The sequence below is a fragment of the Vanessa atalanta genome, chromosome 16, assembly GCF_905147765.1.
Source record: "Vanessa atalanta chromosome 16, ilVanAtal1.2, whole genome shotgun sequence".
NCBI lineage: Eukaryota > Metazoa > Arthropoda > Insecta > Lepidoptera > Nymphalidae > Vanessa > Vanessa atalanta.
This window is the reverse complement of record NC_061886.1, coordinates 10,185,427-10,240,709: the sequence shown is the minus strand read 5'-3', so window position 1 is coordinate 10,240,709 and position 55,283 is coordinate 10,185,427. Positions and strand designations below refer to the sequence as shown.

At 32.5% G+C, this 55,283-nt stretch overlaps 5 protein-coding genes and 1 non-coding gene across 7 annotated transcripts; 2 read left to right on the top strand and 4 right to left on the bottom strand.

The window, feature by feature from the left end:
- Positions 1-4,416: 4,416 nt before the first annotated feature.
- Positions 4,417-6,347, bottom strand: LOC125069871. The gene is made up of 3 exons (XM_047679474.1): positions 6,272-6,347; positions 5,318-5,499; positions 4,417-5,110 (listed from the first exon to the last, which is right to left on the bottom strand). The coding sequence occupies exons 2-3, from the start codon at positions 5,497-5,499 to the stop codon at positions 4,621-4,623; spliced, it is 672 nt and encodes a 223-aa protein (XP_047535430.1). The 5' UTR covers positions 6,272-6,347; the 3' UTR covers positions 4,417-4,620.
- Positions 6,348-12,214: 5,867 nt separating this feature from the next.
- On the bottom strand, positions 12,215-17,601 carry LOC125069865. The gene is made up of 6 exons (XM_047679464.1): positions 17,551-17,601; positions 16,580-16,714; positions 15,605-15,692; positions 12,850-15,520; positions 12,630-12,773; positions 12,215-12,542 (listed from the first exon to the last, which is right to left on the bottom strand). Exons 2-6 carry the CDS (start codon positions 16,701-16,703, stop codon positions 12,312-12,314), a joined length of 3,258 nt encoding a protein of 1,085 aa, XP_047535420.1. The 5' UTR covers positions 16,704-16,714; positions 17,551-17,601; the 3' UTR covers positions 12,215-12,311.
- A 747-nt stretch (positions 17,602-18,348) lies between these two features.
- Positions 18,349-22,982, bottom strand: LOC125070130. Its single transcript, XM_047679830.1, has 3 exons — positions 22,846-22,982; positions 19,840-20,060; positions 18,349-18,510 (listed from the first exon to the last, which is right to left on the bottom strand). The coding sequence occupies exons 1-3, from the start codon at positions 22,895-22,897 to the stop codon at positions 18,349-18,351; spliced, it is 435 nt and encodes a 144-aa protein (XP_047535786.1). The 5' UTR covers positions 22,898-22,982.
- A 237-nt stretch (positions 22,983-23,219) lies between these two features.
- On the bottom strand, positions 23,220-29,780 carry LOC125069780. The gene is made up of 3 exons (XM_047679353.1): positions 29,625-29,780; positions 24,371-24,576; positions 23,220-23,978 (listed from the first exon to the last, which is right to left on the bottom strand). The coding sequence occupies exons 1-3, from the start codon at positions 29,677-29,679 to the stop codon at positions 23,841-23,843; spliced, it is 399 nt and encodes a 132-aa protein (XP_047535309.1). The 5' UTR covers positions 29,680-29,780; the 3' UTR covers positions 23,220-23,840.
- Positions 29,781-37,206: 7,426 nt separating this feature from the next.
- LOC125069849 lies at positions 37,207-42,337 on the top strand. Of its 2 annotated transcripts, none has more exons than XM_047679443.1 (3): positions 37,207-37,311; positions 37,546-37,728; positions 41,780-42,337. In XM_047679443.1, the coding sequence occupies exons 1-3, from the start codon at positions 37,257-37,259 to the stop codon at positions 41,794-41,796; spliced, it is 255 nt and encodes an 84-aa protein (XP_047535399.1). In that variant the 5' UTR covers positions 37,207-37,256; the 3' UTR covers positions 41,797-42,337. The 2 variants fall into 2 exon arrangements, with proteins under 2 accessions (XP_047535399.1, XP_047535398.1); XM_047679442.1 differs by having other exon boundaries at positions 41,102-42,321.
- Positions 42,338-46,258: 3,921 nt separating this feature from the next.
- Positions 46,259-46,342, top strand: Trnal-uaa. Its single transcript has one exon. It is a non-coding gene; the product is annotated as a tRNA-Leu (tRNA).
- Positions 46,343-55,283: the final 8,941 nt, after the last annotated feature.

Sequence of the window (55,283 nt, the reverse complement as noted above, 5' to 3'; positions counted from 1 at the left end):
TCACTATGTATAATGTATATGTTACGTTAATATCCGGAAAGGAAAAAAAAATACGAATTTAGTTTTGTTTTTAAATTTATTTATTAATATGTTTGTGTCACGGGCATGCTTTAACCGTATGTTTAACTATTATTAAAATATGATAAATTACATAGTAGAAGGAATAATTATTTAAATAATAATTTAAAAAAAAAAACTAGATAACCAGTAAAAAGACTGTAAAATTTCTGTTCAATAAATTGGGAACAACATATAACGATAACAATTGTTTTAACTACAAGATTTGACCAACATGTTTATTATATTGTTTATGTAAACCAACAAACGAACACACACAATAAAGAGGTGAAGTTTGCAAAAAAAAAACTTGTACATATTTCGTTATTTTATTTGTTTTCACTCAATACCGGAAAAATGCTAATAAAAATTTTTGAGTATCATATCAATTAAGTATTGACAAGGATTTATGAAATAAATTAAATTAAAAATCACTAATCACTTAATAATATAAAAATATTTAGACTTCATTAAAAATGTAATAAAAACAATGTTGGCTGCTCACTCACCTTGTAAAATTACGCAGATTCCATAATAAACACCTAGCTTATATTTAATTGTCTATTATATTATTATTATCAGTGCATTTTAGAAACAAATTAAATATGAAAAAACTAAATTATTAAATAAATAAATAAAATTCACAATAATCACATACTTCATTTTAAACACATAATCTCAAACACCGGTTTATATTTCGAAATAAGAACATTTTTTTTTGATACATCACTCACAATTTTAATTTCAAATTTCGAACGTTAAGAATAAAATAGAATTTATAAGCGCAGTATTTTTTTCTCTATTAACTCGATATGGTTTTCACGCTGCGCGTCGGTTAATACGTCTGTTCGTCAAGTCCGATGGTGAATTTTTCTCATTCTGCCTTTCTAATTGAATCGATCTTAAAATATTCTCGCTTTCTCCTAAAATTGATCTTACAATTCCATGACGTCATGTCGACCGCGACTTATTACGAATTAATTGCATTATCTGTAACGATTGTCAATTCGAAATAAGTATAACAAAAACCTAATTTATTTCTACTAAATTGACACATGGATTTTATTAAAGCATAACTATTTACTATTTTGTTATATTTCGGCAACGTTAAGACAAAATTTAAAAAAAATCTAATTTAATTTTAGAACAGATTTTTGTAACGGTACTTTTAAAAGTACTTAATTAAAATGAACGTTACCGAGGAAATAGATCGTGATAATTATATAAGATTATCATATATACTCTTTATACAATCAGGTAAATTATAAAAGTAAACTTTTATTATGTGTATTTAAAAGGATAAAATATATAAATAACCTAAATTTTAAAACGGACTTAATAATATCGTTATCTTAACTTTTTTTTAAAATACTTTTTTGTATAACGGACAAATTGGTTTTATCGACTGTTTTGTTTTTAATTAATAAATATAATAAAAGAAAGCTCTGATTATGTCTTATAGAAATTATTAAAAAAAATAAATGTAAAAAATAAACGAACTCTTTAGCGCTAAAACATAATTCGCAAAATTAACATATTGTTCCGCTTATTATAATTTAGAGATTATCAAAACGTGAAAGTTAAATGCCTCGAGTTTGGGTAATTATTGCCAGAAACTAAAAAAAAAAAAAAAATCAAGCAAACAATTTTAACTTAATAGTTATATAATGTTTTCTGAGAGTACATTACTTATATTACTTGAGTCTGAGAAGTTTTCATGAGATTAATATATATTTTAAATGTCCATATTAATGGAATCCATCTGGTATGATTTCTTTATTTTTACGAGGTACTTAAATTTATATAAGTACCTTCTTACATAATTTTAACTGATCAAACGTGTTAAGAATATATGAACTAGTAAAAAGTAATAAATTGTCTATGTCTATTTTTTGTTTAAATATTGTCTTTGATTAGATTTATACATTTTATAACTGTTATATTTAATTATTTCGTTTTAAGATGTTGATATGCATTTTATTGCCAAGTGATCAGAATTTTAGGATTGCAAATTGATTTTCCGAAAAGTTTCCATTGAACTCTAAAACGACGACTTCATTATTGACATCTTTTGATAACAACTGACATGACATCATTTTGGAAGATAAAAAAAGAATTTTCGATAACGACATTTTACTTACCAAGTTTTCTATATTTCCCGCCCCGGGCCCCGAGTGTCCTTACAAATAGTACTTATACGTACATACATATCGTACTAATTCTGTCATTAATTTAAAATCCAAAATTTCAGACTATAACGCTGTCTGCAAAGACATACAGGGAACTTAGAATAATGTAAATCAAATTGTAGACAAAATACAACAAGGTACGGATAGTAAGTCTGTAGAAATACAGTAATAAAATTAAATAATGTAATTTAATTAAACATTAAATATCGATGATAAAGTGCGACTGTTTGCTTAACAAAAGCTTATTTTTATCGGATTAGTATTAAATACCTCGAAACGAATTCCGGCACAATGAAACAAGCGTTATCATATATATATTATAAAATACAAATATATTATATGTTACATCTATTATTAATATGCATAAATAAGTTAATAATATATATTTTTAGCAACTTATGTATCATCCTCGGTAGTATAGTGGTAAGTATCCCCGCCTGTCACGCGGGAGACCGGGGTTCGATACCCCGCCGTGGAGTTAACTTTTTTTTTTTTGGTAACAATTTATAATTTTTATAGGATAATTATTTTATTTTAGTTAAAGTCTTACCATTAAAACATATTCATTTTCCATTATTTTTATAACCATTTAGCATGCCTTAATTTTACCTGCACAATATTATTATTATATAAAAGTTGTATAGCGGTGACTAATAAACATCTATTTAGCTCTTTCTGTCATCAGTAATTGGATATTTGAAAGAAGAAGATGAAGCATTGCCATAGACTTTTCTTATGTAGTAGGTAAGTTTGTTCTATATTTGAATATTCGTTAGTCGTTTCCAACGCAACGCAAACGTGCGTTAATTTTTTCCAATTATTTTGTTATTTAAAACCAGTAAGTTTATTAGTATTGATTATTTGATTATTTTAACATCAAAATCAAAATATACTTTTTTCAAGTAGGATTGTACAATCACTTTCAAATAGTATTTTTCTTAAATTATATTAAGTGATCACCGTTCGGAATGGAGATTCTGTCGAAAATAACCGACAAGAAACTAAGTAGTTACTCTTTTCCAAAATTTAAAATACAAAGTTATGTCAGTTAAATTAAATTATGTACGTACCTATATAATTCAAAAAGTTTTAGCTCCACATACAATATCTTTCTTTTTTTTTTAATGTTTCTTTTATTTGTGCCGTGAGGCACATACAGCAACGATAGTTACCTTCTTTCTATCAAATATAATACATGTATAATCAAAGACAATTTGATGTAGACTAATTTTCATAGAGACTCAAGTGTCATTTGCCTTAAAAATTGTTTGTATTGCGTCATCTTATGATCCATGGGTCAGAGCCCGTGAATCTTTATATAGGTCCGCAAACATCAGATGATATTTATGAAATATCGAAGGGCATAGTCTTCTCAACAGAGGAGAAGGAAGAGTTTGTATAATGAAATTATTATTATATTATAATCAAATATAAAAAAAAGAAAAAAAATATATTATTTAATCTACCGGTCGTTATAGATAGTAAAAACGTAGAAATGAGATTGCACACCAAAAATGAAGTTAAACTCACGTGTGACTCACGCTCACAAAATGTTAATGTTTTTTGGATACTTTTAGTTTTCTAAATAAATAAACCGAATGATGAATCTTTATAGAATATGACAAATCTTATCTTCGCAATAAATAACGGAAATCGTAAAACTTTATTTCCCCGCAATAAATGTAGATTAAATGAATAATTTAATTGCATCAATCTTTTTGGAAACAATAAAGGGATTACGTTATCGGACAATCAAAAACTAGGTACGTATATATTTTTTTTTATTTCATTTTTAACATTGACTTCAAAGATCGCCGCTCTTTATCACGAAGCTTTCAATAACTTGGTTGTAAAATAAATGCATTTGTTGAAGCGTAATTCTTAAATAATGTAAAGTAACTAAGTAACACTTAATTTAAGGATAAAATACAACGTTAACAAATATTTGAAAATAGAACATTTTCCTATCTGACTGCTTAATATTAATCATAAATAATAAAAAAATAACAACATTTAGTTTTATATAAATAGACAAAGGCAAAACAATTTGGAGTCTTATTTTCGTCTTTTTTTACAATCGATTTTTAATTTAACTTTTGATATACATACATTATAAATTAAAAAGTATTTCCCAAATTATTAATAATGTTTAGTGTCAAATTTCGACCAATGAGCGAATATTAATACTATTTAAGTTTTTTTTAAATCTATTTTATGAAATCGAGACGAAGCTGTTGTAGTTGACTTCTTCATAAATAATGAATTGAACGTAAAATATCACGCTGTATCTGTATTAAGCGAAGTTATATAAAATCTGACTAGACAAATTGTTATTGAGAGCTCCATGACTTCGACGGATATGACAATAATTTGTTTAAGATGGAGTGTCCAATTCCACTGGTATCGGGCCCACCACGGCGTCAACTGTAGACTTTGTGATTTTAATATCAGAACATGCGCCAAACGTTTCCTGGTTGCCACAACCTAGTTTCGCTGAACCATCTTCGCAGACGCCCCAATTGTTACCAGCTACGTATCTCCATTGGAGGACACAATGGTCGCAGACTAAGTCTTTAGGTAGACGGTAGTTCACTGTGTACTTGCCTACGCTGGGCGGATAGTATTCGGTTCCACCGTCTTCCAGTTCAAGCAGGTATTCGTCGAAGCAGGATTGTTCGTTGGTGTTCGGGTTAGGGCAAATCTTGAAGTACCAGTAACCGCGATGGTATGCGGTTATTTCGACGGTGGTCTCGATCACTTGTCCGGCTTCGTACTCAGCGACAATTATACCTAAGCCGTATTTTCCGCCAATTTCATGAGGTCTCGGTTCGCTTAAGTCAAACGCGTCTCCGCAAATACCACACCTAAAATGTAAAAAAAGAAGTATTACTTATAAGAGTCTGTCTGTTGTCGCTGCTGGTCTAAGGCCTCCTCTTCCTTTAACTCAGGGTTTGGAGCTCATTTCATTTCGCTGTTTCAAGGTACGTTAGTAAATTCATATGTGGACAAAGGGAAATTAACGCTGAACGTTTTTTCTCAAAAAGCTATAAATTACATAAAGTAGTACTAACTTTCCATTATTTACAGAGTATTGACGATCGAAGCCACCACAATACAGTCCAGTATCGTCGTAGTTGGCTGGTGTTGGGTACCCATAGCGCCACATCGTAGCCCTGGAGGGTGGGTCCGACACACGACCGTGGCTAGAGACTGACACCACGAGACCGGCTAATGACAAGATCTGCCACAGCATCTGATATGATAATAGAAATGTTGCTAACTAAAATCGTTACAGATAGATAATTAAAATTTTATAAAATTTAAAAATGGAATACGATTTCTTTTGAGCACTAGGCGAGGTTCTCTCAAACTTTAAGCTTTATTCTCTAGTGTAACTAGCATTAAAAGTAACGAAAAATTGCCAATATATTAATAGCAGCTATACTTACTCATTCTAATTAAAGTACTATCAAATAGATAAAATTCTAAAGTAGTCACTTTAGAATTTTATCTGACATACAACGCAAAGCATAAACCGGTGAGTCCAACAGGATGAAATTCCTAATGGAACTTTTTTACTTCTTCTTTTACTTGAAAATTTTGACTTTTGACTTTTTTAACAATATGCGTTATAAAAATATCGTATCCTGCATAAAACTTAACGTTTGTTGAACCTTGTTATCATCAATGTAATATACATATATGCAACATTAGTATGACATAACATTTAAATGGATTAATTAATATCATTGATAAAGATATAACATACAAGAATAACTTTACAAAAATACGTTGTTAATGTTGTTAATCAACTTGCAGTGATACGCAATTTTGATGCATGTATCTTTTAATTTAAATGTCATTATTATACCACAGTCAAAGTCGCATATAACTTTCTGATAGATCACGATCGTTCACTGCGATGAGCTCCGAATTAACTCAATACGTTTAAAAGTGTTAAATTTTATTATGTTTTTGTTAAAAACTTCATGAATTTCAATAATGTATAATTTTGGCCAGTTTACCTTGATATTTATTCCTGAACGGGATCAAATTGTCCACACAGTTTAATCACAAGTATTGTTTGGAGAAACTGATAACGCGACGTATCAGTCGTTCACAATTTATACAAGAAATTTAAAACCATTGTAAAATATTATCGCGAAATAATCAATATCGAAAAGGTACTTGATGGAATCAAAACAATAACATCGGATAATTTAATTTGTCCAATTTTCGCGATAAGAGAACAAAGAGATTTCCCAGTTTTGCCGGCATCCTCAATATCTTAATTTATTACCAAGGAATTATCGGGTACTATAAATGAAAGAAACGAAAGAATGACAAGGAAATATGTAAATATTGAGAGCTATAAAAAATCACCAAAATGTGTTTTATTAGATCTATGAGTTGACAAAAAAGTATTCTTGATGTCGTAAAATATGATTAGTTTATACCTATCGCCTCGTTGCCAAAGCTGAAAATAGATGAAAATATTCAATCATTCGCAGTCCCGTGCTGGACACATGTACGCCAAAGATCCATTCGGTTCCTGCTATTTTCTTGAGGTCATCGGCTGAAGGGCTTCTCCGTAGGTGCTCCATTCTTGGTAAACTATTTATGGCCATCATTGCAACTGTGACTCGTTTATTTCGATCTTACTTCCACCCAGACAGTTGTAATTCTTGAAAACTCTTTCATAAATAAGCCAAAAAAAAATCACAAATGTAAAGACCTACAAATACACAGGATTTATTTGTAGGTCTGTAGGTAGGACGAATGTTATTTGGCGATAGAAAAAATGGTAAATCAGTTGTAACTACTCAGACTGGTCTACAAACCTCTGAGACTGGATCATCAATCATTTTTAAATACTTACAAATGGATTTTTGTGTACATTAAAGATATATTTTCATCGACATCACAAATTCATCTTTTCCCATTATTATAAAGTTTTTGTAGAATAAGCTAATAATAAATTTAATCAAAATGTGATCAAAATCTCAGGTATTGGTATAAGTTACGAATGCATGAATGAATCCATTATCGTGAATGTAAATTTGGTATCTGATTTTCTTTTTTTATTCAGGTTTTTTCTTTTTGCTCTTATACTCAAAGTGACACTACGAATAAAACACGCGAAAGAATATTATTTACTGACACTAAGAAGTATGTAGGCCGTTATACCTGTAATACAAGTCTGTTTTATTACATTTTATTATCCTGGATACTACTTGGTGTATTTACTTCGAGCAGGATCGTCTGGGTAGGTACCATCCACACATCAAATATACTAACACTAAACAACAGTGCTTAGTATTGTTATGTTCCCGTTTGTAGTGTGAGTGAGCCAGTGTAACTAAAGGCAAGAAACAAAACATCTTGGTAGTCTTAGGCCTACCTATACCATAAGAAAAACTAGGATAAAATTATTGTATTGTCATTGGCTGCCAATTCTCAAGTTCATCAGTCTTGAAGACATCACGTTTAAAAATTCCGTTACACAGATACATACAGGTCAAGCTAATAGAAGCATGTAAAAATTATGAAACAAAAGTGACAAATGAATTCATAAGTGAACAAATCCAATCCATTCAAACAATGGTGGATATTAGCATTCGACATAGAAATTAATATTCACTCGAATGAACTTTCTTCAGCGTGAATGTGTCTGATATCATCGAGTATCTTTTTGGGTATTTATTTTTCGAATACGAAATGCTCTTGGTAGTGGCAACATTATTCTGTTGTTACGATTATTTTTATCACCACACGCGACTTTATTACACCCCTATTTTAATGATACAATAAAAAAAAACGTCATTGATTGATTAATTGTAGGCAATATTGCTATTCAAATGTTTTCCGTCTTTGTTTCTAAATAGTTTTATTGTTTTTCGTAATTTATTTTCCTAACTTTTTTATCCAACATTTAAATAAGAAAAAAACTAAACAGTTATAATGTATAGGTATTAATTACAGTTTCATAAAAAAAATCTTTTAGATATGAATGTTTTGAAGTAATGAGTATTCACCAAACTGTTGATTTGGAGGCTTATTGGTGGAAAAGCAAAAATAGTTATCTAATTTGACGATGGTCACCATAAAGATGAAGCAAATCATGACCTTATTGTTTTTGTACTATTGACAGCAAGAAACATTGATATTGATCATTTTACCCGCTGAGCGGAACACCCATGAAGTAAACGTGCCTTATTAAAAAAAAAACTGATACTGGCATATTCAGTTAGGTACGTATTTTGTGTATGTAACGATAAAATTAAATTTAGGATTTTCATAGCCTTCGATTTAAAATCTCTAATAATATATATTTTATTGAAATAGTGTAGTATATTTTACAATAATAAACATTATGATGTAAATCTTCCTCTCTGGAATGAATGATTCAATTCATTAACAAGTAGGAATTTTGATACCTAATTAGGTATTCATCTTAATCGATTGTATAGAATGGGTAAAAATTCAATATTGTGATTTGACGAACACATTCTAAGCGACGAAGAAAAATGAAGACTAGTTTTATTTTTTTATTTATACAGAGCAGGAATGGCAAATGGGGCCACCTGGTGGTATCACGCCCATATACATTAGCTCTGTTTTATTATTAGCGCATATTCAATATTCATAACATTGCCAATGTACCACCCATTCGGAGCTAAGATGTTGTCCTTTGTGCCTGTTGTTACACTTGCTCACTCATCCTTCAAACCGGAACATTTTCTTTTTTTCTTTTCAGCAATTTTCTACCATACAATTTGAGAGCACGCTATACGAACTTTGAATGCGGTGAAAAATGTGCGATTTACCCTGGGGTGGGAAAGGTTGGTTTTGTTTTAACATTTCTCGGTAAAACTTCCAAGGTATTCATCTTATTAAGCTAATGTTGGTATCCCGGTGTTATATTATGCGGAATGAGCCTAACTAACATTTCGTAAGATTTTTTTGACGTGCCTATGCGACGTTATTTTTTTATACTTTGATTTTATTTGCTTTTTCTTCTAAAATATTTGACCTTCTTAAAATTTTTAATCAATGATGTAAAAAGTCTCAAAGTTGCTAAACATATACTATAAAAATGTTTTATTTATATTAATGTATTCGCGTCGGTATGGCGGGCTGTAAGTGACAACCGAGAAGCATGGCACTACGCTACCGCCTACTTCTTTTTTTTTCGACTATCAGAAAATACAAGCATTTTTGTGGAACAAATCGTTCTACACTCGTTATTTATCCGACGCATTCGATTAACGCCCACACGATTGGGCCGCCGGTGCGAGCGCTATGACCATAATTTTCCTTTTTGCCTTTACGTAATTAGACCCCTGAAGAACCGCCATACTGGTACAAATGACCTAGTATTTTGTGTCATCATCTCCCGGTCTAAAGCCACAATAGCTCAAGTCTTCGGTCGCCTGTTTTTCGAAAAGAAAAAAAAAAAAAAAACAAACAATTGAAAATATAACCCGTACAGATTCAGGATACGGGAAGTATTCTGAATTGGCACTGGTACTAAAAACAGTGCTATAAAAATAATTCAAGATATGACTATACGTGATTTCTAAGTACACATTACTAATAATAATTTATTATTTGTCCATTGACCCTGACTCATACATAATGTTATGTTTTAGGTAAATTCCATTTCTCTTCACTTGATTGCTTGAAGGACCTTGAGTCATCGTGTTTAATCTGAATGTTTAAATAACGTTAGTATAATTTTATCATTGTAAAATTGCTGTATTTACCTCATTGTGATAATTTCCTACGTTGTGTGCCAATTGGAACATATTTTACGGCGACAGTTTATTTGTAACCAGTTTTCGCCCGCGGGCTCGTCCGCGTTTTAGGTTTTAAAAGTAAGTCCTTTGATTTATCATATAGGACATGTGTGGTTTACACTTCCTCCTTGCCAAATTTCATAAAATTCGGTGCTGTCAGACAGAGTTAATTTCGCATATATAATATTAGGATAGGTTAGAAAAATACATTGTTAAATGGATTTTGTTTGGCTTGAAACCTTTTTGTTAATTTTATTAGAAGTAGACGTTCAAATTGTGTGTGGTCATTCCCATCCGTGGAAACGTAGACATAGTAAAGCCCATTTAATTTTTTTATTAAAGCACTAATCTGATGTGTTCATACATTCTGTTTCTATACTGATCCGTACGAACCAAACTAATGGTACTTAGGAATTACGGCTTATCTAAGATCTATTATCCGTAAGCAAAACCAGTCGTTTCTTAAACAATCGGACAAAAGAAGCGTACCATTCCTCACGCCGTTGTCTTTAATACGTGGTCAGTATACTATATTATGGTTAACCAAGAAAACCATGGTATTTATATGTTGTATGTTGGTGTATGTACAGCTTGTAATACATAATAACGTATCTGCTGCCACCATTACGTTTAATTAAATGTTTTGATAATATTTACTCGAAGTTAGGGCTTTGTGCAAACCTTCCTGGGTAGGTACCACCCACTCATCAGATATTCTACCGCCAAACAGCAGTTCTTAGTATTGTTGTGTTCCGGTTTGAAGGGTGAGTGAGCCAGTGTAACTACAGGCATAAGGGACATAATATCTTAGTTCGCAAGGGTGCAACCATTAATTAACTATAACATTAACTATATGTAGATACAACTATTGCTTATCCATATGCGATCAACCTCCTAGACATTGTTTTTCAACCAATCGATGGACAATTAATTAGGAGGATAGCGAAGTCTAAATACCTACTACGTAGACTATGTTGATACCGTTGCAATGAACCTGTATCGCATTTTTAATGGATAAAACTATAAAAACTAAAAAAACTAAAAGATAAAACTGACCAGTACAGTATGTTTGAAAAACTAATAAAAAGGTACTTTAATAAAACTCGAGTACAAAACAACGTTTGCATCATTTATTATAGAAGTTCCTTGCCATAATTTCAGGTAAATAAATTAAATAATAAAATAACACCTTAATGAATACTTAAAATTAATTCAACGCCATGAAATTGAATTTTGAAAATTTAAAAACCAATCGATACCAAATATATCCCGAGTCATAATCGAATGAGACGTCGTTTCGAATTCACTTAATGTCTATGGCAGGTAAAATGTAATCAAAAAACATTTTAAATATATAATTAAACTAGTGCGAAAGATCAAATGAACAAATTGGGTAAAAAATTACATTGTATAAAGATTTATTTTGCAACTGCCATTTTATGCCTGAATATTACTTGACAAACTCACGACTAATCCACTCAGTAATTCGATGAGGAAATAATTATTATACATTGGTCGTGTATAATGTTCCGGCTAATTGGAAAAGAGATACAAATTTATTTCTTTATTTCTTTGTCTTTGCATCCAAATAACCTAATGACGCCATGTTGGATATGGTTGAAATTGTTTACTTTTGCCTAATAATACACCATAGATTGTGGTATAAAAAACTAAGTTATATGCCAAGTGGACAAAAAGTATTAATGATATGGCTGTATGTATAAGATCTTTTTAAAGTTGAGCATTTTTTGACGTATTGAGAACACAAATTTATTTTTCTTTATTTAAAATTAATAGATATTAAAAAAGACAATAAAGTTCATGAAATAACATTAATTAAAGCAAATGACGTGAATTATTAACTAATGGAACAAGAAATAAGAAATGAAATACTCATTGAAATAAAAAAATGTTTAAACTAAGTCTGGAAGCCCGTAAAGTCCTTTCGAAAAAAAATTTCAAGCACTTACAAATTAAGTCTTATTTATTACTAGATCTGATAACAGCACTGACATTTATTAAAAATTAATTTACATTTGACTAGAATTCATTTTAATATAACTATTAATCGAGTTGCGACAACATTTGTACAATAGAAGATTTAACGATTACATCTTAGCATTGGAAATAAGTTATTGAAACAAATAAATATAAATAAATAAAGAGGATTAAAGTAAAACAAAAACTTCAAAAACTAATGTTACTGTTGTTTGATGTAATGATAATAAGTAAGTAATAACTTAGTATGTTAAAATGAAAATTATGTTTAATGTTTGTCATCTTCGTTCAACTTAGAATCAGTCTTAGCCTCTTCTTTCTTACCTTCAGTCTTTACTAGATTATCTTTATCAAACTTCTTGTTGCTTTGATCTCTGGCATCGTGTTCGTGTGTTTTTGTTCTCGATTCACATTTATTTTGAAATTCATGGGCTAATATTTTTTCAAATTCAGACGATACTTTGTTTACGTGTTTTTTCATTGTTGAATCTGGATAACTCTACAATTAATGAAATGAAAATATACTAGAGTGTATTTGAAATACGATGACTGTTATTACTTTTTCTTGTGTATTAATAAATATTACCTTAAGATATAATCTGACGTTGTTAAAAATACGCCGAAAATCTTGGACTACTTGATCAAATTCAGTGTATGATGAATTTAACAATTTAGTAGATATATCATTAAGAGACATTGGATATTTGACAATTTCATAAAATCTTGGAGCCTGAAATCATAAATATGTATAAGACATAATTTTTTAGTTATACTTAGAGTACAATTCAAATTATTAAATTTCTTACAATTTTAATATCCATATCTCGTTGAATGAATGTAGCTTCATTTATTTGTGATAAGCTAGTTAAAATATTCTCAAATTTTTTTATAACGGTACCCGGTAGTGGTTTCTTTTTTTTAGGATGGTACCAAGTGCCAGAAACAGCAACTTTTGATTTTCCACTAGTTTTTTTTTGATTTTCATCTCTTACGTAATTGCCAGTCTGATCAAAATTACGTCGACGGGTATTTTCTCTAGACTCTTCAGATTTATTGGCAGTATCGTCTTGTTCGTTATAATCTGTAGTCTTACCCTGTTCGATGCATGAGGTGTTCGAATTGTCTTCCATGTTAAGGCTATTATCATTAGCGTGACTTTTATTTTGAGGTACATCTTGAGTTTGTGATGTCTGACTCCATTCTGAAGATATATGTTTCGATGCCTGGCTGGAGTTTGTCCAAGGATCATTTGGGCTTGTGTTCATTTTTATGTCCTTTAAATCTTGAGATAATTCTTCGTTCGTACGTAATCCTAATGCGTTGTAAAGTCGTGCTGTATCTGACCTTGATCCTTCATGTATAAAATCCATTAATTTTGGTGCAGATTGCTTAGCAGCTTCCCAAGCTTTATCAGACATCATTGAACTCAATATATCAAGAGCCTCAACGGCTCGCATATCCAAACAAGAGAGTTGAGAGGTGGAAGATTTAAATTTTTGTTCTTCCATTACTATGTCATCAGCTCGTCTTGACATCAAACATGGCCACGACTCTAAATTGTATTTTGGTTGCGGTGCTAGTGTAACTTGTTGAAATGATACTTTTGCTTTCAAAGACGAAGTGTCCTCAACAGGATTCTCATAGGTATCTTGAGAAGTATTTTGCAAAAATGGAGGTACAGTCTCCACTGGCTTTATTGGCACCTTGTAACTACCAGGTTTCATATACACTTTTGATATTTCGTGAAACTCATCATTTTCAGGATCAATAAATTGCACGGGGCCAGAAATATTATTCGAAACCGTCACAACGTTTGAAGGTATTTGTACGTTGTGAGTATGATGAGTCAAAAAATCACTAGGTTCTTTTTGGACCATCTGACCCCATGCCGCAAAAAAATCAGCCTCTTCTTTAGTATCACCACAGCTGTTATTTTTTTGCGCATAGCAATTTCTAATCTCAGCTGATGATGCCATACTTGGTATTAAATTTTTTTCAACGTGACTTAAAGGAACCATTTTTGCCTTTAGATCTATTTCACGGCGTTGTATTATATCACAAGAGGCGTTACTCAATATCGGTTGACCAGAAGACTTGCCAAGTTCAGCGTCCATTTTATGTTTTAATTGCGAATATAGCTCTCTTTGGTCTGCGTGACACATACCTTCTAACACTCGACAATCTGGTACGTTTGTGATCGTCCAAGACTGCCTCGGTTTTGATTCGCGAATGCAGCATGGATCACATTTATATTGGGTCTTTTGATAGGTTTCGTTTTCACTTTGATCGCTCAGTGTGTAGAAGTTTTGAGAACTCTGTGGTGGTATTACAGGGTATTTTTTATACGGCACGCTTGATCTAATCGACCATGAGCTCTCGTTATAGTTTTGTGGAGTCGTTGGTGTTTGTGGTTGCAGCCATGGTGGTTGTATCACGCTGTAGGATGGAGAAGCATTAATTGGTCTTGGAGTAATGTGTTGTTTTATAGACTGAAATTTACTTTGATTTTGATGACGAGGCGCAGCTGAGTTTGTAGCGTAATAATTGTGAGTAAAACTTTTCTGTTCCATTGTAAACCCGTGATCAAGACATTTGAATGTCTTATAGATGTGTGTCAACATTTCTTTTGTAACCGCTTGCCATTGTACAAAACATTCTCTTATATTTTGACTATAATATTTATTTTCTATTCTAGAAAACGTATCATGCTTTTCACTCAATAATTCTTTAACTCCTTTCCATCCGTCTAAAATCCTTACAAATGAAAATATGAAATTTTTGATAACCCACGGTATACCTTGCGAGTGAAGATTGGCGACTGCGCTATCAGGTTTTTGAACATTGGATCGTGTTTTAGCGCAAATAGAATGGATGTTTTTGAAACAAGGCCTATTATGGTGTGCAATTGCAATGTTTTCTGCATCAGTGCACGCCTCGATAGCTAATTGAACAATTTGATTAGGAATTTGGTCATGGATGACGATTTTGTCAAGAGCCGTCAGTAATATTTCTGACGAACCGACGTGTCTATTTCTGTCATCTTGGTCTTGATTTAATACTTTTTGAGACTTGTGAGACTCATTACGAGAACTTGTATCCGGTATATTACAAAGTTCTGATACCATTCTTTCCCCTTCGGCAAAGAAGTCGAGACTCGATGTGGACTCTGATGTTAAATTTCGATCCTTTTTTCTTGAATCGGTTTCTGTACTCATCTCTTTATATTTCTCTTGATAGCGTGGATCAGCGCTATAAGCATTACGTTTGTCATGACTTTTTACGATTTTTTTCTTTACTCCACTTCCAATAGGTTCTTGGTGAGAAACAGACCATGAGCTTTGTGAACGTCTGTCAGGATTAAGACGGTCAGTCATGATACCGGCTCCACTATAGTTTGGAGAAGATGGATCAAATACAAGGCCAACTAAAGGAGAATTTGGTGGAGAGCTAAAAGAAGGGGCGGACGACTTTGTATATCTGAAAATAAATAAATGTTTGATTCGAAACGCATCACCTATTTTTATTTTTATTAAATAACAACCAGAAAATTACATGAATTACCTGGAGTGTTGTTGATTAGTAGAATTTTCCGGTCCGGTGACAACTCTGCAATACGAAGTCTGGTCGATCAATTCTTTATTGGAACAACCTAAAAATAAATATGTTAAATATTGTACAACTTTTCGAAATAGTCAATTAATTACATTATCTAAAACTGAAATTTGTATTTATTTTTATTAATAATTTTATCATCATGAATAGAGAAGTGTTAATTAGAAGTCACGTCTAAGATTGTATTTTCATAATGGTTAACACATTTATTATATGTATGCGTGTGTTTGTATACATGTCTATTTATCATAAAGATCAGAGAAGACTATTATAACAACGTTTGAAAAATAATGTTACATTTCTAGACCGTATCACCATAGCTCACAGAAAATTTGACGAGGCTGAGACTAGTAAACATACCTAAAGTATATTTAGGTTGTTTATTCTTAAATATATTAAAGGTAGCCCGAAGGACGAAGGCCGCCTGATGGTGTGGTCACCACCTCCCATTGACATTGTCGATGCGGCACCATCTTTGGAAACTGAGATGTTATGCCCTCGCGACTGTTAAATGGAATCCCTCGTCCTTCAGAGCACAACATTAGTAATTATTTTTGTTTGGTGGTCGAACATCTGATGGGTAGGTGATACTTATACAGGCGGGCTCAAGGCCCCGCTACCAATTAAGTGTATCCATGAAAAGTTATCTGTTTTCTAATATAATTTATGCATGTCACAACAATAGTTAAAATTTAATGCGGATGAAACTGCAAAGTGTAGCTACTTATATAATATATAATAAAACATATTACATATATACTAAATACATTTACAAAACGCGCTGCATTTACTTTACCAGTGTGCGTGTAATTAATGGCCAAACGTTGGTCACTATTTTTTGCGACGCGTTCTCCGCTTGGCAGTCTATCTAAATATGTAAATATACAAATATACACACATATATTTCTTTAAAAAATATTTTACCATAACTCTTCCGGAAGAACGTTCCTTGGGTTATGGAATAAGAACTTTCTTGGCTACATTCTCTTCCTTCGCAATCACGATACTCTCTCGACTTGTTCGATACTGAACCACCATAATCTTGCATTTGGTTTGATCCTGTAATGTAGAATAAAGACAGAAGGTTCGTTGCATATGGGAAGCTGGCCTTGGTATGATAATTAACGAAATTTGTTTTTTTTTCTTTTTTAAAAAATCCACTTCATTTCTTGCCAGCGGCGTTAAAAACGAGGCTTTATTAGTGAGGTTTTTTAAAATATTCAGTGCCTCACTGAACTATTACTATACTATACTTATATCTTGTTACTACTCTATGTTTAATGTTGAGGCACTATCAGCGTGATGAGATACGGTATAGCCAAGTATTAGGACACGTTTTTAAATTTAAAATAGGCAGACTGGCAAATGGGCTTCATTGTAATAAGTGGTCACCACCTCCCTTCGACATTGATACTTTAAGAAATATTAGACATATCTTACATCGTCTTTGCCACCATTCACCATCCTTGCGAACTAAGATGCTATGTTCCTTGTGCTTGTAAAAAACAATATTAAATATTGCTGTTCAGCTAATAATTAGAATATATTATAGTTTTCATATGATTATGATTTATTAATTTTCATATTTTTTTGAGTACATTTTTTTTAGCATCAAACTAAATGGTATTAAAATAAATTCTATGCTATTGTGATATCACAAAAGGTATACCTAAGTCTTCTCATATTTTAATTAAAATGAGCAATAGTTATTTGATCCCAATAAGTAATAAATCTTTTTTATTTTACTAATATTAAGCGACGTGTCTTAACGTGATCTAGATGGCTGGTTTGACGTTCACGTCGGTAGATTATACCACAACAGAATTACATAATAAAAACGAAACTAAACTAGATTTCGTAAATCATTTACATTTTCCAAAAATATATTCACTTACCGTTAAAGGCAGCTTTAAAATCCTTCTCTAAAGTAGTTTTTATAAGGACATGTCAAATTAATTAATAATTAACATTAATTTTTTTTTTCAATTCCAAGTTATTTTCGCTTAAGAACAAGGATGGTTTAGATCTTTCGAATCCGTTATGGGCACTTATACCTTGCTTATTTTCTAAATGAATATCTTTATGAAGAATATCATCATCGTTTTCTGATAATCGATGTGTAATGGACGATGTCTAACTTGCCAAATAATTGAAACGAACCATATGATTTCGTTCATTTGTTTCTTGACGTCGTGTCATTCGATTTTTGCTTTTCAGTGAACGATTTCAACCTTTTTGAGGACAAAAAAGTTTTATCATTTTATAATTTGGAATGTTTCGTATAATCCATAGACTTAAAGATATATAGTAGCTACTTATGTCTCAACTATTTCAATATCCTGAATCGCTAGACGTAAATTAAAAAAGGACAGGTATTTATTGTTAAATTATAAATAAAAAAAAAATATTAAATTTCACGACAGAATCGACTTTTGTGCCAAGCTCCTGGGTGTTAATTCTGTAACAAGCATTCCAAACTTTCACACACATTTATAATACTAAAAAGAATTAGTTGTTAAGGCAATGAATGGAAGAAATAAAACAAAAAAAATATGGTGTATTCGTAATAATTTAATCATAAGTAGATATGCGATCATCTGTATTATATTTTATATATAATTTCTATTTTGTTAAATGAATTTTGTAACTGTCACTATCTATCTATATAAAGTCAAAAATCTAGCTACTTTCCTTTAAAATATATTTTTGTTAAGCGATTTAAAGACGCATATTAAAATAAAGCTGACGACGATATGAGGATGAGAAGAGAAGTCGCTCGCTCCATTACAGAGATCTGTAAAACAGGAACACACCTCCTGCCGACCACCATAACCTGACCGATGGTAGCAAACACCCTGTTGATATAAATATATTTTATACTATTAGCAGACAATAAATGTTAGGTACATCTTAAATTATAATTTAAATTTTTTTTTTTGTATAAGCTCTAGTCGAAGTAAAATTGGAAATGTTAAATGAGCCTGATGCATTAAACTATTAGATATTAACTGGAATTAATCTAGTGGTCGTTGATGGTGGATAACATTATGAGGAATCCAGGGGGACAATTATCCAAAGTCAAAGTCAAAAATCTTTGTCTTAGATTTTCGCGATTATTACACATTGAAATAAAACTAGTTTTTAACGGATTTAATCGCGTATATTAATTATTTTTAACATCCCGACGTTTCGAGCACTTTGCAGTTGTGTGTCTGCCCGTGACCACGAACACTAAAAATAATTAATATACGCGATTAAATCCGTTAAAAACTAGTTTTATTTCAAAAATCTTTATTCAATATAGAAGTGTTTACACTTGCTTATTGATAGTCAAAAATCTACCACCGGTTCGGACCGAATCGTATCTGAGAAGAACCGGCGAAAGAAACTCAGCGGGATATATATATATATATATATATATATATATATATTTCTCCAAATTAACTTTGACTATACAAAAATATACCTGAGGTTAATCGTAACTGGGGGTTAGTTTTACTTATATATAATTATATGTTAAGACAGGATCGCGATTATTTTCCGATCCAACTTCGACGAACTGGATTGTTGAGTTGGTATAATAGCAAAATGACTAAACGACAACAAGTTTTGATTCGGATTTGATAAAGTCACAGTTCATTTGAAGAATTGGCGGACCTGTATCTGCAATATAAAGTTGGCCTTAAAAGAAAAGGTCACTTTTATCTGACCATGAGATATTTATGAACTATTACTGTCATATATAATTTCGAATAACAAGATATGTTAGTTTACTAAAGTGTATGCGAAAATCAGGTTCACTCCCTATTCACTTATTTCGTCCGATGTAAACCGAAACCATCAGAAAGAGATCAGGCGACTGTATGACGTGTTCTCCTTTTAATTTTGCAAATCTGGCTTGATACTGAGAGTTTTTCCGATAACTGTTAGTTGAACACAAAATTTTAGATTTAGACCCTAAATTTTCACGTGTTTAATTTGTGTTTAAAATTCACCTCGTGTTCGGTGACGGCAAGGCAAACATCGTCAGGAAACCTTCATGAGTCTGATTAAAACCTTCCACTTTTTTTTTAACCAACGCGCACTGTAGCATCATAGAGGAAATAAAAGAAGACTTAGCTCAGCAGTAGGATATTTACTCATAGTACTTTTTATTTACTTTTTATATACTTGATACACCTTACCTTGTACCGGGTATCATCCCATCCACATCCTCTAATAACTCTACTTTCGGGCAAGTGACCGTTTATTCCATAATCAACATGCTGTATCATCTTCCTGCATAGAGTGTGGGACACTCCCCGATCGTGGTCGGAACAGTTGCGCTTCATGCTGTCTGGTAAGACGGCGTCTGAACACATCGAATTCGATGCGCTGTTGCATTCATAACACATGATTGTAGACCCTTTAAAATAAATAAATAAATATTGAATAAATATTGGACAACATCACATCCATTACCTGATTCCAAAGTAGCTAAAGCACTAACGAAATCAGAAGTAACGACGGTACCAAAAACACCTAGAGCCAAGACAATATAGAAAACTAATTAACTTTTTCTATATGGACTCAGCCTGGAATCGAACCCGAGACATCGGAGCGGCGTACCCATGAAAACCGTTGTACACACTTCTCGACCATGGAGGTCGTCAATAATATACATGTCCAATAAATTATGGTTAATTTGAATGCTCTTTTATCTTATAGTGAAATTATTGTAAGTTACATAATATCATAATGTTTTATTAAATTAACACAAATAAATGAAAATGCCTTTATATTTAATGACAGGGTCTAAAGCTATCTCTTTGGGTGATTGACTAACAAACATAAAAATCTTCCTCATTGGAAATGTGGGTAGGGTTAGAAGATAATTCAAAAATATATTCTATAATAAGATTCCACATTTATATTTAAATTCTCCAGTTGCAAATTGGATTTTATTAAAGATTAGTATTTGTTGATTTCTATGCAGGATAAATAAATAAATTGAATTATACCTTACTGACATAATCTGTGATTAAAATGGTGGAATAGTGTAAGTACAGAGTTTTTTAGCGAATGTTCTCGATAGAATCTACTTTTCGAAGCATTACATTTAATTACACCGTAACATGACGATTCAAAAGGGCTTTTAAGAACATGATGAGAACTGAGCCGAGATGGCCCAGTGGCCACGCCGCATCTTAACCGATGATTTCGGGTTCAAACCCAGGCAGGCACCACTGAATTTTCATGTGCTTAATTTGTGTTTATAATTCATCTCGTGCTCGGCGGTGAAGGAAAACATCGCGAGGAAACCTGCATGTGTCTAATTTCAACAAAATTTTGCCACATGTGTATTCCGCCAACGCGCATTGGAGCAGCGTGATGGAATATGCTTCAAACCTTCTCTTCAAAGGGAGTGGAGGCCTTTATTCCAGCAGTGGGACATTTACGGGCTGCTAATGCTTTAAGAACATACATAAATAAAGAATATTTTTATTTTGATTAAGCAATAAACAAATTAATAATTTGCACTTAGAGTTCTACTGTATATGCTAGATTATATATTAGTAATACAGTGATGTATTAAATACTTATACATATTCAATAATTGAACACTGAATAAATTCTAGCTAATATTATAATTTCGAAAGTGAGTTGGGGTTATTGTTTGTTTGTTACTTTTTTACGTCGTAACTATTCAACCGAACATAATGAGTGCTTGCATATGTGGTTTAGGGTACTGAAAATAGGAACCTCTATAACCCCCACCTCCTAGAACGAAACTAGTAATAAGTAAAGTAAAGCACTACCAAATTAATAGTACTTTTTTCACGTTCAAAAATTCCTTGTTTCGGAAGCTTTTATTAACGATAAAATCTTATGAAAGTATAAAGTCATAAATATGATTTGTTTATGGAATACCAAGTTATTCTGCAGTTCTTGTTTCCAGTGGTGTGTTAACGATAAGTGGCCGCGTGAATCCGGTAGATTCAATAGTGCTAAAGGAAATATTAATTACGAAGGAAGTCATTTTAAGCAAAATTTACCTACTTACTTATTTACTTATTTTACAATTTGTAGTAGTAAAAGTAAAAATATGAGTTTTTTGTATCGAATCTAACTTAAGTTTGAAGGCAGCTAAATTTTTACCGCTTAGGCCCACCACTTAACTTGAGCTATCATTGCTTGTTTCGTAATGGTTCCAAATTCTTCACGCATTATCTTGTTACGTAAGCAGTTCAAACTGGTAAAGAGTGGTAAAATAACCTTTCTTTATTTCAACTAGTTCCATTGTAAACTAGTTTAAACTGGTTAAAATTTCAACAAATTCCTTTAATATTCATAGGTCTATATAAGAAAGGTGAATTTCAAGTTTGCAATTAACACTTAATTCAATTGGCGTAACAGTGTAACTACTGAGTCTCCTACCGATTCTTCTCGATAATATAAACTATTCTGATCTTGGGGTAAATTAAAAAAATCATCTATATTGTAATAGAAAAAAGCAAAGGTTCATAAGAGGCTACTTGAATCATTTTGATTTGGCTCTTATAACAATTGTAATTGATAATAATAACATGTAAACGACGTAAGATATTCGTAATAACATCTTAATATCTATTATAATATTGTTTCCACTGGTAACAGGATACCTACTAATTTACTCTTTAGAGAATCTAGAGAATGTTGCCAGCATTCTTTCATTCTAAAAGGACGTAATTAGTACAGCAGCTTTTATTAATTTTGATTTGTATATATTTTTATATATGGTTTACATTTGAAAAATTATCTTATTTTATTAAATGCTATTCATAATTAAAAATTTTCAAATCACTTAATAAAGTTTAAAAATTCACGGAACTACTACTTGACATCCGATATTACCGTAAGTTGGGCTTACGGTTATATCTCAATTTTAATTGTACGGTATTAAATATTTAAAACGATAAAATATTCAATTTTATTGTTGAATAAAATTTCTGTAATGTTTAACTATCAACGATGATTAAAATTTCATTGATATTTTTTATCTATAATTCTACCACAATTTATAATTAAAAAATATATATTATGACCTGAAATATTTACTAACTTAATAATTGTATATTGTAAGCTAGTCATTAAAACTATTCTTATTTATATTACGTTTAAACATAAAATATAATTAGGCAATTAAAAAACAGCTTAAGAACTTAACGTACCATACTGGACGAGTCCGAAAAGCGTTAGAAGTCCAAGGCCGTAACACTTCATGTCTGCACGACTTATTCACAACTACACCCTGAATCAGACCAGGGTTAGACTTAGCCTATAGCAACTAACTGAAACCTATCTACTATGTACTCAGATTGTGTCATCACACGCCAAACGGGAGGATGTCACTCATTGAATGAGATGCTGCGTAACGGAAGACCACAATTGAGTTTGTTAGTCGATTAAGGTGAACAAGGTAATCTATTCGAAAATCTACTTCGGATCCTGATTTAAAAATTGCTATCTAGTTTTTTTTTTTTTTATTTGATTATGACTAAGGCATGTGGATTACAGTTCGTTATAATAAAAGACAAGATCGTGAAAAACTTTTAATAAATATTTTGCATTTACAAACACAACAATAAAGCTAACACGTCATATATATTACAACAATATAAAGTGCATATACAACTCTGATTAGATCAATATTAAAGAGGCAGTGTTACTTTTGAGTTATCGTCTAATTCATGTCTATTTACAAGCCATCGCTAAATTATTTATCGCTTCGTCTGTCGCGCTAACCGACACACCCATTGTCCTATTTTTAACAGTATCGATGCCTAATGGATACATCTAACTTCATTTAAATAAGTAGTGACCTAGTCGTAGTATGGTCTATCTAATTAAATAAGCGATATGTTTTTAATAAGCACATCAGTGATTTCAGTAATGTTTATGTAATTTATGAATTTAATTACGTTCGACTATCTAATCTACACGGAACATCAGTGTTTGTGATCGATGTATTTGATTTTTTAATACTTCTTCGATCGATATCTATTCTCGCTTTGGTATCTAGCTTGTTTGTTAAATAATTATTTGAATTTCGAACATATCATTCACAACCAGTAGCTGCATCCGAAGGGCTTCAATCATTCTAAAAGATACTATATTCTCATATAACAACTTTGTATACATACACTTGATTTGATTATTTAACGTTTTAGAATCTCAGTAAAGCGAATGTAAGGATCATGAGCGCGGTGGCACCGACTGGTACCGTGGCTGAGTTACAGCCGTCTTCTAAACACGAACACACCTCCTGTCTGCCTCCAAACCCTGAACGTTGGTAGCAACGACCCTGTAACATATGTTTGAATAAGTGTTTTGCCAATAAACCTATTTATTGTATTTTTATTTGATTTGTCTTCATTAGTATAAGTCACGAACAAATTTCAAGCAAATCTCATGTTGTTTTCTGTACGAAAATAACATACCCAGCTGGGCAAACGCCTTATTCCTTATTCTAACACGCTGATCGAGTGCAGATTGGTGGAATAAACATACTATAGAACTTTAACCAACATATATATATAACCTGTATTGATGCTTATATTACTTTTCGTTCATATGTGTGATTAAAAAAATAAGTACGTTAACACTTTTGTTCTGTTCAGATCATCTAGTTATATACTGGTGAGATAAATAACTACTGCTAAAAATAGTCTTTGGGTTTAGTAACTTTTAACTTACCTTGTAGCTGGTCTCATCCCATCCGCAGCCTCTGATGACGCGGCTGTCTGGCGGCATGCCGTTCATCTCGAACTCCACGACTTGTGAGATTTTCCTGCACATCGTGTCCTTTGGACCGCAGGGCAGTCGCAGTGAGTCGGGCAGTTTGTCCATCAGACATCGGGAGTCATTGTGACTGTTACATTGATAGCAGGTGATGGCTAGACCTGGTGACAATTTTGTATATATATATATCATCGATATTTGGAAATAGTCGAGCAAATTGGTTTCCTCATGATAAGTGTATTATCCTTATAAAGAAATGAGTCATATCATAAACATTATACTATTATTCTTAACAAGTTACTACTAGCATTAGTTACTAGCCGGATTATCGCTTAGACTGTAGAAGTAATTAAGGACATCCCAAGACAGACCAAAACTTGGGAAATTGTCTCTTACCCAAATATTTAGCTTATTTGAATAGGGTGCAATAGTTTCTTCGTAATAAGGTAAAAAACCGTTTTAATTATGAAAAAAATTGATAGAAGAAAAATAGGTTAGGAAGCTAGAAAATGATAAAGGACCCCGAGAAGTGCTTTGGGTCCGGAAATGGTTAATCCCGGACCGCGGCTATGTGTGTGTTATATGTCGCAATTGAATAAACCAGATAAATCAAAGCAATAGATATTTAATTTGGCACATACTTTTGTTGTATTTCACCACTGAAATTTCATGTGTTTAATTTGTGTTTATAATTCATCTCGTGCTCGGCGGTGAAGGAAAACATCGTGAGGAAACCTGCAGTGTCTAGTTTCAACGAAATTCTGCCACATGTGTATTCCGCCAACCCGCATTGGAGCAGCGTGGTGGAATATGCTCCAAACCTTCTCCTCAAAGGGAGAGGAGGCCTTTATCCCAGCAGTGGGACATTTACGGGCTGCTAATGCAATTAATATTGATTGGTTACGCTTTGGAGCACCATGGACTGTTACTGTTACTGTACCGTGTCTCTAAAATCTGCTTTACAAGTTCTTTTAGTAGATATAGAATCGTATCTACGATCCTTGGCACATACTTTAATTACTATATTCAATACGATCATATAATTTTCTGACTCAGTGTTTAAAAAATAAATAAAGTTTTTATATTTGTTATTAATTAAATATTAAATAACAAAATTGTCATTATATCCGAGACTGTTGAACTAAGCCAGGATTCTAATACTAGTCTAAAATATAAAAATAAATAGTTTTCATCACAGATATAAAACATCTCCAAGCAGAAATATTTGCAACAAGCCATAAAGTTATAAATAGTCGGAAGAATATACAAATAAGATCGCTTCCAGTTCTTGACCTCGTATCAATTTAAAGATAAAAATTATAATATACAATTTGGCAACGAAGGGTGACAGAAATCTAGCACTGTTATTTATCAATTATCCCAGTATCCCACGAAATATAATTTACCTGCATAATTATGAAACATTAGTCATAGAATGTGATATTATAATCCTACACCAGCAAAGCGAATCTTTACTTGCTCTGATGAAGAGTTACCCAAAAAACATCTTTCTCTAATTTGTGTTTTCATAAAAACGCCACGATTATTGGTCACAGCCGCGCTTCCTACGTTGCGCACTCCAAAAGCGTATCGAATTCAGCTCTATATGTTCGCTAGTTTATGAACACCATGAGAACCTGGCAACTAAGCTAACTGTTTTTTAGGATGACATAAATTGTAAATGAAATAAATAGTAATTGTAATTGATAATATTTTGAAAAGCGTACAAACCAAACATTACTGAAGGTTTTTTATTACAATTTATTGGCGTAAGAAAACCCAAAATATATTTTTATCATTGTTTAGTCAACCTAAAAGCAAATTTGATGTGTTGCGAACAGTGTTGCCTCAGTACTCCGAATTAAAAAACCTAAAATAATGGTATTCTCTATATTCTCTTTCTATGTTAGATAGATTTAATAATTTGATACCTACCGATATATTTTTTTTACCTTATGATAAAGTTTCAAGACAGATGTAGACTATATGCTATTTGTACATTTTTGAAGCCGTTTGAATTTTTGAAGTTCCGGTTTGAAGGGTGAGTGAGTCAGTGTAACTACAGACACAAGGGACATAACCTTAGTTCTCAAGGTTGGTGGACCACTTATCATCAGGTGGCCCATACGCTCGTCCGCCAACTTATACCATAAAAAAAATCCGTTGGAACGGCAGTCCGGACCGAAAGACAACAGACACCAAACTATGTTAACAACCTATAATGTTCCATAATTGATTAAAGCCGTCCAATTCTATTTAGGAAATTGTTTGATCTACCACGGTACCCCAGTGGTGTTTGCACTGGATATATCGCGGAGTTCCTTCGCTGGTTCTTCTTAGGTATTTTCTTTTCGGAACCGGTGGTAGGGTATAATTTCACAATATATATGTAAGTGTAATGCTTCTAAGTATATTGAATAAAGGAATTTGAATTGATTTGACATATACCAAAATGTGCAATTTCGTTCACGATGTTTTGCGTCAATCTGAAGTTCATGAATATCTGAGATATGTCCGTTATATATAATATAAATTTATTAGCGGTACTAAGGAAAGTAAGCTGTATCTCGTAGGAATACTAGAAGCTATTGAGGAGTTCCAATATAAACCAAGCTGCAATCAGACCGTTGCAATGATAACGAAAGCGTTAGCACTACAAAAGTATATTCGTCCGAATAAAATTTTCTAGCTTACTTACAATTAGAAATAGATAAAAATTCACTTCATATATTTGTTTATATATAAACAAATATATGAAGTGAATTTTTATCTATTATGTAAATCACCGCTCAATATATTGAGCGGTGATTTACATAGAAGCTTATTTATTGCGTGCAAAAGAGAATTTTTATTTTTTTTATCTATAATCGTAACGATATATATAACAGATTCGAATTATGATGCTGTAATAATTCAATATAACGCGTGGTTGAATTTAATTTGTTATTTGCGAGTTCTAACCCGGCAAACACCACCGAATTTCCATATATATTTTGTTTTGTTGATGAAAGTTTTGCCCAACCTTCCGCATCACAAGAAATTCACGAATTTTTCAAATAGCAACGTCTAAATTATAAAAAAAAAAAACATAGAAAAATTTTGATTTTAAACGTAACTACATAATATAGGTATTCACGAATCTTTAGAGCTGATTTAGGGAAACTTACTGACGAGAGTTAACCGAAAGTCGTAAGTTCAAATCGTGATAGCATTAATAATCTTAAGTAAAATTATGTTTTTAATATTTTAACTAGTTAATATTTTCATAGAAAGAAATCACAAGGAACTCCGCAAGCAACGAAACGATTACTGACATTATTATAAACATCAACCCACAGTGGAGCAGCGTGATGGGTTAAGATCCGTGGAACAGGAAATGCGCATTTAATCTATTTATCTTTGTTACAAGTGGTATGTTAAAGTCAAAGTGAAATTATTTATTCAATAAAGAAGCATTTCTGAGTCGATGTGGTACAATAGGTAGAACACGTGAAACTTATCAACAGATTACGGATTCAAACCCGGGCAACCAACAATTAGTTTTCATGTGCTTAATTTGTGTTTATAATTTATCTCGTATTCGACATTGTTAGGAAGACTATGTGAGTCAAATTAAATTGAAGTTCTTATACATGTGTTACCATCAACCCGGATTGGAGTTGCGCGGTGAATTTAGATACATTCATAGTAGATATATGTTAGTGTCTGAACTGATGTTACCTAAATACTTAGTAAGAACATTTATAAAGGTCCTACTAAAACCTATGGCACATACATTATTCTAAGCAATTTGCGTATAGTTTTTCTAAGTATCTTTTCGATCATATTACTGGATATACAGCGGGAAATACGATCGTTTCAAGTAAACAATAAGAAACCGCAGTACTAAAAGCATAAGCGATCTCTATTTTTATCGAACTATAAGTAACACGAGGCATGCATTGTAATGCAAATTAAAAAATATATATTATCGAATACGAGAAAACGCCAATCAGAGGCGGATTTGATACCTTGGCTGACCTAGGCCTGAGATTGCCGCCCTCAACTCACTGTAAAACACGAAACATTCATTTAATTCGTTTTTAAAGGGGTTATTTGATAAGTAGGCAGATTATTGAGTCATTAAACGTTGATTTGTGTTTCACAGGGTCTTTGAGTAGCAAAAAACGTCGACTAGACTGGAGACCTAGACGTCCTAGGCCCTGCCCTACTTGTCCTATCAGGAAATCCGTTCCTAAGGATTATATGGTAGAATCCTTAAGATATGTAAAAGCAACAATTTCGTTGTATAAAATTTCAATTAAACCGTATAAATGCGTGGACTCATATAATAAGACTTAATAGAACAACTCTGTTCGCCTGTTACGTTTTCACCGCTGAAACCGAATTTGATGAAATTTGGTTAGAAGTAAGTTTGAGCCCCAAGCATGGACACAGGCCATGTTTTTATACCTAAAAACCTATAACATTGCCCTATCTATAGTTTTAAATAGATCGGACTACACCAATTAGGTTTTAGTATGTGATTTATCTGTAAATGGGACATCCCTCATTATTATAGGGAATTCCCCACCGGACTATAGATAACTCGTTGTTTAACTTTAATTAAACTTAAATGTTAAGAAAACTCGTGAATATCTAGTAGGATACAAGAAAAGAATAATTATTAATAAATTCTAGTCTATATGGTCTTTCGGTTAAATCGAAATTTATCACTCTTCGTTCAATAAATCTTAATAAACATTTTTTCATTATTATTCAAAATTGCTTCCTTGTACACTGTTGTATGAGGATGGAAATGATTCAATCACTTTGGAGTGATTTCCATGTCACACTACTTTAAATAAGATTTATTTCAATTTGATTTGATGGTTTGAATTTTACGTGACAGTTTTTTCTCGAGGTATGCGATCAGTCAAGAACACAGATACACGCAAAGACAGAAAAACAGATGCAAAGCGCGAGAGCATAGTTATTTGCCGTCATTTAAACAAACTGACACAAAAATTACCTTCTAGTGCGAAATTAAACATATTAAAAAAAAAAAAGATTTTGTCTAAAGTATGTCTAGAAATACAAGTCCATACCGCGAACAGAAAAGCGGAAATTAAACTTTTCAGGGACATAGCGTTGACCTAAACTATCATAAATTGTCAAATCTTAATAAAAGAGAACAGCATTGAACACTTCGACTAAATAAATCACAAACCTTGTTGGAGCAAACTACATAATACCGCCAAAAAGCAAAACGTCACGAACGCCATATTGCCGTTAAATCCTGCTCGAACCGGTTTTCTCCGCTGAAGACCGCGCGCGGTTCAGGTCACGGTGCGACTGAATCGAGACTACAGGACTAGTACTGGTGTTTATGCTATATCTATGATCAAATCGACGGTGGGCACCGCTTATTCAATTGCCGTAATACATGGCAAATTGACTGATATATTGAGCGCACCGGTATAGGTGGAAAGGGCTGGTATCCAGGTCTGCTGCTTTCAAATTAGATTGAATACAATGTGACAATTGTGTCAAGTTGATCGAGATTAGGGTTGTGTTTTTATATTTGATATTTAAAGTTTTTGAATTTTTTTTTTTATTGTTTTGTGACATTCTTTTGCATTAGATTACAGAAATATAATGAAATTAATAAAGGAGTTTTTATTTGAGTACATTTTATATTACAATGAAATGATGGAATATTGAAAATATTGCAAAGAAAAATTGTGACGTTATTTATATCTTCCCTGTGTTCGTCAGTAATCTAATGATAGTTTAATTATACTTTTTAATCAAACAAATTCTAAATTTTAACCATGGTAACATATAACAATATTTATTGATAAAAATCGACTTATTGCTTTTGTAACAAAATGTGAAAAGTCTAAATAAGGTTATACTGATGCAGAGCATAGGCTTTATCCAGCTAGTGATATGAGGAATAAGGGTAATAGACTACACATGTAATCGAAATACATACCTTAACGCAAACATTTGGTACAGAGCACTTTCGTATAGTATTGGTGTTCCAGTTTTAAATATAGGCAATCTTGACTGGCGAAATATTGGTAGACATATCTTTACTGGCCTAATTCTAACTAATGATATGTATACGAAAGTTATTTGTTTGTTTCTTTCTTTCGCGTCTTAACTACTCAACCGATACTCATCATGACATTTCTCACGTTGTACCAAACATACATAGGGTATCTAATAACGGCCACCCATCTCCCCATGCGAGCGAAGACGCGAATGGAAACTAGTAAGTATTTATCTATGCAGCCTAAGTTTATATTCACATCTACAAACTACACGCACATACAAAAACTAACACGATGACTTTTTTTTTAAAACAACAGAAACGAATGTAAATGCAATTAATTTTAGAACCAATGTTGTTTTTGTTATTTTTAAATTAAGCCATTAGAACAGCTCCTGTAATTTAGACCTGAGGTGTTGCCAATTAATTCCAATGTAAAATCGAAACGCTTCTGATTTTAATAAGAATAGTTTTATATTCACGAAAACCAGAATAATCAGCCCAATCAAACAATTATATTAAAAATTCGATTATGGATTATCAACAATTCAATCCTAATATTCATATAATGTGTGTTTTTGATTTGAAAGAAAGTGTTTTATTTGAATTATATTTCGGATTGCACATTATAGGGTCAAATCTATCAGTGGTTAATTATCTATGAATACTTTTGCTTTAACTCTGTATAAGCGTTACAATAACTTATTGATTGTAAAAAATAAAAATTACCAAAGGTATGATTATATTTATATGATTGTAATCTAAATACTCCTGAGAAAAACAAGCGAAAGATTCATTTGATAATTTCTAAAGTGCTTCTGTGTGTGTGCAAGTGCAAGTGATAAACCATCGTTGTTTAGTTCTGGCTACGTTTATTGTATATATTTGTATATAGATCGTCTCGCAGTGTAATATTGTTATTAATTGCAATGGCGGCGACTCGTTAATTTTCAATTGTTTAATTTTTCGTTTTTTCATAGTCTTCTAAATTCGATTTTGTTGATAAATCGTATATAATTGTCTGAATATATATTTGATCAGCATATAAACTAGGAATAGTTACCACTGAATGAATATATTCCTGTTATTTTTTTCGATTTAAAATACTAATCTATTTAATATACTTTGTTGAATTCAACGCGTTAGTGTTTACTTCAATTAGACTATTATTGCAACTGTTTAGACCTCTTTTAATTGAATTCTATAGTATTAAGCTTACAATTTATTTTTCACGCAGTGGAAACCTTCAGACGGTACCCAGTTCCTGGAATCACGTTATATATGGGATTCTCACCCACTAAAGCCAATGCAAGGACTTTCCTCGACATGAATCGGAGAGGCTGCAGGATCGTGTTAATCGTGGCTTTCCGGAGCTCTCCTCAGGGAGTGAAAATTATCTTGGCCCAAGCACTCCTAGCTAGAGCGTAAGGTAGCGCGAGGCCATCCCAACTACAGTCTTAAATAGGACACGCGAGGTCCTCACCTCTCACGTTACCAAGTTGAAAATACTTTTAAACTAACAATTAAAAATCTTTTCTTTAATCCATGTACTAAAAAAAATCCAATTTACAATACTAGATTATATTGTATCCGTGCAATGAAACTGATTTCAAAATCAGTAGCAAACTAACCCACACATAGAAACAGGTGATGTCAAATGAGAGCCTGTAGAAAAGTTAATCAATCACAAAATACGAATACCAATCTTAACAAAATAAACAGGATACTTATATATTTTTCAATTCAGTATTTGATAACATACTTTTAAGTCTTAATAAATCAAAACAATACGTAAGGCAACAAATAAAATATTGATTTACAAGATTGCAGTCTAAATTTTAAAACGACAATGTATGTTCAAAAGGTGTTACTTTGGATTTAAATTAATTTATTATATACGTTTACTAGCTTTTATCAATGTGTGAGTTCAACACACACGACCTCAACTCAACCTCCGCATAGTCCGACATTAAGAGATTAGAGGCGAACAAATTGCTCCTTCCTGCTTCTGCGCATAGGACGTAGTAACGAGCTGCAATCCAGGAAGCGTCTGACTAGTTGTGTCGCGTGGTTCGCGTCATATTTTTTACTATTGAAGAACTGATTAATAAAGCTTTATTGTAAGTAGTGTTCGCTTAGTAAATTTGCAATTTGCGTTATGGTAGCAGGCGCAAGTGGTTCTGTGATACCCTCCTAAGATATGGAGTGGGTACGGCTGTTTTTTAAAGTGGGAATCCCGCTGAACGACGACGCACAGCCCACTAGGCATTATAGGTTATACCGGCAAGTCCTACATACCCTCCCCCCACTTCATGTGAGGGAAACGAAAGAAAGTGGTCGAAATTTGAGAATTTGTAAATGTGTATACATACATAAAAACATACTGAACTTTTTTTAATTTTTGTATTTAAAAATATTATGTTGTATTTAAAAAATATATATATGTGTTCCATTTTCAAATAATTCGATGAATATAATTTGCTTTGTCAAAATTAATTTTAGGTTGGTCACGTCATGTTTCGTAGTCATAAGCCTTGTTCGCTAAAAGGAGTTCGTAATATGTGATTGTTATTATATTGTTATATGTTTTAATATCTTATTGTTTCGATTCGATTTGCATCAAGTGATTAGGAGAGAAGGCCTAAGCTCAACTATGGAACATTTAGAGGTTTAACTAATTTTCATTTCATTGCTTACTTGGTTGATACTTGGTTAGGTACGTAGTATACGGTAAGAGATAATTTTAATTTTCTTAACAGATCAGAACTTAGCTTTCTTGTCCTCGCATCAAAACAATTATAAAATAAACCTTAGTTACCTATTACCTGAAGGCCAATTTTGCTTATTTAAATCGGTTTTGATACGATCTCTATTATATTTCGATCCAACTTCGACCGAACCGCTGAAGCGTTGCGTTACTGGAATAGAAAATCTTCTGAACGGCAACGATTACGTTTGGATTCGACTGTCACAAAGTGACAATTATTAGCAGAATTGTCGTCCTGACCGATTTCAAGGTTGACTAGCCAAATGCGCACTGCATATAGTGCACAAGTGTGTGCGTAAATACAGGTGCCTCTCTATTCCCTCACTCTCATAATCCGATAGGAAAGAGTTCAGGCGAAGGATGGTTTTACGTGCTTGCCATGGCAGCCAACTTCCAGACTTCAGGCTGTCATGAGATTTTTTCAATAGAAAAACCCAATAACTTTATCGGCCTAACCTTGTGCTTATACGACGACCTCGAAATTTGCGGCCTTATTCCCTAAGACCGACGAGGCAGTCAGCTGATATAATAGCAGATATAGGGAATAGTACGATCTCAATAAAAAAAATGTGTTGTATATTTCATTGTGGTCGTATGCCGTTGTGTCAAATTAAACGAATCTCAAACCGATATACCGGAATCCATTTATTTATACATATGTGTGTCTGATGTATGTAGTCAATATTTATTTTGAAAGTGAGATACATCAAGATAGGTGAGTAATTGAAGATTGACAAATGGACCTTCAAGCGCTTACGCTCATCTTCCTGTAACTCTTTATATTGCATAACAATGTTATTTATAAAGCTACGCATAGTGTTGCCAACGCAACGTTTGTGTTAAAAAATAAATTCTCAATATTTGATTTATTTTTATCTTTATCTTAGTGGAATCCTTAAAAAAATATTTACTGTTTTAATGGAAGGATTTTTTTTAATAGCCAAATTTATTTTACAAATACTAAAGCTGTATAATTATATTAGCCGTAAAATATGTATTATTTAAAATACATTATCTCAAAAGAATATAAAATACACGTTTTAATATAGCATGTTAGTTACTATGAGATATTATTTATTAAGAGAGGATTTATTGTAAGAGATGCTTAAAACTTTGTAAGCCTGGCAAAAAATATCTTATCTTAAAGGTATGTTTTAAAAAAGCTCTGAATGAATATCACTATTAAGGCAAATTAACAAAAAAAAAAGAGACTATTTATAAAATTTAGTAAATGTAATTAGGTCGTAGTTACGTTGATAACTATGGTGGTTGGAACTCCTCAATCGCATTAACCACAAGTATATCCTAATAAATGAACAACAAACCCCTATAGTTTTAAAACTTTATTGTATTTTTGACAAACATAGAAGAAAAAGTTACTGAATAGTGCCAATTATCCTAATTTATAAGATTTGTGAAGCGTTTCCAACTCTATTCCGTAGAATAGGAAAACAATTAAACGAAAACGATTACGTTAATCGAATCGAAGTTCGATTATGTTATGTAACTGTGTTGTAGAACATCAATACATGTAGAACATACACATACATAATACGTAATTCGTTCCATACTTATATAGTTAGCCTTGTATTTTAAATAGAATATTTGGTCAGGCCCAACTTCAAAAAGTTAAGTCAAAAATGATACAAATTTGAATAGACTATACATAAAATTAAAAAGCTTTCGATATAAATCGTTATTCAGGCTTAAGTTACATTGACGTTTGGCGTAAAAATACATTATTCTACATTCCCTTGTAAACTCTTTTCTTTCTCATTCCTACTACTTTTTTAATTTATTTACGGTCCAAATTTCCTTTGAGTATTTCAAATCTGTATCAATATTTCTGTCTAGGATCTAGGTAGATCCTCGATTATTCCTCTCAATTTTTTGTTTCAAAAATCTCAGTTTTCATTAAAAGCCACGTGGTTTCCTACAATGTAATTCATTTCAAGTCGTCATCGTCGTCGTCTCATTAAAAGAGTTATCTCATTAAAGTCATATTAATGAGATGACTCTTTTAATGAGCAACTTAATAAGTTAATAAACTTTTAATTTTTAATGTATTCATATATGTGTTATATGTTAAATTAAACTACATTCATAGAAATCTATTAGATAAGGATAAAACATTAGTTCCTGCCATATAACCCAAAAATATTGTTTAAGTGCATTTATTTTTGTTAATATATTCTTATGACAAGACCTGAGGATGTCCAATAACAGACTAGTTGATAAATAACTGGAGAGGAGTGTCTAACCGCTTTGTTTAAGATCAACAACAAGTGCGAGACTACGTGACCCCATTTTGCTTCCGAAAGTGCGTTATGAGCTTGTTTCGTTGAAGAATTTGTACTGTCTGACAGCATATTAGACCTAAATGTAATAAGCGACCTTTATTAATGTTTCCTTTGATACTTTATGTTTATATGTGACACTGAGAATCCGAACCAATCCAGATATTCCCTTTGTGGTATTTGCTAGTAAAATACAATGGCTAACCGAGATATAAGCTCACAATACAACTCTCGTTCCGACAGTTCAGAAGTGACGTTATAAATAAATTGCTGCATAAGCATTTTTATATAAGCTATATATAGTATCAGTTTTGACCAATAGTCGAAGTTATTTGCTCCAAGTGATAAAACCAATACGATTTAGAAAAAAAAAGCGGTTGCGCCTGATACAGTTTTTTAGCAATTATAAGTTTTACGCTACTGCTACTAAATTATATTAGGCGCAAAATTTAATATGGTTAACATACTACTTCTCGGGGCTTTATTACTTGCAGTCTGCATTAAATCATGCAAGTATTTTATTTTTATACAATATTTTAATAACTAAACACAAAATATTTACATTTATTGACTTAACAGAATAAGATAGCAAAGATATATAACAATATCGATGAATGAAGTAAGATTTGAGAGAATTTATTTTAAAACAATTATTACGTTTTTATCTATGTTGTTGTATATCTACAAAAACCATTCATGGTCATATCAAACATAACAATTAACGAATAGACACAATTCAAAATAAGCAGTGCGTGTAAAGCGCTTATTCTGGTTAAACACGCGAAGTATTAATTGTTTAATTAATAAGACACGAGGACGTACCGTGTACTGTAGGCGGGCAGTTCAATTAATAATTACACATGTCTTTTATAGGTATTAGAAAAGTGTCTCATGAAACGTGTCATTATTCTGTATAAGTATTTTTTACTCAAACCTAAATTATTTTAAATCAATTCACGGCTCATGTCTGTTTCGTTATTTAGTGTGATTATTTAATTATTATATTATATTAACATAATATGACGGTTCGTTTCTTATTTGTAAATTATGTCAATGTGGCGTTTGCAGATTTTTGATTTGTGTGTTTTTGCCACTTGTGTATGCAAAATGTTAATCAGTATATAGATGAATAGATATAATCAAACCATAAGTAAGCCTTGCTTATATAATGGTCCTATACTAAATTGTTTTTCCTATTATGAAAATTGTTGTATATAAAGGAAAAAAACAATTCAGCGTAGATTCTTTTCAATATCAAATCTAATATCAATAATAAGTATAAAGTTTCTGATTAAATAATTAAAAAAAACTTACATTCAATACATTATTTTAAAGGAATTTTTAACTAGAATTTGGGAGGAGGACTGTTTCTTTCAACTTAATAAGCAGAATCGCGATATAACGGTATACAACTGGTATTTTTAACAGCGTTCATTAATAGTACGATGATTTTAAAAAAAAAAATATTTTGTATATAAGCGTTATATTATTTTCGCGAAGGTGACAATTTTGTATACATCAATCACAAGAGACGTTCAATACAATTTCCGGTTACTTGTGATAAACAAAAGAATTTTAGTATGTCAGTTCATTCACATCGCATACGAGTTTATTTACAGAATAAGGATGTGCATTGTGAACGTTAAGTTATCGGCTTATTCAAAGCTGCGAAACGCATCAGTCGGTTAGAGACGCGTAAACTATACACTTACTCGGGAGAGTTAGGTAGCTTTATAAAATATGGCGTTTAAATATTTTTTGGAAATTCTCGTTTTAGCTATTTGTGTTGAATTTGGTAAGTTGACAGAAGTTAAATTAAACTAATAATAATTAAAAAAAAAAAAGTGATTTGTTAAAGTTCCGGAATCCGTTAGGTGATTTTTTTCGGCAATCGGTTAATTCGTAAAAACAAGACAAATAAACGAATTTCATTTCCCTTTTATAATATTATATTTAGGCTTATATTTTTATTAAGGCTAGGATTTATTTCTGTTTGTATATCCATATATAACCTTTATATATAATATAGGCTCGTCGATTCGGTGCTACGAGTGTAACAGCGCGAACAACTCCATGTGTTTGAACCCCACTATCTACGACACGGAGACCGTACAGAAGTATCTCCGCGCCACCAGCTGTGATCATAGCGCGTTCTTAGGACCAAATCCACCAGCAGCCAAACAGATGTTCTGCAGAAAAATAATTCAGACTAGTAAGTAATCATTTTTAAATCACAATGTATTCTTAACCTTATTTTAGTTATGTCCCTGTGACTTGGTTTGGTAGGTACCACTTGTCAGATATACTACCGTCAAACAGCAATACTTAGTATTGTTGTACCTTAAAGGGTGATTGAGTCAGTGTAACACGTACAGTGTCAGTGTACAGGCTCAAGGTACATACAATTTTAGCTCCCAATGTGCATTGGTAATGTAAATAATGATTAATATTTTTTAAAGCGTCAAAGTGGTGACCACTTAACCTCAGGTGGACTATTTGTCCGCCGCCTACCTATAATAATTAAAAATGGATACGACTCACTCGTTACTTAAAAAATATTAATAAACTCTAGGTAGAGTTTTTTCGTATGACTTACAAATGGGGGGGGGGGGAATTTTGTTGTACTCCATTGTCATTATTTTATCCTAATACTTAATACGTGTATGTTATCCGTCACGAGATATTCCGCTACCGACACGATATTATCGGTTACCTAGCGAAATGCCACTCATTGATTAATCACGAAATTTCAGAAACTATAACACCTACTAACTTGAAATTAGGCAGTTAGGTTCTTTATAGGGTAAAGACATCCATTAAGAACGGGTTTTATGAAACTCCACCTCTAAAGGGGTAAATGGGGTTTGGAAGTTTGTTTTTAAATTTCGCGCGGGTATATCTGCAGGTTCAGCTAGTTTGTCGTAAAATAATTAATATTTATTTGTAGAGATCACGTGTGTGCCGGTCGTCATTGGTGATTTTTTTTTTAATTTAATGAATCTTTTATAATAATATAATATCTGTATCTTGAACCTCATTGAAAACAAAGTCGTGTAAATCTCATCAAACTTTTTTTTTAAGTATATTTTAACAATTTCAAAAATATTAATAAATTATCAAATGTCATTATAATTACACACATTATATTTTATAAAGTCTCCTATTTCAAATTTAGAGTTGTTTAAAATGTAATACTATTCTCGAGGTGGACGAAATAATTACATTGCTACAATTTTTACGGAATCCTTGATGCGATTGTCCGACTCGCACCTGGCATGTATTTTTTAAAAACTATAATACATATATAAAAATTACATACGTTTGTAATTTAACAGTAAATATAAATGTAATCTTTACATTTCCGATCAATAAAATAAATACTACTGGTGAACTTTATATATTGAGATAAAAGGTTACGCGTTAACATAAACAACAACTATTGTATATGTCATAATATATACTTATTTTGAACACATGTAATAATGTGACTTCCACGTAGTATATAATACTATTAATGTAGTAAAATAATAACTTGTTAATGTCCACCTGCTGTGGTAAGGAGTAACCATTGTAGAGAAGATCTGGAGCACAATGATTCACACGTGGCAGAATTCCATTGAGATTTTACACTAGCAGGTTTCCTCACGAATTTTCCTTCACCGTCCACCACGAGATGAAAAAAACAAGTACATAAACATTCAGTGGTGGTTTCTTGAGAATCCGCAATAATTAGTTAACATACACACGCTCTAACCACTGTCCCATCTGGGTACTTATCATGGATATAATGCTTAAATTAATTTTATATCGATTATAATAATAAAAATATAATAAATAATAGCCATGAGGCATTGTGGAACCACCACATTTAAACCGGTAAAGGACTTTTTGTTTAAAGCACAAAGTTCTACCACAAAATAAAAAAGGTAACAGTTTTATGTTCTTTTCTGAACACTGCATTTTAAAAAAACTGTCAACACCCATGCTCTATACTACTGAGAACTTCTCTACCGAAAAATTTAACTCGACTATTAAGTTCAATTATAATATATTACTAATTACTGTTTTTTAAAGTTGCTGCTATAAAGAGCCGAGATGGCCCAGTGGTTCGAACGCGAGCATCTTAACCGATGATTTCGGGTTCAAATCCAGGCAGGCACCACTGAAATTTCATGTGCTTAATTTGTGTTTATAATTCATCTCGTGCTCGGCGGTGAAGGAAAACATCGTGAGGAAACCTGCATGTGTCTAATTTCAACGAAATTCTGCCACATGTGTTTTCCGCCAACCCGCATTGGAGCAGCGTGGTGGAATATGCTCCAAAAACCTTCTCCTCAAAGGGAGAGGAGGCCTTTATCCCAGCAGTGGGACATTTACGGGCTGCTAATGCTAATGCTATAAAGAGCATATAAATTATTGACAAATTTGACTGACAGGTTCAAATTAAGAGAAATAATTAGGACCTACACTATAAATCAAAATCATAACAAAAATATACTTTATTCAAGTGGAACTACAACCAAATTTGATTCGTCAATTTAAAATAATATATTAAAAGTAAAGCAATCACCGGTTTGAAATGTAGATTCTACCGGGAAAGACTGGCAAGAAACTTCTCTGTTGCTCCAGGACCTCCAGACTTTTAAATCCGGTCCTACAATTCCCCGTTGAATCGCAATTTCGATCCTTTGGGTAAAAATTGAACCAGCTCTCTTGACACTAGTGGAGGCAATAGGCGAGGCGTTACACTTTTAATAAAGGTTTTTGCACTATTACTACAAGGGCCAAGACATCATTTTGAATAAGAGATGAATATTTTCCAAAAAATATTAATATGTGAGGTATAATAAAGTTATAATGTTAGTTCGCAAGTTTTACTTGGTCCAGGTAAAAAAACAGACACTTGACTTTTGAATATTACTCATACTAATTTACAAAGTACATCCCGTACTTTGTAAATTAGTACAACAGAACTAACAATTAGTTTAGTCGGTAAAACTTATAAACAGACGTATCGTGTTATATATTGCATTAAATATGTTTCACGAGTTTTAACAAAATTAGGAGCACGTCATTCGACGTAAGATAACCCACGATAGGTAAACGAAGAACAGTGATGGCTGTTTTTGCATCACTAAAGTTAAACTAAGAGTTGAATTTGAGTTTTACAGTATTTATTTAAGTTTACTTAAATTGGTTTATCGTGTAAACTTATAAAATAATTAATACGCGGTATTTCGTAAGAAAAACAATAAAATTTGGCATCATGCTTTCATAGACTGAATTCGCAACATTACTTGGTGATAGGGCTTAGTGCAAGCACGTCTGGGTAGGTGCCACCCACTCGTCATAAATTCTACCGCCTGTTCTGATTTGAAGGGTTAGTGAGCCAGTGTAACTACAGGCACATGGGACGTAAAATCTTAGGTTGGTGGCGCATTAGCGATGTAAGGAATGATTAATATTTCTTACAGCGCCATTGTATATGGGCGGTGGTGACTGCTTACCACCTTGTGGCTCATGTGCTCGTCCGACTACCTAACACATAAAAAAAACATTATCTCTGATCTTCTGATTGTTTACAGTTCTCCACAAGGGTCACGATGCTGAGGTCCGAGTGACTCGTGGCTGCGGCTGGGTTAGACATCATAAGGACTGCTACAAAGCTGACAATGAAGATCATCTGGAAACAGTATGCCAGTGCTTCACCGATGATTGTAATGGGGCTATGACATTGAAACATAGTCTTGTAATTACGTTTATTAGCTTAGGGTTACTATTGTTAAAATATTACTAACTTTACAACACTACTCGTAAAGACAACTTCTTCTAAATTTGACTCGGAGTTTCTATGTTTGTAAAGGAATTCCTCTGAGGTTCAAAGGTTCTGAAAATCTTTATCACTCAGAACATAAAATGATAATTAATAATTTATTTTATTACATTATAAATTAATATAAACTAGGTTACAAACGACAACTGTGAGGAGCAGCGTGAACGTATTTTAGGTATTTTAATATTAGGAGCTATTCACTTTGCGCAGCGAATACGGCGATGGGTATAAAAATAAATTCTTATTACCAGTGGCTTTGCCGCACTTCTAAAGGCTCACTTATATTGGTTTAGCTTGTGATCAACATTAAGTCTTTCATTGACTGGCCTGCTTTTCCACCACTAAAAACGGTCACAATTATCAAGTTGGATTAAGATCGGCATAACTGTTCGACTTACTAACCGATTCAAGCTCCTTTTTATTGATTTAGTTCTCCAGCCAATATAGTTTGTATAAGAAATAAAACTGCTTCTATTGATTCAAGAACAACATAAAAAGTAAACTCATCATTTTATTATCAAATTATGATGATTTTTTTACATTTAATATTTTATCTTATTACTTGTATACCATACAGGGTAAGATATTCTGTAATTGAAAAGATTATTGGCTTAACCAATAATTGTTGTGCATAATAAGTTTAAAAAAAAAATCGAATCTGAAATCAATAATAGCACTTGCTATAGATAGACAACATTACTTAGAAGCGAGGCGGTGAATTGGTGAAACTTTGAATAAAATGTTTACTCAAAATCATAATTAAATAATAAATTAATGTAATAAAATTGTATGTTTGTATGAGAAAAGGAGATACATGCCAACATACTACTATGTATTAAAACTACGTAAAAAATGATGACAAAATATTAATTTACGTACGGAGTAATGATCATTTTGTGTCATTTCTTTTGTAATATATTTTTAAATTGTATTATAAAAATATGTTAAGCAGGGTATAAATGTAAAATATTTAAATTTAATTTATCTGTTTCACAAGCCTTGCACGGACGTGAATTTTAATATAATAAACGAAAAATAATAAATAAAATTTGTTTTCCTTGTTACCTACGTAAACAATAAGAATGAATTGATGTATTAAATATTTCATACTGGTTTAATTTAAAAAAAAAATCTTGAAATCACAAATGATGACAATGGTAAAATAGAAAACCATCATTTGTACAATATTTCTGCCGTCTTATGGTAGGTCCACACGACACAGACTTGGCTTGACTGTAAGTCTGAGTAAAAAAGTCTATCAACAAAATGTCTGTACGGACTTTTCATTACCTCCGACGTTTAGGATTGAGGATTTCGAGGATGCAGAGTTGATCAATTTTCTTAACAGTATCGTTGCACCCAGGTTGGGTGCGAATAGTTCTAACCAAAGAGGGATAAATTTTATATGAGAAAACATGTCAATTATTATTCTATCTACAAGATCTACAAAGTTCTACAAAGTCTAAAAAGTGGTTTAAGTTAAGTTTCAGTGGCAAAATAATAGTTATTTTTTGCCTCGGGTATTTCATTAATTTTTCAGTTAAAATTTAATCAATTAATAATAAATCACTGATCAATTATTTTGCTCCAATAATACCCAGACATACATACAGACTTTCAGCTTTCATAAATAGCTCCAACTTTTTCATGCAAACTTTTTCAATACAGCGACTTTTGTCTGAGCTACTAAGTTACACAGACTCTATAGAAGTCTGTGTGGACCTACGATAATGCATCAATACCTAGTACCTAACGTGAATAATAAAAAAAGAGCGCGCGATCGCCTGTCACGGACTGGGATTTAATTTTTGGCGCGAAGTTTGGATGCTTCGGATATAATTATTATTTCCGACTCATAGAGTATTTGTCATTTTGCTTGGTTTTTGTAAATTATCATTCATTTAAAATAATTAATGTTATTGTTGTTTTAGCATTAGCATTAGCAGGCTGTAAATTTTCCCACTGCTGGGCTAAAGGCCTCCTCTCCCTTTGAGAAGAAGGTTTGGAGCATATTCCACCACGCTGCTCCAATGCGGGTTGGCGGAATACACATGTGGCAGAATTTCGTTGAAATTAGACACATGCAGGTTTCCTCACGATGTTTTCCTTCCCCGCCGAGCGCGAGATGAATTATAAACACAAATTAAGCACATGAAAATTCAGTGGCGCCTGCTTGCGTTTGAACCCGAAATCATCGGTTAAGATGCACGCGTTCTAACCACTGGGCCATCTCGGCTCTCCTTGTTGTTGTTTAGTTATTTATTATTCATTCATTACCTGTATTAAGCCATGTAGTTATTAGATTTTTCTTTTAAAAAATCATTTTCAATTCTGATAAGACTATTAAACAGTGTCTATTTAATATTCTTGTTGATTCTGCTATAGAAATCCTGAAAGTATGACAGTTTACTTCATGTCGATTTTCAGTGCTCAAAAAGTTCAACTTTATCTTTCGTAAAAGGTTTTTATAAATAAGAATAAACAAATTCCGGTGATCACGGTGTGTGATGGAGCGTCGCAGCAGGACCTTAAATTTATAAACTCTTTATTGTTTGGAGACTTATCATAGAAAAGTTGTTCATTGTGAACAGGGATGATTTAAAAACCTTTAGTGTATTATTATCACTACGAAGTTATTCGCCTTATTTAACTATTTTTTCACTTTACATGTATCTATTTATTATTACATACAGTTACTCGGCGTAGATCCTATTCTTACGTATTCTTCTAGCGTACTGTCAAATATACTTAATAGTTATATAAATATAGGTACTAATCCAAAGACAAAGAGATAGAAATACTACTTTTTTATGATAGAACAATGTATGTAATTAATTTACCTGTGCGTAAATACAGGCAGTTTGACTTTCTATTCCTACACACCCATGGTCTGATGGAACAATAATACGACACGACAATAATTTTGGTGGCTTCCTTAGCGCGTATCAACTACAAGAGTAGGTACCTAGAATTATTAACCTTTGAAACACGTCAAGCTATTTTTGTGGAGAAGTCTAAAAAAATTTCCCAGGCCCCGGGTAGAAAACAGCATTGCTAGAAATCTTCACCCTAAAACTATTGCGATGGCCGTTTAAAGACGAATTGGAGATCAGGATACTATTCCCGAAGGTAATTTGCCTGGAGATCAGTCTCTCCGAACTTCTTGCAAGCAAGCACGTGAGTCATCCATCCCTCCGGACCGTCAAAGCCTAAGACAGCATTTGAAGCCCTGCGCTTGAATTAGTTGGGAAATAAACAAACAGGGCCGTAAAACACTAGTATAATATAACAGCTAATGTAGCGAACTTATTAACCTAAAATCTTTTATATCGAAACAAAAAGAAGGAAACCCATTCAGCTTACATCCGGCGGCCGCGACAGATTGTATCACAACAATGTAACTAGCACAAAAGTCATAAATTAATCCGTCAAAACCTCATAATTTAGTTCGAAAACGTAGATTGCTAACGTACATATAGGTCAGCTGTTTATTTGAGAAGAAATGTTTTTTCTTAATTATTTGGTTGATTTGGCCCTAAACGAAATGTTCTATAGGTATGGGCAGCATCTTTCCCAGGTGATCTTACTATTGTGTATAACCTGACGCAGGTGGAATTTTTCATCAGCAACATTTGGAGGTTCCCTTCTCTTGACATCAGTTTCGGCACGATATGCCTGTTGAAAATGACATGTTCATACCAAGTTCATACAGAGACTGACAAACCGGATAGACTCGCATAGGCAGTATTTTTTAGGGATGTCACCGTCAAAGAACTAAACTCTACCCTTTTTTCAAGATAGCGGTAGCGGCGCACGCACATAGGAAATCTAGGTCGACAATTTCAAGTTAAGCTTTTCTAAGCCTCCAACAACATAATATAAATAAATCAGCCTTCTCGGTTCATTAGAATTTCTCGGGCTATTTTTTATTATATTGACTGGTCTAATTGAAATTGCGACGCGAGGCGGACGTGGAAATGCTGCAAACATTCTTGTCATGATTTATACAGTAACTATTTTGTAATTAATGTTTATATATATTTAAGGACTTAATATTAACAATTGTTATGTAAATAAAGATTTAATAATATTTGGTTTCATCCTATTTAAATAAATATGTAAGTAAAAATTTACTAAAAAATATTTTTTAAGGCTTATTTCCCGATTTTTACATTAAGTCAATACTAGTGCTGAGGTGATATAAAAAATTATATTTGTCAAACTTCCACCATAACATGTAGATCGAGTAATTTGGGACGATACTAACAATATTTATATTCACTTAGTAGCGCCATCTATGATCGAATATTGTTACTAGTTCATTGTATTTGCGGTATCACTAGCACATTGTTCAAGGCACTAACAACAGATGGCGCAAATAGCGGTAATGTAATAGATTATACATTTTACAACGAAATAATTAAATGTATTTAGAAAACGAAACTAAACTTAAAATTATCAACAATTGAAAAATTAAATTAAAGTTTATAAAATTCAGGACTCAAATTTTCGATTTTTTTATCATTGCTAATAAATATATTGTCGAGATGGCCCAGTGGTTAGAACGCGTGCATCTTAACCGATGATTTCGGGTTCAAACCCACGCAGGCACCACTGAAGGAAAACATCGTTAGGAAACCTGCATGTGTCTAATTTCAACGAAATTCTCATGTGTATTCCACCAACCCGCATTGGAGCAGCTTGGTGAGGAGTCAAAGGAAGAGGAGTCCTTTAGCCCAGCAGTGGGAAATTTACAGGCTGCTTATGTGTAATTTTTTTTTTATTAATATACATAAATTTTTCTTTAATTAATGTTTTTTAATAAAATATTTATCATTTAAATATTAATAAATATTATGTATTGTGTACAATTTTGAAATGTGTATTGATAATTGACAGTTATGAATAAGTCAGGTTGGCCGAGTGGTCTAAGGCGCCAGATTTAAGCTCTGGTTCCCGAGAGGGAGCGTGGGTTCGAACCCCACACCTGACATTATACCAATCTAGAGATTATAGGATTTTTGATTTTTATATTTTTTTTAGCAGAAAATAAGAAAACAATATAATTGATACGTTACGTACTTTAATTTTGGCTGAGTTTCTCTATATTGTTAGTTATGTACTTAGTTGATTGTAGGTGAATTAAATGTTTCTCTTAATAAGGTGATTGTAGGTATTTTATTTATAAGTATCAATTTAAAGTATTGTATTATAATAAAATTAATATTTTAGTCAAATTATTTATTTGACAAAGTACACGTACAGAGTTATAGACAAACCAGTATAAATAAAAATGTTCACAAAAAAAGATCTTTTCTTTTTATATTGGGTTCCAATAGTAAAAAAAAAAAAAAAAACAAAATTGAAAAAAGAACGAACTATTTGGTAACCCCTTCTTTTTTTTAATTCTGTTAAAAACGTAGACAATATATTTTGTTATGTGATTCTATACATAAGCGCTATCACAATAGTAAAGTGCCAACCATACATCCATTCCGAGTAAATATAATACCGATAAACCGATAAAACTAGATAAACGTACAATGATTGATTGATGATATCCTTGTCTAAACGATCTGAGTCACGGGGACTTTTTTTAAATTTAATACATGTATGCGTCTGCCTTAATAAGACCCCTGTGCAAATGACTACCTGATAGCCATAATCATAATTAAGATTGGCCATAATCAAGTGAGACTGAGTGACTCAGTGAGTGACTTCATTATCATTATCATTCTCATAATACAATGGGAAAAAGGTGCGGTCCGTGACGTCAAAAGGGTAATGACCGAAAACTGTCAAATAGACAAACCTTCTAAAAATAGACAATTTAATAAATAACTTCCTTATTTTCCATTAAACATTAAGCCCTTCGACATAGATCCATCATTCCTCCTGGATTACTTATCTGGTGTACTATCAAATATTAAAAAAAAAAAAAAAACTAATCAAAGACAATGAGTTTTAGACAGAGTTTTACGAGATTTGAACTAATTATTATATTCCTATTATTATTATTTTGTTGTGTTATTCCTACTATTGTTATCATATATCAAATATATTTGATAGATATTATATCATGTATCAAATATAATCAACTGCTTTGATAATATAAATAGAACCTGCATCATGTTTTTAAGCCCTGCTACAAATGACGGGCGTTATCTATAAGTTTACCTTGCGTGTTGCAACTTAGCTCCTAAAGAGCTGAACTGATTTTGATGCTGATGTTTTTGATTGAACATTCACAATAATTGATAAAGAAAATATGTGCAGCTGTTTGTTCATTAGGTAATTTAGTTATTAAATAATTTCCATAAATTTGCTCATTTAATATTATTAGCATTAGCAGCCCGTAAATGTCCCACTGCTAGGATAAAGGCCTCCTCTCCTTTGAGGAGAAGGTTTTGGAGCATATTCCACCACGCTGCTCCAATGCGGGTTGGCGGAATACACATGTGGCAGAATTTCTTTGAAATTAGACACATGCAGGTTTCCTCGCGATGTTTTCCTTCACCGCCGAGCACGAGATGAATTATAAACACAAATTAAGCACATGAAATTTCAGTGGTGCCTGCCTGGGTTTGAACCCGAAATCATCGGTTAAGATGCACGCGTTCTAACCACTGGGCCATCTCGACTCGACATTTAATATAGTTACATATGTATATACAGAGCCGGATCTACCATATGGATTTTTGGGATTCAGCCCAAGGCCCCGTGGATTCAAGGGGCCCCCAGCTAAGTCAAGTCAAAGTAAAAAATAGACGATAATGCGAAATAATCCATAACTTTATTAAATTAATCAGATCGTATGGTTTGCAGCGCTGCGAGTCCTGCTATTAATTAAATCCATTCAATTAATTTAATTTAAGTCCACGTTTAGATATGTCTTAGGTTAGGGCCCCCTAAACTTACGGTCCGGCCCACTGTATATATATACTGTTTTGATATTTTCAGAGATGTTTACATTTCATTTAAGTTTTATTTAATACCTATCTTAACACACAGTCACACTGAAAGTCAATATTAGAACCGAAGATACTTAACGCAAAAAGGTGTAGCAAAGGTATAAGTATCGAGTTATTAAAAAAAAAAAACACAAACAAATCGACGCAACAATTTTCTTACGAACAGGCAATATTATTTATTAAGTCGCAATGTATGAAGGTTTCCCTTGAGCATTATTACTGAAAACATCAACAGTACATCATTTAAAAAGATAAACAAGAAATGTAACTGCGCATTTAAGTAAAGACCATAGGAAAATTACAAATGAAATCTCTAGCTATCTCTGGAATGTGCGATAACGTAGCTAACAACAATTTTGAATCTTATATTCAATTGTATTAAGTTTGAAATTTAAAAAAAAAACAAGACGAGTTACACTTCATTCGCACACAAATAAAACTAAATATATCATTACTCACACATCCGTAGTTTGTGCACACGCACACAAATATATTAGATTGAGTCGTCTGATTTACCGATTTATCGGTTAAGTGTTGTATGATCCTTGGTTATTTCGAGTTCTTGACGCATTTCGTTTATAAATAAGAGATTTTTTAATTTCATACTTTAACACTTATGTTTAAAAAGATCATTTCAAATACACATATCCAGCAATCATAAACTTTTTAAGTATAAATTAATATTTCAATGTTGTGTCCTGAATGTGTTCTTAACTCATTTGCTGAGTTACCTACAAGAATTATTCTTTGTGATCCTGTCTACAACGATTAACGTTTTGTATAGATCCGTATTCTACCGCTGTGAAGTCGAGACGGTTCGTTTCAAATAAATAGTATATCCAATGAATACATTGCAAATACTTAATATATAAACAAATATCAACAGCATTAATAGTAAAAAATATAACTTTGATATATCCTATAAATACATGGTAGAGTTTTGTTAAAGGACGTCTGTACAGATACCGCTACAGAACCCACTCATCAGATATGCTACCGGCAAACTAATATACAATTCTAAGTATTGTTGTCTTTCAGTTTTAAGGTAGAATGATCCAGAACTACGTCCACAAAGGATATAACACCTTGGCTCCCAAGCTGTCGTTGTCGTTGGCTATATAAGGAATAGTTAATATTTCTTACGAGCCAACGTCTATGGGCAGTGGTGACCTCTTACCATCAGGCCTATTCGCTTGTCCATCTACCTATATTACAAAAAAAAAAATCTATGGAACAGGCTACAGAATCAGGGCCGGATCTATCATACGGCTTTTTAGGCTTCAGCCCAGGGCCCCGTGGATTCAAGGGGATACCAGCTGAGTCAAGTCAAAGTCAAAAATAGACTATAATGCGAAAGATTCCATAACTTTATTAAATTAAACAGATCGTATGGTTTGCAGCTCTGCGAGTCATGAAGTTAATCAAATCAGATCAGAATCAGATTCAGATATTTCTTAGATGGGCCCCTAAGTAGTGTTAGCACAGGGCCCCCTAAACTTCCGGTCCGGCCCTGTACAGAATACTGTATTGACAAAAAGAATATTAACCAATAATGTAACTATATATTCTGTCAGGCAAAATGAACCCGTATCTATCGAACTTCCTTTTTAAATTGATTCGAATATAATGATTGTTATACGGGATAGTTCAATGACCGCCCACTTGACGTTTAATAGAAAATGACGCTACTAGCTATCCATCCTGGCTTCATACGGGTTGAATAAGGGTTTATATAAGCATTTTTTTGGTTTTTGTTCTAACATTGGTAGACGGAAGAGCAAATGGGCCACATGAGTAAATATAAACCAATTCGTACATCGCCAATGCTCCACCAAGATTGGGTCTTGAGATGTTTTGCCTCTTGTAACACTGACACACTCCCCCTTCAAACCGAAACACAACAATACTAAGTCTTGCTGTTTGGCAATATTTGATGAATGGGTGGTGCTCAGACGGGCTTACATTACATCCCTCGCACCAAGTGAATTAACGTCATATATCAGCCAATTAACACAAAACATAATAATAAGAGTTATCTTATTATTATGTTTTGTGTTAATTGGCTTAATCTAAACGAAAGGTAACCCTTTCGGTAGTTTTTGACATTAAGGCGTTTAGACAGACATTTATGTACACAAACGCGGCCAGGGACTTTTTTCTTTATAATATGTAGCGACAAGCCTACAACCGTCGACATCATTCATAGATGTGGTGTTTATTCGATCTATGAACGAATGACCTATTTCTTCATTGATTCATTCATTCAGAAGCATACGTTTCTTTACATTTATCAATTGGGAATTTATAAAGTTAAATATTATCTATGATTTAGGAAATCCTTAGTATGTAATTTATACTTTTATAATAATATTAAAAATATAAAAAACTCTGTTCGTCTGTGTGCTTATTGCTCTCTCATGGCAAAAACTAAACCGAATTTGATTAAAATTGGTATATAGCTAAATTATATTCAAAAAAAGAACAGCTACTTTTTTATGCCTTACATCCAAAAACGCGACCGAAGTCGCGGGTTACAACTAGTAGTATATATAGTAATATTATTATTATGCCTTCGGACATAATATACATCGATTACAGAGAGATATTACCGTTAGCCTAACCAATATTTAAATCTTTCCTGTCTTACCAGATACTCTTGACATTTTGTATAGTTACACATTCTCAGGTAAAAGAAAATACGCAGGTACTTAATACCAGCCCGTAATCCCCGGTAATCCAGCATCCGTGAGCAGTCAGTATTGTATAATAATATTTCATACAAAAATTACGAGGCTTAAATTGAAATATTACTTCGTTCTATTTCTATTAAACTGGCCAAATTCCAGAGGCTCAAATAATTGTATTCGCACTGGTATCATTAATTTACATAGAGTTATCACTAGCACGAAAGTTTAATGACGTAAGAGACATGACGTCAATGAATCGGTCAAAACCCACGCGGTGATGAATGCGAATGACTTGAAAATGAAAGCCAACCTTGAATAACCTTTACATTTCAAAGCCAGGACTACAATGAGATTAGATTATTCAGTGGTTAGCACACGGGAAGTTTAAGCGGGAAAATATCAAAGAGTATTAATGTGCCTATAAGTGATCTCGTACTCGAAGTTAAAAAACCTCGAGAGGAAACTAGATCCTTTGAGTACGAAATTCTGCCACATCGTCTTCCAAACGCGGTATTTTATCACAAAGCATGAATGAGGTTTGATGTATCTACCATCAATCCGCATTTATGCGTGATGGAATAAGCTTTGAATCGTCTCAGATTTCGTCACAATTGCTATCAATTGATGTCACGGCAGATGAATTATTAAAATCTAAAAGATTAAGCAGATGAAAATTTAGTGGAACTTCGATTTGAACCCGTAATCACCGATTAAGATTCATCTACTTTAATCACTAGACTGTTTTGGTTGTTTTACTAAAATCAAGCAAAGCCGCAGGCGAAAACTACAATATATATGTAAGTTATATCGACCTAACCCAAAATGAAGTCTCGATCGAAAGATGACTAAATTAATTACGACGGAAAAAATCGTGAACGTCATGTGTCTGCAATATTTTATTTTGTTTTCTGTCCCAAAAAAGATACATTGACTTTGAATTTGGCGATGGAAACTTTTCTTTCATTAATATGTTTATTGAGAATGGAATCGTACTGTCTCTTTTTGCGCATAGTGACAGGTTAAGGTCGGAAATGCAGACATCATTAAGATTATAAAGATTTTATAGTCAACACGCCCGGCACATAGCGGAAAAACAAATGAGAAAGCTTTAATAAAAAAAACCACAAACCAAGGTATCATTATTTGAGACCCAATTATTATTAATCATTTACACGTTTAGTTACAATGGGCATTATGTGAGACCAATTAAATATGTATTTTACCTTATGCGTTTATAAAGACAGTTCTAATACATAGTATAATATAGATTTTTTTTTATGTAAACATTTTAAAAAAGAAAATATATCTTTGTGTTATACAATTTAAATTGAATTTCATTAGATACTAAATATATAAATTAGTTATTGTGTAGTATAGATGATGTGTGATATTATGGGTGAAAATATCAGCTGACTTTTGTCCGGTTTTTTACCGGTTCTTCTAAACAGAATCTAAATCCGAATCAGTAGTAGATAATTATAATAGAAAAAGGCCTCATATATATATATATTTTATTTTATGTATTATTCAAAAAATAGTTATACAAACATTGTTCCCATATAAATTTTAACAACTTTGCAGTTGAGTCAGTATGGAGCCCAGTAAAATTGTTATGTAACGCAATGACTCATCAATTCGCAGTAAAAGACGTCAGCCGTCACGCCCCGACAACGTTGCTACTGGAAACCGCTTACCAAGGCTTCGTCAGGGGTTACCTAACACTAATGTAATCACAATATAATTAAAATAAATAACCAGAATGTATTATCTATGAATACCCATGACTCAGTTTGTTATTATTACAGAGATATTAATGGATAATATTTAATACAGACTTTGTGCAAGTCCTTCGATTGGGCAAAATATTTCTATCGTTTACAATCGCGAGATAGATTATAATCTAACTGTATTTACTATACGATAATATATATACAAACTATATGAGTGATGGTCGAAATATATATTTTTTTTTACTTGGTTGACAACCCTAAGTAAGCCCAGGGATTATTTACACCGACGTCGACTGAACTGGATTGAACTTACCAGGTAATGTGATTAATCGGTAAAGGTCATGTATAAATTCGTTTTAGCGAATTAGACTATGATAATGTTATACATTTGATTACTTAGAAAGCTAAAGGTTTCTTAGAATTATGTAAATGAATCACGAAGACATTTTTATAATAACGTGTCAAATACAGTGTCGTTATATAAACGTTCGAGATAAAACTCGACGAAATATAAAATAAATAAATATGACTACGCCAAGTTTTATATTGCGTTGTTGGGGCTAGGGGGTTTCTCAGTACCCATGGTTCTAGCCTTGGTATTGGAGGCCCGCATAGGCCTACCATGCGCAAGTTTTCCTGTGACGTCCCTTGAAGAAACTTGGTACCTAGCATTTTAGTGGATATTCCGATACACTCAAATGCGGGTTGGTAGAGACACATTTGAAGAACATGCAGTTTCCTCACGAGATTTACCTCTAGCACCGAGCGCGAGATGAATTATAAACACAATTGCACACGAAAATTCAATGTTCCTTGCCAGGCAAATCTTTTTATACATCAATTTTATCAAACAATGGGCTCAGTTTGCTACCTCAGGTTTATTCATAATAGTGACTCTATAACTTATAGATTTCCTTAACAAAAATGTACTAAAACAGCGCTTGATAACTAACCCCGTTATTTTCTTCTCCATCTAGTTAAACTCTGCCCTTCTGTATTTCGAAATAAATTTGTTGTTGTATTTCTGTGAATTATTATTTCAATATAATACGCCACGCGATGCCACGTGACTTCTTTGTTTGAATTTCAAATAACGACGAAGCCAGAGAACCTACTCTTGCCCAATCTGTAAATGAAGTCCGACAAATTAAATTCTTATTTTTAATTGTTTATTATCAACAAAAATTGCTGTATTACTAACTACCTAAATGCTTGGCTTTTCGTATGACATACAAACTCACTCATTACTTTACCGCTTCGAGAGGTGAATTAAAAAAGTAGCCTATGTCCTTCTCCGGAACTTAAACTATCTCTATGACAAATTTCACCTAAATCGATTGAGCTTCCTAAGCTTGGAAAGGTAACAGACAGAGTTACTTACTCATTTATAACAGTAGTAGATCGCTAATTATTTCATTAAAGTTAAACAAATTGTTAAACTTATAATTACTTTAAATACAATAAACGCATGCTTGTTATTTCAAACCTTAAAAATACACTTAAACGTGTACATACTTAAGTCCCGTTAGATATAAATATACGTAAATATATATAAAATAATTAATATTGCCTAAAATAACTTGGTTTGGTTAGATACCTCCCACACATCACGTATTCTCCCTCCTTCCCACTACAACCCCCAAGGTTAGTGACACATTGGCGATTTAAGGAATGGTTTATATTTTTTATCTGCCAATGTGACAATTAGTCTGTCCGCCTACCAGTACTATAAAATAAAATAATTTAAAATACGTATATGTAAGACAATTTAATAAAACTTTTAGACAAGTTGAAAAAATACATTTCTACGGAACGAGAATCCCTACTGAGTTGGATGACAATAACCGACATTCGTCTTCACAGGTACAGTACTCCTAGATACTAATCACGTTTAAGTTGGTGTAGATTAGTGTCATGTTTAATTAGCTATCATTAGATAAGTCACAACCATACATCCTGTAGACACGTGCCAATGTTATTTGTTTACGTAAAACATGTACCTATATGCACACTGTTATCGTAGACCTTGCACACATAGAAGCTGTAAACACACAATGTCTCTGTGTGCTGTGTTTTGATGCCTCCGCTGAGACTGTGTACATAGTAAGTGTGTTTTAGCGATTTTCAAGCTATTTATATTATCTATGGTTATAACTGTTTAAATATAAAGTAAAATCTAATCCATAGTCCAAACAAAAAAAGGTATCCATTTTGTATTCGTTGATTTCCATGCGAGATAAATTAAAATTGATTTATATTATTTAATAAACGATGTAATTGATTTTCGGTAAAGTGTAACTACTGATTTTCTTGTCGGTTCTCGGTCGAATCTACATTCCCAACCGACAGTAGTTCAAAATTTTATTTAATAACCTTTCGAAAATGGTCATTAAATAACTTCGTTGAAGTAAGTATATTTTGATTTTCAACCTCCTAAACTGTTATTACTACTACTAATGCTAAATTCGAATTTATAGAATAAGAAGTGGTACTTATATTTCTTCGTGTCCAACTGTCCGATTGTACGCCACGGTGACCATAATTAA

Coding starts and splice junctions, on each gene's coding strand:
- LOC125069871 (XM_047679474.1), bottom strand. CDS start 5,499: ATGCTGTGGCAGATCTTGTCATTAGCCGGTCTCGTGGTGTCAGTCTCT. Junction 5,111..5,317: donor TACTCTGTAAATAATGGAAA/GTTAGTACTACT, acceptor TTTACATTTTAG/GTGTGGTATTTGCGGAGACG.
- LOC125069865 (XM_047679464.1), bottom strand. CDS start 16,703: ATGCAAGATTATGGTGGTTCAGTATCGAACAAGTCGAGAGAGTATCGT. Junction 15,693..16,579: donor GTTCTTCCGGAAGAGTTATG/GTAAAATATTTT, acceptor ATTTATTTTTAG/GTTGTTCCAATAAAGAATTG. Junction 12,774..12,849: donor GAGATATGGATATTAAAATT/GTAAGAAATTTA, acceptor TTATGATTTCAG/GCTCCAAGATTTTATGAAAT.
- LOC125070130 (XM_047679830.1), bottom strand. CDS start 22,897: ATGAAGTGTTACGGCCTTGGACTTCTAACGCTTTTCGGACTCGTCCAG. Junction 20,061..22,845: donor TTTCGGACTCGTCCAGTATG/GTACGTTAAGTT, acceptor TTTATTTTAAAG/GGTCTACAATCATGTGTTAT. Junction 18,511..19,839: donor GGGATGATACCCGGTACAAG/GTAAGGTGTATC, acceptor TTATATCAACAG/GGTGTTTGCTACCATCGGTC.
- LOC125069780 (XM_047679353.1), bottom strand. CDS start 29,679: ATGGCGTTCGTGACGTTTTGCTTTTTGGCGGTATTATGTAGTTTGCTC. Junction 24,577..29,624: donor ATGTAGTTTGCTCCAACAAG/GTTTGTGATTTA, acceptor AATTGTCACCAG/GTCTAGCCATCACCTGCTAT. Junction 23,979..24,370: donor GGGATGAGACCAGCTACAAG/GTAAGTTAAAAG, acceptor CATATGTTACAG/GGTCGTTGCTACCAACGTTC.
- LOC125069849 (XM_047679442.1), top strand. CDS start 37,257: ATGGCGTTTAAATATTTTTTGGAAATTCTCGTTTTAGCTATTTGTGTT. Junction 37,312..37,545: donor AGCTATTTGTGTTGAATTTG/GTAAGTTGACAG, acceptor TATATAATATAG/GCTCGTCGATTCGGTGCTAC. Junction 37,729..41,101: donor CAGAAAAATAATTCAGACTA/GTAAGTAATCAT, acceptor GATTGTTTACAG/TTCTCCACAAGGGTCACGAT.